The sequence below is a fragment of the Ursus maritimus genome, unplaced genomic scaffold, assembly GCF_017311325.1.
Source record: "Ursus maritimus isolate PB19 unplaced genomic scaffold, ASM1731132v1 scaffold_15, whole genome shotgun sequence".
Lineage (NCBI taxonomy): Eukaryota > Metazoa > Chordata > Mammalia > Carnivora > Ursidae > Ursus > Ursus maritimus.
This window is the reverse complement of record NW_024423897.1, coordinates 27,812,266-27,884,354: the sequence shown is the minus strand read 5'-3', so window position 1 is coordinate 27,884,354 and position 72,089 is coordinate 27,812,266.

Below are 72,089 nucleotides of genomic sequence, written 5' to 3'. Positions count from 1 at the left end.
CTGAAATGCAAACCTGATTTTATAGGCCCCTTACTTAAAATCTTTCAGTGTCTCCTAACATATCCCTCAAAATAAAACTTCAGGCCCCTTCTTCCCTCTTTCCCCTCTAGGGCCTCATTTTTTACTGCCCCCGCTGTGATCCTGATACACGGCACTGGAGACCCTGAGTTTATCTGCAGCCCAGAGAACAGCCTGTTGCTACTTACCTCTCCCAGGCCTTTTCTCTCTGCCTCAGGCAGCCACACTTCCCATCTCCAAGTTGTACTCCCCTTAGCCTTCAGTCTGTTTTCACTTCTACCACCTTCGCTCTTTCTCCCAGACCGGACCAGGTGATTCTTCTGAGTCTTCTCAGAGTATCTGACCAGAGCTCATCCATCTCACTCACCACAAAATGAAAAGGTTTCTTGATTGCCTGCCTTTCCCCCCCCACTCCCCATCACCCCTCTTCCTTGTTACCAGGCACAGATTATTTTCAGTCCCTAGTAAATGATTTGACCCTTAGTACATACATAAAAAGTAACTTATAAATGTCTGGACACTAAGTACATACACAAAAAGTAACATAAATGTCTGTCCGATGAAGATGGTCTTCAAATAAAGCAACATTAAAGCCAAAAATCTTTGAAATATGTCTTCTGATTGGCACATAATATATTCGTAAATCTAAACAACTACTCAGCAGGAGGAATATAACAAGCCACAGCTATCACCACCATCATCATCATCACCATCATCATCACCATCAGTCACCATCATCATCATCATCTCCAGCTCCACCTGCATCAGCTGAAGGAAATATAGAAATCCCTGGACGTTGCTAACAGCTACTCTCTCTTATCACCCTTGAAGTATGTATTTTCATCGTCCTGTTATTCATCTTAACTTTGGATCAAGCAATAAATACCTGGTTTGGAAGGTCATTTTGAGGGCCCGGAATGAAAGGTAAAACTGGATACTCACAGATTTATAATTTAATGTCAGTAATTTGCATAATCAAAGGATCATTGCTTTGCTAAATAATTACCTTAAATAATGAGCTTCTTTAGCATATTTAAGAGTTCATTTACAGGTCATTAACTACTTGACATACATGGAAGGGAGACACTTTAAAGTACTAATCCTCACTTCCAATAAAAATAAATCAGTGATGGAGTTAAGTACATCTATAATTATAAGTCAATGGTGAAATAAGGTTCCCTCCAAAGGAATTGCTTTCTTCTAACATGGTATAAACTCTAACTATCCTGAATTTTATTATACATACTTACTACTCTGACATCTAACTAAATTTTTGCAGCGGTGTAATTGGGAGCATTTCTATTCTTTATGTGTTTCTGGGTTAACTTCTGGGATACGTATTTCTTAATAGTTGTAGGCTTATAGCATAATCAATATTCTAGTGGTGAGATGCAGCAGCCGTGGAGCAATGTAGCTTTCTGCAATTTATTATTTGGAATCTTTTTCCTTGAGTTTCTGCCTATTGCAAATCTATCCATAATTCAAGGCCAAATTCATGTACCCTCAAGTACATGAATACTTTCTGGATCACCCAGCCATAAATGATGACTCCCTGCTCCAAATTCCTGCAATGCTTTGTAGTTCTCTTGGAGCACTGACGTAGTTAACACAATTTCTGGGGCCCTTGGGGTAAAAAATTGCATTCCTGAACATTATACTCTACCTGCTACCACCGGTAGTCTCTCTTTGCTAATGTTATGCTTAATTTCATAACTTTATATAAACCTTCATTCAGTGTTTAATTTTTTAAAACCTTATAATTAAATATCATTTTAAATTTCTATTAGCATTACTGAAGAAAGTGACAAAGAATGGGTCCCCCCCTTTGGACTAAAGGGGACCACAGTCTCTCTCCGTCGCTTTCATATCTTGTCCACTTCTGCTACTCAACCAAGATGATTTGGCAGAAGTAACAGGGCAAAGCCACCATTTAGCTACATCATGTAGCTAATAATAGATCCACCACTTTCTTTCCATTCTCCTTATGGGTGTTTCCTTAATTCGTAGAGGGTAAAAGGGACCGGTCATACATTGGACATGAGGGAAGATATTCAGCTACATATAAACATTCAAAAGGCATCTGACAAAGACATCAATTTGTTTTTTAATGTACAGAAGTTTTTTTAAAAATATGTAAGCAGATAGTAAATTTCATAAGCATTGATTTTGTTTTATAATATTGTCTGAGTGACATTGGTTTCCAGGGATCAGGAATGCTATTTCAGCTTGCATAATTCTAAGAATGAGGGTTAGGAAGAGCGCACTAGCACATTTTTCCATCGAAGTAGCAGCGCTGATGGCTTATTGACTACCTTATTTCTGCTCAGGGCACATTCATTCCCGAAGTCACCACATTGAAACCATTTCTCTTGCCCCTTCCATCCGCTCAGTCTCGAGCTGTCAAGTCTCCATCCAAAATATCTCTGCTTCCCTGGAATGCTGCAATATTTGTCAGCTCTAATATTTTCATTTATCTATTCAAATCATTTATTTGTTTTTAGCCCATTGTATGTACCAGTTTCTGTGACACGTGTTCTCTAGATACTTGTTTTCACCTTCCAAGAAGCGGTTTCTGTCTTATAAGAGTCCACAATCACTAAGCGAGGACAGATAGAGGCAGTTACAAACTGGGATGCTGCAGGACATGATAGGAAGCAAACCTCTCACCCAGCCTTGAAGATCTCCTCATCAGAGTCCTGTCCTGCTCAGATTTTGTGGTTTCTCGTTACTTCATGAACCACATTGTAACACAGTATTGAAGCTCTGTGTGAAGAAATTAAACAGTTTTCTATCATCTATCTATCTATCTATCTACCTATCTATCTGTCTATATCACTTCCCATGACTATTATTTCCAGTCAAACCAGGATCCCATTAATCCCTAAGTCCACCAAACCTTGGGCTTTGTTACTTCTCTGTCTTTCCTCACCCCATTTCCCTATGAGTCAAATCATTCTACCCATTACCACTGTCAGATCGGTCGGCTTTTACTTTTCTTTAAAAGTCTCAAAGGGAATCCTACCTCCTCTCTGAAACCTGTCCCCAGATGCAATCTTACAGCCATTAGAGTGAACATTTCTTGTGGGTTCCATCCCATTCTGCCATAGGTAAGAGCCACAGCCCTGCTTCATTTCTTCCACTAGACTGGAAGCTCGTCCAGATAAAAAACTTTATTTTTTGGCATCCTCCAAGACCTGAATACGTTAGCAGCAAATACTTTTGAATGTCTGAAGACACACAATTTGAAAAATTTGCGGGCAGAGCAGTATTATTGTATGCTGCGGCCACTTCCTTAAGTGGTTTCTGCCCGTCCACCCCAATGGTCCCAAACTATAAGCTGAGGGTAAATTAATATGTCTAAGTCTTGTTTTGCAAGTTCACTACAACAAAATGCTACTTGTGCCAACAGCAACTGGAAATCCCCTCTGGGAAAAAAGAAAATAGTTGAACCTCAACTTGGGATCCTGGTTCTCTCTCTTTTCTCTTCTGTCTTGAAAATACTGTTTTCACAGCTTCCTCACAACCCGTTCGTCACATCAAAGCCTGGCCAGGCCTGGTCAGGATTCATGTGGTTATTGGCTAGAGAAATGAAACAAAAAGGAGAGGGTAAACCCTTAAGACTCTCTTTCCCTCAAAATTGTAGACTCCAGTCGCTGCTGGTCCCTCCCCTCATCCTCAGGAGGGATAAACTTCCTGTCTCAGCTTCATTTATGAGACTCCCAGGAGATGCACAAACAGTGAAATTTCCTTCACCATATTAGATGGAGCTACTTTATTTCTTTGAGTATCTTTGTGACTACTTTTTCCTGTGGGCAAAAAAGTAAGAGGGTTGGGAAGGGATCCCCAATAAGCTCAGGTCCTCTTTCCCAATTGGAAAAACCCTCAGCAAACCTGAAAGATTAGCCATGGGTGTTTTCCTTCATTGATGTGGGCTGAGGAGGTGGGCACTGGGAGAGAAGGTAGGAAGCTCCTTTCCTTCCTTCCACTGACAACAGAGCAAAGGAACCAGGTCAGAAGCAACAGGGAAGTGGAATGATAATCTCAGAGCCCTCTGACACCAAGAAAGGTATCGAGAGAAATCTATTTCTCAGCCCCCTGGCTAGAGGCCTCATGTTAACCCTGATTCCGTCCCACATGGATTTCCCATGCGACTGTTTATAAACAATACTCAACTTGTTGTTTAAATGCTTAGTAGCTTGGTTTTTCTTTTTAGGACTGCCACCTTTATTTCTTTCAAGTCGTCTAGCTCTTCAGGTCTCTCTCTCTCTCTCTCTCTATATATATATATCTGTGTGTGTGTGTGTGTGTGTGTGTGTGTATTTGTCTGCTGTTTTCCATTTCATTCGTCTCCGTGAGTGCTTTCCTCAGCATGACCGCAGCTGCTCTTCTACCCACACCTCCACAACCACACTCCAAGCCATGTGTGTTGACATGTTTTCAGAGACGTCAGTCTGGAAGGTGAGAAGGTGAAAGGTTGGCCCATACTGGGTTGTGACATTGTTGACAAGCTGTCATCGTCTTAGGACTTGCAGACAAAAGGTGAGCCACATGAGCACAATTTAGGAACCTAGGTAACCACGATTTTCCACGTAACCACCAACAGACCTCACAACAGCAGAGAGATCAAAGTGAAAAGGTTTAAAGGCAGCGACAGGGACTGACATTTAATAAAGAGGCAAAGGCAGGAAGTTAAATATTAAGTCCAGGCTAGAGGTTACCTATGTCTCTTTACAACAGAACTGTCTAGTGTGTTCAGTTGGCCAAAGAAAGCCTGTAATTCATTCATTCGCCCTGTGGTTTCCCAGAAAGTACAGCATGGGCTCCTGAGTACAGAGTACATAGTGGATACTCTAATTAATTAGACTTTTTCCCCCCTGGGATTTCTAGGCTCTGCATATTTTTTTTTTTAAGATTTTGTTTATTTATGTGACAGAGAGACAGCCAGCGAGTGAGGGAACACAGCAGGGGAGTGGGAGAGGAAGAAGCAGGCTCCCAGCGGAGGAGCCCGATGTGGGACTCCATCCGGAACCCGGGATCACGCCCTGAGCCGAAGGCAGACGCTTAATGACTGTGCTACCCAGGCGCCCCTAGGCTCTGCATAATTTGACTGTTCCCTTCAGTCCAACCTTTTCTCCCACCATCTCTCCCATCCTAACACTCTGAATTCATTCTTTGTCTTATGTCCTTTCAACTCACCATGAGTCTGTCTGCTCTCAGGCCCCAAGTTTCTTCCCTTGCCTAGAAGGTTCTTTTCTTTTGTCTTCCAGGTACCAACCCCCAATTTATACCTGCAAACCCAAGTTAAGCTCTGTCTCCTTCATGACCTCCTTCCACACTGTAATCTATATTGTTTAGAGGTCTGCCATAGGATTTGTTTGTTTGTTTGTTTGTTTGTTTTTTGTCTCCCTAATATTTTGTGAAGACCCAGGAGGGAAAAAAGTATAATTTTTAAAGTTTAAAATTTATTTATTTTAGAGAGAGAGAGTAAGCACAAGCACAGCTGGGGGGAGGGTCAGAAGGAGAGAATCTCAGGCAGACTCCCCACTGAAAGCAGAGCCTGACTTGGGGGTCTATCCCACAGCCTGGAGATCGTGACCTGAGCCGAAATCAAGAGTCGGACACTTAACTGACAGAACCACCCAGATGCCCCAAGAAAATATCACTTATACTTTAGATTTCTGCAAAGTTCAGCATATAGCGATAAACAATTACTGAATAGACCAATTGAATTGACCAAGATAATTGAATGTTGAGAGCAGAGAATGAGAAGGTTTGAGAAAGACTAGATATGTAGCCAAGAAAAATCCTATATAATATTAGTCATTCCTACTTCTTTGTCCACACAACACCCATAGGTACTTCTGTCTAAATTTATCTCACAAATATAACTATTCATTCACACTGGTGTCTCTTTACAGACGTCTTCCGAGGCTGAGGCCCAGGACTCATTCATCTGTCCCATTCACCTTAGTCCAGTGACAACCACAGAGTAGGAACTCGGTATACCTTAGTAAATGAGCCAGTTGCCCAGTGCACAAATGAATTAATGAGTGAAAGCAGCAAGATCACATTTGGGCCTCTGAGCAATACCTACTCAGACCTGTCAGGGAAGTATGTCCCATGTTGAAAATACTCCTGTGGGCCCAGTAGAAACACATCTTTGGGCCAAAGATCTGGGCGCCTGGAGGAAGGAGGAGGCAGGCCTTCTAAGCAAGGGGAACTGCACGAGCGTCCACATGAGAGTGGAAACAGAGTGAGTGTGCAGTGGAAGAGAATAGTTTTTCATTAACGTTACTCCCTTTCGGTGCTTGGAACTGTGTCTTACCTCTGCTTTTACTCTGACTTGGCCTTTCCCATCTCTGCCTTCTTTAACTTCTCCACTCTCCCTCTTAAACTCCCATAATCCTGAAATGCAAACTGAGGGTAAACAGAGCAAGACAGCTGAGAGACACCGTAGAGGCTAGGGTGCTGTATACAGCACGGATTTTCCCCAACCGAATCAGGACTGAAGTTAGGGCATTTTCTAATAGGACAGACAACTTGATGCATTTCAGTTTTGAGTTCTATTTGTGTAGAACCAAAAAAAAAAAAAAAAAAAAAGTAAGTGGTTAAAGGTTATCTGCCGGGCACTGGGTGGATACAAAGGTGGTCACCTTAATCGTCACCCTCCAGGAGTGTATAGTCTGTGCAGCCCTTGTAATAAGAATGATAATGATGGTGGTTATTAACACCATGTACAACACTTTGTTCTCACGTCATACTTAAAATACTTTGAAGTTGATGCCATTGTTATCCCCATTTTACATATTAGAACACTAAGGCGGAAGTCCACAGAGATTCAGCCAAGGTCCCATAGTTTAACTGAATGGTGGAACTGAGGCGGTCCAACCTGACTTCACACTCTTCACTGCTCTGTGATTTGCGTTGCCTCCCTCTGATCAGCGCCATGCCAAGCACAGAATCGACATGCCAAGCACAGAATCGACATGCCAAAATGTTTGCTGAACTGAATCACTTTAATGCAGTGTTTATGAGAAGTCTTTATCCACGCCTTTTGAGCTATTTTTGGCATTTATAATGGCCCAGAAAAAGACCTTGGCCCGGGAGAGGACCTTGTAGGAACGAGAAGAACAGCTGCTAATTTAAATGCCTCTCACAGCACTTAAGAGAGTTCTGCCAACAAGTTCAGCAGAACCCTGCAAACGTCTGCGCCAGGAGGGCTGGAGAGCAGCTCCAGTGCCCTCTCCTCCGCCCAGGGTGCAGGAGGCAAACCGAGCGCTGCGGTCAGAGTGTGGACTACAGCATCTGCGAGAGGGGCGGGACAGGCTATGTTCTGCGGAAGACAGCAGAATGAAACCCAGAAATCGTCACACCAGCTCACGTTGCCTGGACTACAGTGACCTTGATAATCTTCTGGCCTATGAAACCTTGGAACAGAATCAGATTTATGAGGTCCAAATAAAACACCACAGAAAACACAACACGTATATAGGACTCATAAGCTACCCATGCGGGAAGTGGAAGCCATGCTCTTTATTTGTTATCAGGAGATGAAGCTGTCATCCAAAGTATTTTCTCATGGAGCAGTCCGAGATGTGGAGGGAACCATGAGATCATAAAGATTGTTTATCTGCATGATTTTTTTTTTAAGATTTTTATTTATTATTTGACAGAGATAGAGACAGCCAGCGAGAGAGGGAACACAAGCAAGGGGAGTGGGAGAGGAAGAAGCAGGCTCCCAGCGGAGGAGCCTGATGTGGGGCTCGATCCCAGAACACCGGGATCACACTCTGAGCCGAAGGCAGACGCTTAACGACTGAGCCACCCAGGCGCCCCATATCTGCATGATTTTTTATTGTTCAGTTAAGGCATCCGAGACGCATGTTGGCCACATACTATGTGCAATCCTTACGCAAGGAGTTAATCTGATCTCACTCCTTGAGATAGAGTGAAATGCTCATATACTCATGATGGCAGGGGGGATAAAACTGTTCACTGCTGTGCCGATCAGAGTCATTCTGCACCCTTCCACTGCTCTGCTCTGTGTCACAGTGGGAGCCAAACCTACTCTATTTCTCCTGCCCCTGCCTTAGCTGGCTTCCAGATGGACTTGACAATGGGGAGCACTAGCAGGAGATCAGAGAACAGAAGGGAGAAGAGGGGAATTTCTCCCTCCATTTGTTCCTCCGCTGGTCTCTCTAGCAGAAGCTGCCCCCGCCCCCCATGCCCCCAGCTAACTCCTGCAGGGCAGGCCTGTGTCATTCCAGGTTCTGAAAGGCGATCTCCACCCCTGGGCTCCTGTAGGTCTCTCCCTCTCTCAGCCTCTCCAGTCCCAGGACGTGCCTTCCCGGTATTGTTCACTTCCCCACTGCTTCCCCTTGCCCTGTGTGGGTCTCACCTTCTCTAACCAATACTCTGAACTCACTCTCCTCTGTCGTAAACACTCAAAAGTGCTTTCTGTTTTAGACTCTGACTTCTACACCTGCTGTATTCCCCGTGCTCTGAACAGAGCCTCACACATAGTTATAGCTCGGTATCTATTAAATGAACAAACACAATTGTGGGGGGGGGGGAGATGAAGGGGTGTACAGATGATTACAATATGTACCTTAAATGTGATAAAATAGACGTGCAGGGGAACACAAAAAGAAGTGCTTGGTGCGTTTTGAGAGTTTAGGGAAATTGAGTTTTGAAGGAGGAATTTTCAGGTGAACAGCGGGTAATATGCTCTCCAAGAGTCAGAAGCCATGTGAATCCAGATAAAGACACAGGAAGGAGAAGAGTATAAGCGCTCAGGGACCTATTAAGTGTTTCTTCCCAGGTGAGAAATAAGATTTCTGTTTGCGAATTATGGAAATCAAATTAAAAGATGACCGGATCTAGACTGCAAAAGGCCTCACGTCCAAACCAAAGAGTTTGGATTTATCCTGCAAAATCATTGAACAGTTGCCAGTGAGGAACGTATAACACCCCCGAATTTTGATATCTCTGATAGGCCCACTTCAAAAACAAGGAAAGCATTTAAGATTACTTAATTTTTACCTTTTCAATTTGTCCGTTGTTGATTTTTGTCACAGAAAGCAACCGTTTGTCTAGCTAAAAATGGCTTTCCAGGGCAGCAGATGCTTCTGTGTGAAGACACCTCTGTGAATACTGATGGGTTAAGACCCTCAGGGTCTACGCTGCTCCGCTACAATAAACACCCAGCTTTTGTTCTGTTTTTAAGCACTGATGCGTGGCCTCATAACTTCAGAGGTGCGCTCCTTCGCTGCCTGCCAGATGGCCGCAACGTGCCAACCGCCTAAAACGCCACAAAAAATGTCATGTACATCTAGAATTATTCAAAAATGAGGAACGAAGACTGGAGTATCAGGAAGCCGTGTTACTCTGGAACCTTTGCTAAGTGGGCGAATCCGTAGCTATACCCCCCATGGCTGGGAGCCACGTGTGAGCCGTTACCCGTGCGCTCGGCAGAGTCCAGGCCAATCACAACGACCTGGATCTCGGAAGCCTGTGAATTCTGTGTCGAAAGAATTTTTACAATTATTTTTATTGCCTCCTTACACTTGGACTTTAGATATAATTGGTTTAACTGCCCAGGTAGATACCGTATGGAAATCCAAAACCTGACTCAGGATCTGTGTCGACTGCTCATGGAACAGGTCACCCTCACCTCCTGGTTGGTGGCAGGTGCCGCTTGTGTGTCGCGCGTGTTGATAGAGCTGGAGCTCGGCTGCCTCCTCCCTCTGCGCACGCACACGGGGCAGGCCTGCGTCGGGTCACGGACGAATTCTCGCTCGGCGTTAACAAGTTCAGTTCTCTCAGCGCTCTGCCCCGGCGTTTCTCCCCGGCCCTTCCCCAGCCACCCCTGGCACTACGCTTCGGCTACTACCGAACCAGGAATTCACATGAGAAACGGTCCGACGTCATAAAGGATTACCCCTTTATTCTAGGTTATCCACCAACTCCCGCCTTAACACTAACGAGGAAGAACCTTCTTGAAGAAATTAAGGCAGCATAAGGGATCAGTATAAGTGATCTTGTCATTGAGGCCACTTCTGTGATTTAAACATCATGAGGTCCTGGCTCCCCAGAAATTCTGACAAAAATGTTGGAGCGCCATGTCACTATTGCCTGATGGGGTGGAAATCTAGGTCCACCACTCAACCTCTGGAGGCACCTGAGCAAGTGAAGCCCTACTTAGTGTTGGATGTAAGGGGGAGTTGTGGCTCCCCAGTAGGCCCCTGCTGATGTCTCCCTGGTCAGCAGGAATAGGAGTGCTCCCTCATGACCTCCACTAAAACCACAGAAGGAGGTCGGCCTCGTTACCAGTGGACAATGATGAACCCACTCGGCCTCTGTGGGTGTAGGCTGAGGTGGAGCCAGTTGTGCCTTTTTGTTGGTTGGTTGGTTTTGTGTGTGTGGTTTGTTTTCTGTGGTGCTTAGATATAATAGAGTGATTATTGTCTAAAACTTCTCTTTGCTAGGCTGCCCCTTTCCTGGTCCTTTGGATAGAGAGAGCAGGCTTTTGTTGGGGGCTTTGTTTGTTTGTGTCTTTTGATATACCTGAGTTGCTGGCTTCTTCAGATCCAAGTCTAGAATATATGAGGAAAAACCCCAGGGAACTTACCACTATTTTGTCCCTTGAGTCCCCAGGTCTTTAGCCAGTCTTGTCATCTTCTATGTTCCATAGACTTCTTATGTTTGTTTTACATAGAATGCTAATGTTTGTAGTTGTACTTAGTAGAGGAATAGGGAAAACATGTCTACTCCGTCTCCTGGGAAGTTCACCACTTCCCCAGTTTTTGTGAGACTTTTGTTTTTATTCTTTCATGAATTTTCAATTTATGATTTTTACATATTCAACTATTGAATTATCATTGTTATTTTTATTTCATTACCTATTTTCAGTTTAAAATTAATGTCAGGGGTGCCTGGGTGGCTTAGTTGGTTAAGTGTCTGTCTTTGGCTCCAGTGGTAATCTCAGAGTCCTGGGATAGAGCCCAGCATGACATCGGGCTCCCTGCTCAGCAGGGAGTCTGCTTGTCCCTCTCCTTCTACCCTTTCCTCCCACTCATGCTTTCTCTGTCTTCTCTCAAATAAATAAATAAAACCTTTAAAAATAAATAAATAAATAAATACAAATAACAATGTTGTACTGGTTGCAGATATTTTACTAGATTTTTGATGGACTTAATTTTGTTTGTAATGTTGACATATAGAAATTTTAATATTTAGATAATCAAATCCATATGGTAATTTTCCATATGACGTTTTCCTTACATAAAGCTTACAAAGTCTTTCGCTATCCAAATACCAGATAAACATTTGTAGATATTTGTAGATAAATATTTATAGATATTTTCTTTTAAACTTTTAAAAGTGTATCATTTTCTTTTCTTTTTCACTCTTCCTCTACCTAAAATTGATATTGTTCTATATCGTGAACAGAGAAATTCTTTGAACCATGGATTTAGGGGAGAAATTCTTGACTGTGTTGGAGGCTTGAAAATGCTCCCAAATGCCCTCAATTCTAGTACCAAATTTTGCTGCAATAACTACTGACAGTATCGTTATTTACTACATGGATTAGCAGCACCGGTCCTTCCTGACAACGTGTTTGCCTTCACCTCAGTTCATGCTGAGGATGATGGGAAGGGCACCTTGCCAGAGCTGTCCCCCCAGGAAAGTGGCCATGCCGTAATGTGGATGACGAAGGACACCTTGAGCTGGACTGCCTGAGGATACTTGTTAAGCCCTCTTGCCAAGTCTCCTAACATTTCCACATACCATTCCAAGCTCAGCAACAGAAATGACCTCTCCTGCAATATTAACGAAGTGATTCACTTCAAGCATCTTGATTCAAAATTAAGGACATTTTGAATGATGAGCAAGTGTACATTATGCCTCCTTCATTTTCCCTCCCAAATGTTAGTCTTTGTTAAGAACTCTAGGGCTAAACCAAGATCATTTCTTGCCACTCTTTTGGAGGCTGGGGGTCTTTGTAATCATCTCCCAGAGTACAAATGAGCCAGTGTGGTGTTGCCATCTTGAGACATGAGGAAGGGATTCTGCAGCAGTGGACACAACACTGGAATGAAAGCTCTCAGTGCTCACTGCCTTTGCCTTTTTTTTTGGCCTGTGCTTCTAAGTCTTCACCGAAAACATAGACTGAATACAACAATGATTTTTCTCTGCTTAAGGCATCAAATTAAGGAGAAAGAACTCACAGTTCTATATTAACAAGGGTAACTCAGAGAGTCAGAAAAAGGAATCTCAATGCTGAAGTGAGAAAAAAATCATTCTTACTATTAAATCTGACAATTATAAAAGCTTCATAGAAGCATGAAAGATATTTCTGGGTTACATTAAGAGAAAAAAAGCAAGATGAGAAATATATAGTTTGCTCGCCATATTAGGGAATAAATACAAATTAGCTTTCAGGTGCTTTTACTCTTTTTTTTCCTGCACCATTTGTAATGTTGCATATTTATGAGATAGGCTAAAATCACATCATCATTTTTATTAATGAAGGAAGGGTAACTACATAGAGAATATATAAAAGCAGGAGTTACCTTGGTGTACTTTGCGGCTGGTTCCCTGGAGTTAAGGACAGAGTGACGTTGGGTGAAGGTTTACATAGGCTCCTTCTACAGCAATAAAATGTTGGTTTATTGAACATTGCCTCATCACTGTCTGTATTTTTATTGCTACACAACCCAACGGTGGATTAAAAATAACTCAAATGTTATAGCACTTTATAAATTTCTGTTATTTTATAAGCAATGCCCAGATAAAAGAGAGTGCAAAATAAAGAGTGTCTGCTACTTCCCGAAGTAGCCCCTTTGCTGTTCTCTCTGAGCTACGAGAGGGATGTTTAAAACCAACGAAACCAGAAAGTAGCAGCAGAACGGGTTTGTTTCCTTGGGGTGTGCTTCTCAAAGAGGCCCTTTGCCAGGAAGCCCAGACCACAGTATTTCTTTTAGAGCCAATGAGAGCCTTCAGCCATGCCAAGAACTACTTGGAAAAAAACCCGCCAGCATCCTTCCGTTCTCCAGAGGGCAGAGTTTGGTGCAGACCTGAGGCAAGTGTGACTCAAGGGCAAGTGGGTTTCATGCTTCACAATAGAAACAGCAAAGTCCAAGAACTATTGCAAGCTGGGAACAAAAACATATCAATAGTTACAAGACAAAAATCGATACTTCGTAAGTAATACATGAAAAATAAAATGGAATACAGGCACCCCCACACACATGCACACACACACACACACACACACACAACCACATACAACTCAAGGGAGTGGTGCTGTTAAACGTATTTGGCAAAAAGAAGAGAAAAGCTCTCAAATAATGCATAAAAAGAACAGAGGGGAAGAGAGGAAAAATTGAAACAAGACAACACCAGAGAGGGAGACAAACCATTAAGAGAGTCTTAATCTCAGGAAACAAACTGAGGGTTGCTGGAGGGGAGGTGGGTGAGGGGATGCGGTGGCTGGGTGATGGACATTGGGGATGGCATGTGTTGTGGAAAAAAAAATAAAAATAAAATTACACTTTAGATAACAAAAAAAAAAATAAAGAAAAAAGAAAAGAAAAGAAAACAGAATGGGAAGTAGAGAGAAATTAAGTCCAATGTAAGTCCTCATCATGACACAATGTCCCTGGATAGAGAACATTAATTAATTCTCTCTGAAAAACAGCTAACGTTCTCAAACTGTTCTAAGAGCCCGTGGAAAGCATGTGCTGCAGAGAATCTTAGATAAGAGAGCTGTATGTGTGGGGGGTCCTGGGTGGCTCAGTATGTTAAGTGTCAGCCTTCTGCTCGGGCCATGATCCCGGGGGCCTCGGATCGAGTCCTGCATTGGACTCCCAGCTCAGCGTGGAGTCTGCTTCTCCCTTCTTCCTCTGCTGCTCTCTCTCTCTGTCAAATGAATAAAATCTTAAAAAAGAGAGTGAGCTATATGTTTGTTTTATATTTATCAAACAAATGTTTTTATTTTTCTAAGTCTTGGTTAAGGATTCGAATGAAGTTCTATAAAAACTTGTGAACGTTGGTGTGCAAACAAACCTGTCACTAAACTGACGCCCAGAGTATATCAGATGACTCGCAGAGAAGAAAGGGAAGTAAGATCTCGGAAAGTTTTCACATCCTGTGCCTTTCCTCAGGGCTCCCAGCTTATCATCATCACAGGTCACAGCTGAGGTGAGGCGGCTCCTAGGCTTGCCCAGTCCGCAGAGTTAGAACAGCTCAGCTCGGAATTAGAGTACAAGCTCTCCGCTCGCTGCCCTCCAGGTTTAATGTACTTATACTCACATTTTCTCAGTTGCCTAAATACCTCCCAGAAAGACCACTCAGGTGCCATTGCTCCAGGCACTACCTGGGAGGGGGACGGTCCTCTGGTGGTGATCAGTGGGCACCAATGACAGAATACAGCAAATTCTCACCTCTGTGTTGTGTCAGCTTTCACTGAGGTCATTTTAACTCTGTAGCTGGTCCTTTCATCTATGTTCCCTGATGGGTCATTTATGTGGCAAGCCAGTGCCTCCTGTTAAAAATATGCACCCCATTTTTTTCCAGTAAAACTACGCTATGTATTTTTAGTTTAGAAAAATGAAAAGGGTAATGTAAATTTTCCAGGCTAGTATTTCTCTAGGACACATTTACCTAACCTTTTTTTTTTTTTTCCCTGCTTGCCTCACTGGTTTTCCATTTACACTAATCCCTAAACGCCAGCAGTATTCTGGTGTATGTCACTGTTCACCTGACTTGTTCCTCTGGTGGGGACATTGTGTTTGCGTGCATTTGCAGGATTCCACTGTGGGTGTCTCCATCAGATTCTGCAGATGTTAATGTCGTATCTGTTACAGTAACAGTCAAATTATAAAAATAAATATTGGAGGCTTGAAGCTCCAAAAGTAATCATAGAGCTACTTCTCTTATAGACTTTCAATCTTCAAAGCATTCACATTTTTGTTGGTTGAACCAGGTTTTACAAGAGAGAAGGTAGAAGCAAGAGAAACAACTGTATTTAAAGGTATTATCTATACCCATTTTCTCTCACTCGTACTTTCCTTTCTTTCTTCGTTTGATTTTATTTCCCTTAAGATATTATTTGTAGTATATTGAAAATGTATTATTCACAGTGCATTGAAAAGGAAAAGTTGAAAAGTATGTATGCTTTCACAAGATTGACTTTTTTCTTACCTAGGGTTGCATGAGTTGAATTTCTAATACAGTGTCATTCCTTATATTTATCATTTCTAGCCATTAGCTCAGAAAAAAATAGAGCTACATTTCTGATTTAAAAATGCATTACAGGGGTGGCTCAGTCAGTTGAGCATCCATCTTGGTTTCGGCTCAAGTCATGATCTCAGGGTCGTGAGATCGAGCCTTATGTCAGGCTCTGCCCTCAGTGTGGAGTCTGCTTGTCTCTCTCCCTCTGCTCCTCCCCTGCTTGTGCTCCCTCCCTCCCTCTCTCTCTCTCTCTCTCTCTCTCAAATAAATAAATAAATAAATAAATAAATACAGTCTTTAAAAAAAAGGCATTATGGTTGTTCTCTTGAGCTGAGTGGGACTTTGGAAAGNNNNTCTTTCCACAAAATAAAAAAACATCCTGAGACTAAAACCACCGTGTGTGTGTGTGTGTGTGTGTGTGTGTGTGTGTGTGTGTGTAGGGATGGGTTCAGCATTCCTGGGCTGAGTTGTTCACAAGCTGTACCCTGGCACAGACTTCTTTAGGTTATTGTATGGGACATGTCTTTACAAAGCTTTGAGAGTCTGGATGTGGGGAGCACACAAAGGAAACATCAAGAGAACGGTGACGAGTGGATCGGAGCAGCATGCACCCCATTTTTGAAAGGAAAGAGAATGGCAGAATGTATAGCTTTCAGCCTATAGTGTCCTCATGGACAGACTCCTAGGTTACTTTAAATTGAATTTGAATTGTATTGAATTTTTTATTTTGAATTTTATTGAATTTTATGTGCCTGGCACAAAGCACATGAAAATGATTACACATTATAACAAATTAGAAAAACCTTTAAAAAGTTTATTTTCTCCCTGTGTAAAATAGATTTCTTATAATATTGTCACAATGATTCCATGTTGGAATTATAGAAACTTAGCCTATTCTTTTGAGTAAGGGACAGGCAAGGGTAGGAAGGGAGAGAGAGGTAGGGGGCTACATGACTAGGCTCACACAGGGGTCTACCTAACTAGGCTCCCAGAAATACCAGATGTGAAGAAATGTTATAGACAAGATATTAACCAGAGAGAAGGGAACATAAAAAATCCACCATGTTTGTTCCAAATATAGACAGGATATTCTCATGATATTTACAGATCCACCAAGTTTGTCTTACATGTTACTGGCAAGATACTTACCAAGTTGCCTGGTCAGTTTTCTATAACAGACCGACCATAAAAACCCTCAGTGGCAACTCATTCGGGACCCCTTTCACTCTAGAGCGTTCCTTCTCTTTTCGTTCTGTTCTCACCTTCACTTCATAAACTTTCAGTTCACTTCACCCTTTTGTCCTTTGTCCTTGAGATTTATTCTTCGACTCCGTGAGACAAGAACCCTGCAACCCTGTGACACTAGGAAACCAAGAAATTCAAAGAATATGGAGTCTTTCAGTAAGATCTATTGCTAGTTTTACTTTCTTGTGATAACAAACTTCTCTTGTACTTTGCAAGTAGGGTGGTGATGGTAAACTCTCTTTTCCCTAGTTTGCATGTATTTAATTGAAATGATATTTATCTGCTGTATCTACCCACTCTCTTTACACAGTCTGAATAAATGGCCCAAACATATACCCCCTCCACCCTGCCTTCTTAGTACAGATCAACTGGGCCACCTGCGGTTCCAAACACCATTTTGGTTTTTGTTGTTGTAGGCTTTGATTCATGCTTCACATCGGTTTCCAGGTAGAGATCTCACTTCATGGAAGATCAACAGAGAAGACCCTTTAGGTCCCAAAGATCCTTTTGTGGGCTCTGTTAGGTTGAAACTATTTTCATAATAATACTAAAATATCATTTCCCTTTAGAACTCTCATACCCTTATAAGCTCACCATGGCATTACCCAGTGGCTACACCACGTGTAATGTCAATAACAGCTTGAAGGCAGGAACAGGTATAGCAATCCAACTATCTCCCATACAGCCAGACATTAAAGAAATTTGAAAATATATAAAGCAATGCCATTCTCACTATTTTTCACTTGGAAAATATAGTTATTTTTCTTAAAAATATGTTATCTTTTATGTAATGGTTAACATGATTTTAAATAAATGACTGAATTAATATTTTAAAATTTCTCAGTTCTATTCATTATTACAAGACATAAAGCCCACATGAATTAAAAGTTTTTGGAGTCCTCAGTAACTTCAACTGTGTTGAAGTGAAACCAAGAGTTTGAGAACTGCCGTTCTGAGTTTCTTCTACACCCCTTTAATCCTCCCTGTAAATAAGCTTTGGGTAGCTGGATCTTATTTACGAAGTACACATCACATTTTTCTTTCCTATTTCATCCACAAACCCTGTCTCTCTCCCTGCACCCAGCACAGGCTCCCCAGGTGTGTGGAACATTCCACAAAAGTAACCAACTCAATTGTGCCCTGAGGAAATAAAAAATGAAGAAAAAGGGGGTAGTTCAATAAAAAGACCACAGGATGTAGTCAATAGGTGTGGGCTCTAGTCCTCCTACTGGAGAGCATGTTAAAGTTCCTTGTCTGTAAAGTGAAAGAAATTTGTTATTTTCAAAGTGCGTTCCACAGATCTTATGGTTCTGAAGATGGGACAGTGTTTCCAAGTGGGGAGAATGGCTGGGGAGACTTCCTCCTCCCCTGCTTCCTCCAAGACAGAGCCATTTCCACACTGTCTTCCATAGCAGGATTTGGGATAAGACTTCATCTGATAACAGAGATTTTGCACTAAAAATGTTTGGAAACCACTGGTTTTGATTATTTCTGTGAGCCCTTGCAGCTTTAACTTGACAGAAGAGCTGTGGCTTCCCGTTAGAAAATGTGTCTATCTTGACTAAGACAATGTAGTATTGTTATTGGTTCTAAACTTTATGAGTTGAGATTGGAGTGAATTTGAAATGGCAGCTGTGCACAGGTCATGAGAGAAGAGGTTGTGGAGAGAATTTTCCTGTGCTCTACTGGTGATCTGTGTTGCTTTGACATATGAACACAGTCCTCCAACTGGAATCTCACTCCAACACTTGACTACTCCCTCCTTAATGGTGCCACTAACTTCACAGAAGCAATTTTATTTTGATTTGCTAGAACATGATTGAGTAGAAAATCCAGGAATGTGTCAGAGAAGTTTCTTTACTTCATTGGAGTTTATGGAACATTTGCTTTGCTGTTGAGGTGAGAAAAAAAAAACAACAAACCTGTAAGATCTAAATAACTGTTGAAATGAAGGAAATTTTTAGAGCAATAAAAAATTAGAGCAAGAAAATATTGCAATGAAATAGCCTTCCCCCCCACTTTAGGAAGGCTTTCTTATATGTTATTTCAGTTTTCTTTTCCTCAATCAAATATTTAAACAGGATACTATGTGCATTGCCAATGTAAATATTGAGGCGTAGAGATGTGGGACGACTTGTGTGGGTTCACTAGCAAAAGGCACAATAAAGAAGACAGAGCGACGATGTAAGGATTTTGACACATCCCCTAACTTCTTTGTTTTATGTTCAGGAGAATGGGTTTCCTCTCTATTACTAACTGTATGAATGCTAGGAAGTGGTTTAGGAATATGTTTCTACAACATGAAGTATTTCCTGAAGGAGCCATTCTCGGGCAGAGAGAGCACTTGTTTTCATCTCTGCCCAGCCTCCCCCTCCCCAATGCAGCTCCCTGTTTTCTCGTCAATAAGCATCTTATACATTCTAGGTGACATAGTTTCAAATAAGCTATCATTGCCATTTTCACAAGACAAAGGTTGTGCTTTTTCACTTCCATCCTATCATTTTAAAAGTACTTTGAAAAGCTCTAGCACTTGCAAATGCTTGTAGTTTAAAAAGTAAAGAAATGCATGAGCCTCCTGTCTTAGGTTCCCCCATGAAACATTCCATGCTGATTTCAAGTTCAGATAAAATAGTGTTTGAATTCAATTTCTCTGGAATTTGAAAAGTTGCTGTTTAAACTCCTATTCTCTGAGACCTTTTAAAAAAACAGTAGCACTTTTGTTAAAAACAAAATCACACGATTTAAAAATCTTTAATGGAAAACAGTTTGCAAGTGAGTTTGAGATTTTTCTCATCAATCACAGCTGTGTCACTTTCAAGATGTGTTTTTCAATATAGCTCTCCATAAATTTATGACATTCTCTGGTTTGATTTTCCTCTCACGTAATGAGTGCTCAATTTTTCACTTGGATCATGAAAAAGAAACTTGAAAGATAAATGACATTATAAAATTCAGATTCTATACCATTTGCTGTTCCACAGAAACTAGGAATGGGTTAGTTATTTTCTGCAATTATTGATGATCTTATTGTGATCACTTGATGAAAGACATGCTATCCTAGTAAGTGAGTTTTTTGGTTTTTCTGGGAGTTTTTTATTGTTGTTTTGTTGTTCCTTTGGTCCAGTTCTACGGCAAACTAAATTAGTTAATTTATGCCTGCTATTTCAGCTCTAAGTTACATATAATTCATTTTTCTGTGCTTATCTGGGAACAATCCATTACTGACTTCGTTTGGAGTAGACATAATGTACCAATCTTAGTCATCAGAAATATGTCCTACTTAGAGAAATTTTCCACTCACTTTATTTCTCAAATGCACCGACCACTTCGAAAAGTCCTTATCTACAAACAACAGAGAGGAGTGGTTTCACACTCGAAGAATTCATCATAAGTCACTGGAGAATTTGATGTATCCTTATGCTTCTAACTTATCTGCCTGAAGTAAATTTCAGCATAAACCCGTAGATGATTAAACGAAGTTCACCCAACCATTTACTTGCATAGTTTGAAGATTTGCAACACAATGGATGGTTATATTTTGGGAAGAAGAAATATGGCCTCAACGGCTGATGTGACACAACACAAAACAACTTCAAGTTTTTCAAATGCTTACAGGGGTTTGGATTTAGAATGGAAACGAGTTACCGCTCTTCTGCTCCCGCTTTATCTTAATTTCTTACTTCTGCTTCCTCTTTTCCTCCCCCTTCCCCTCCCACATAATCTCTACTTTCCTTTGGTCAGTTTGCTTCTGTAGGAGACCTCAGACTTTTTGGAACAGGGCATTATGCCTTCTTTCCACATTGCTCTTCTTCCTCATTATTCTAAGAAAGTAGAATCTAAGAATGAAAAGTTGAGGTTTATCTAACAAAATAGTCCATCATTTGAAAAGATTGTCAGTACTCTAGCAGGACATTGTAACTCTTGTGGGGGAAAAAAAAAGCAAGAGAAGTATTTCTTGCTCTATAGAAGTAGAGTTTGATTTTGTTTTATTTTTTAAAAAAGATTTTATTTATTTGCCAGAGAAAGGAAGGGTGCAGGCATGAGCAGGAGGAGGGGAAGAGGGAGAAGCAGGCTCCCTGCTGAGCAAGGAGCCCAATGCAGGACTATATCCCAGGACCCTGGGATCATGACCTGAGCAGAAGGCAGATGCTTAACTGACTGAGCCACCAGGTGTCCCTAGAAGTAGAGTTTTAAATAAGACTTTTGATTTCCTGTTGCCTTAGTTTGGGCTACCTTAACTACATACCACACACCGGCTGGCTTAAACAAAAGTTTATTTTCTTCCTGTTCTAGAGACCAGAAGTCTGAGATTGAGATGTCGGGAGGTTTGGTTTCTTCAGAGGATTTTTTTCCTTGACTTGCAGACAGTCTTCTTGTCATGTTCTTACATGGTCTCTCCTCTGGGTGTGTGCACCTCTGTGTGCCCAAATTTCGTCTTCTTATAAGTCATGTTGGATTAAGGCCTACCTAAACAGCCTCATTTTAACTTAATCACTTCTTTAAAGGCCCTATCTCTAAGTAAAGTCAGGTACTAGGTGTATGTTTCAACATATAAATTTGGGGGTAACACAATTCAGCCCCTAATACCTGTGTTTTTGGTAGAAACTTCTTTAAGTAACCACAGCAGATCTGCCGTAGCAGGATCTTGTTCTCTCTTCATGTAAACATTAAAATGCCCATTAGCCTTTTCATTATATCTCTGAGAGGAGTGGCATTATCATTGTAAATTAGGTGAGCTTTTCTCTTTGTCCTCGGATGCGTTCACACCCTTAAGAGTTCCAGAGGGCCTTGCAGGTGTAGTGTTGCTGTTCCGATTTATTTTTATTTACTTTAACTAATACAGTATAATTTTGGAATGATGTGTACCCAGCAGGGGGATGGCTAAAGGTCAGATAGTGAAGACTTGTTGGTCTTCTAGCTATTTACGACACACCAGTTTATAGGCATCTGTATTTGTGAAGGCAGATCTCCCGCTTAATCAGAGGGAGAAGCCAGATTGGAAGCAGTTATTGGCTAAATTTGGTTGTGTATTAGTCTGTATAGTCAGGCCCTTCCAGAGAAATAGAACCAATAGAGAAGCCAGGTATTGATGTATCTATCTATGACTTTACTTATTTTAAGGAATTGTCTCACACGATCATCAGGCTGGTCCGTCTGAAATCCACAGGGCATGCTAGCAGGCTGGAGATCCAGAGAGAAGTTGACACTGCAGTCTTGAATCCAAAGGCAGTCTAAGACAGAATTCCTTGCTTTTCTGGGGACCTCAGTCTTTTCTCCTAAAGCCTTCAACTGTTTGGAATAGGCCCACGCACGTTATGGAGCATAATCTGCCTTACTCAAACTCTGCTGAATTAAATGTTAATTGCTTCTAAAAAAAAATTCTTTCACAGTGACACCTAGACAAACAACTGTGTATCATAGCCTCTCCAAGATGACACATAAAATTAACCATCACAGGTGGCTCTTGAAATACAGCGATGACAACCTACTGTGGACACAATGTCCAAGAACACGGCTTATGTTTTTGCTATAGGTGAACTGCTCTTAGGCATCTAGTGAAGGTGGTGATGTCAACTGATGTGTCATACAGGCATCTTAACGGGGAAATGATCGGTGCTATTTATCATCTCTTCCGCATGCGCGGCCGCAGAAGGCGCGCAAGAAGGCCCCCCACAGAATGAGTATGCACTGTGAACGTGCAACTTCCTGACGCACAGAACCATACTACGTGGCTCTTACTGTAGTTTGCTTTCTGTATCCCCTGCACAAGACCGAAGACATGATTTCCACCCCGTAATTTTACATCAATGCTTCATATTTTGGAGGTAGAGGGCTCTGAACCCTTTCTTCAAATGGAATTTGGACACATAAGCAAACCAACAATGAAACGGAGCAGTAACAGTGCTCAGGGGCAAGTGGCCCCAACCTGGCCATTTTAACACCATACTTGAATATAAGGAATTACAGGGTTCACATCCTGGCAATATCAAATCTTCAGAATGCAGTTCCAAACCAGGGGGGAACAAGCTAAAATTTTCTGTGATAACTTGAAAGAGTGATCACAAATCCCCTACTCTCTGACTCGCCCTTTATTGTTTCAGCCATCATGTGTGACCTCATTGGTCTCAACTGAAGTTTCTGTTCTTCACTAAGCCCAATTATGAGTTTTCTCAGGCCCTCATGACAATACTGTGTGGGTGAACAAGACTTTTACTTGGAAGATGAATCTCTCCAGTGGAGAGCCTCTATCTAGATCTTCTCCCTCTGGCTTAAGGGGAGAAATAGTTCCAGGAAGATGCAATCAGAAGAAAAATGACAGAGAAGACAGAGGTGGGGAGGTCACAAAACAGAATTGCTGCATGGCAAGGGACGTCTGTATTAGTGACAGTGAGTCAAACGAGTTTAATTTATATTTGGTAGCCTCTCTTTAAGAGAATGGTGGACTATTTTAGCAACTATTTTAGAGAAGTATTTGGAAAGTATTTCAGAAATACTTTAGAGGGGGCTTCTGGGTGGCTCAGTTGGTTAAGTGTCTGCCTTCGGCTCGGGTCATAATCTCAGGGTCCTGGGATCGAGTCCTGTGTCAGGGAGTCTGCTCCTCCCTCTCCCTCTGCCTCTTCTCCTGCTTATGCCCTCTCTTTGTTTCAAATTAATTAATTAATTAAATTTTTTTTAAAAAAGGAATACTTTAGAGGACTATTTTAGAAAGCTTCCAAATAGATTGATTATCATTGTTGTGTGAAAGTTTTGGCATGCATATGGGAGAATTCCGTTTAGAGAACTTCATTTACATCAAAATCTAAGAATCCTGATTCTATAATCATGTGTTTGCATGGCTATTTTACAATAATCCATGAAAGTGTGTTGTTTTTTCAGTTAGGCTCAATTTCAGAATTTGAAACGCTGTGGGTGGCACCTGCCTTTGAGGTGATCTTTCACTATCGATAGAGAAAAACAAACATAGTTCAATGGGATAACCTGTCATGAAAATAACGGAAACACCAACACCAGTAAGCGGAGCTGCAGTCCCTAATGCCTCCGCGTCAGACACTGACCGAAGCGGTTTCCAGTAAGGAACTGTTTACCCTCCTCGGAGGCAGGGAACATTCTGCCCACTGGCAGCTAAGGAAGCAACGACCTAGGAAGTTCAGGAACTCAAGACTGTGCTGCTAATACCTGGACAGACAACATTAACTCACAGGCAGTCTGGCAACAAACTCCATGCTCACAGGCTCCGGGGCTTGGAGTGAGCGGCATCCAGAGTTTACTCCGAGAAGCCGCGTGGACACAGTGGGTCTTCATCATCGAGGGAACAAGGAGGGTGGAGGGGTAGTAGGACGACAGGAAGCATCACACTATCAGAAAGAGCCAAAAACCCCAGAGGAGAAAGGTGGAAGGAAGGGCTGAGAAGGACTCCCAGGGCCGGGCTGACGGTGTCTCAGGGGGAGTTTCAGCGACGAGGGGGAGAAACATGGAAGCCACGGTCAGTTGATGGGGGTCTCAAGTCGAGGCCAGTTTGGCTTCTGACCCAATAGGACTAACCGAAACCCACCCGAGGCTCATGAGTGTGCGAAGCGTATGCAGGTGAACTCTCAAGACATTGCGGGCTTGGTTCCAGACCCCTGCAATTAATCAAACACGGCAATAAAGTGAGTTGAATGAAGTTTTTGGTTTCCCAGTGCATATAGAAGTTACATTTACACTCTACAGTTGTCTATTAAGTGTACGATGGTATTATGTCTAAGAAAAAAGTGTATGCCTTAATTGAAAATTCTTTATTGATAACAAATGTAAAGAATGCTAGCTATCATCTGAGCTTTCAGTGAGCTGTAATCACTGATCACAGATCACCACAAGAAATATAATAATAATAATGAAAACATTTGAAGTATTGTGAGAATTGCCAAAATGTGACCCAGAGACATGATGTGAGCGAATGCATTTGGAAAAACGGAGCTGATAGACTTGTTTGTGCGGGCTTGCCTTCCATTTGTCAAAAATGCAGTGTCTGGGAAGCGCCGTAAGATGGGCACAATCAAACAAGATATGCCTGCAGTGGAAATGACTTTGGCAACGGTGCCATAGAGTGGGGGAGAAGCGGATTCTAGAAAAGATCTGAACTGCACCGGTGCCTGCCCTGAATGCTGTTTGCTCTGAGAACACAGGTTAAAGTTGACGTAAAACTTCTTATAGCCTGTGAAGGTCACATTTCCTACACTGTATGCCAGGGGCCCCCGGAGGACCTCAGGGAACTCACAGGGGCACAGCAGGATGTTTTAAATCTTTGAGGGAAACAGCAATACATCATGTCTTTCAGACACAGGCAAATTATTATCTTAGGGACATTCACAGTTTCAACATTAAATTGTGCTACATTCCTTTTAATGATGCTATATTTTGAGAAACTGGGTTTTCCAGAGTTGCTGTGATAAAAAGCAAGTAGCAACGCAGAAATCAATACGAAAGGAAATAAAAAGTGGTAATGTCCAATATGATGGCAGGGTCTCTGAAGCTGGGCAGTGCCCCGAGGCACATACATTATACCCATTCATATATATAGCGGTGGTTATTTAAACATGAAATAAAATACAATTTTCCCCCCAGTTTGTTTGGATTAAACTAGTTAAAAAAACATTAAGTAATTAATTTGCTCTTGCTGATGCCATGAAAAAATTACACCAAAGTCATCATGAACTGAGAAAGTTTGCAAACCTCTATGCTGGGGATGATGCCTGCATTGGGTGCCCTACCAGTTAAAGAATGGCCTTCAAAGTGTTCTAAATCTGTCATTTTTCACAGGTTATTGCGTATAAAGGAAAGTTAGAGAGAGAGAGAGGGAAAAAGAGAGTTTTGTATTTATTTTGGCCGCATTATACGTATTTTGTTTTTTTAAAAAGACTATTTATTTTAAAAAGCATAACGATGTTTAATCTCACCTCAAAAATCTCCCGCCTCTTCCTTCCTGGTTGGCCCCACCTTGGTAAAATGGGATCACCATCCAATCAGAAACCTAAGCATCATCTTTTATTCTCTTCTTGCTACTCTTCTCCACAGCAAAGCTCTCACTGGGTCTTGTTGCTTCTGCCTTTAACACAGAGCTCCTGTCCATCCCTCTCTCTTTGGCCTCACTGCCACCCTCTTCCCCAAACCGCCATCTTTCCTCCCCTAGCCCATGACATCTGTGACAGCCTCTCACAGGTCCTTCTGCACCCATCCTTCCCCTTTTTCTGTTCTCAGCACAATAATCTTTTGACAATATAAAGGGTATCAGTTATTTCCTTACTTAAAACCTTTAGTAACTTTTCATTTAAATTTATTAAAAAAAAAATCGAAGCTACTTACCATGACTTAAGCTAATCCCATATCATTTGTCTGTCCTCTGCCTCCCTGACCTCATGGCACATCGTGCCCTCCGACCCCATACTCCAGGACACTGGCTTCTTTCAGCTTTGCTGAGACTCTGAGCTCTTCTCCCACTCAAGGCTTTGATGCCTCTGTCTGGAACTCACCCAACCATTGCCACTGCTATGATCAACTCCTTTCCTCCTTTGGGTAACAACGTAACTGTGACTTCTTCAGCGAAACCTTCTCTGACCACACAATGTCTTCAGCAAAACCCTTCCGCACAACCGAAAGTAGAATCTTTTTCATGGCCTGAACTGATCACAGTTTTTATTTATAGTTGCCGTTTACTTCTTTATTGCCTGACTGGCCCCACTAAACTAACCGTAAGGTCTACTAGAGTAGGCCATGGGTCTTTGTACTTATCGGCATACACCTAACACCCAGCTGTGTCTCTGGTACTCAGTAGGCATTCCATAATAACTGTGAAATAAGTAAGTGGATAAATGAATGTGTGAATGGGAAGATGCGCTCCGCTCTGCCAGATGTGTGGGTTGGGATGTGGGGGTGGTCTGTTTGATCTGTCCCACTCTGCTGGCCATTACATCCAGCCTGGTCTCCTTACCTTCGGCCCCACCATCGTCTGCACAATGGAAAGTGACTCCATAGGGTACAAACCTGAAGGCAAATTTAGGGACACAAACGAGGTAGCAGAGTTTCCATTCCCCTGAATAACTCTTTAAATCCCTGACTTTGTGAGTACAAATAAAAATTTCAGATTGTTTTCTTTGAAACACTTTTTCCTGCCCTAAGAACTTGGCTATTTTAATATATTTTTTAGAGATTTATTTATTTCTTTGATGGAGAGAGAGAGAGAGAGAAAAAAAAAACACAACACATAAGCAGGGGGAGAGACAGGCAGAGGGAGAAGAAGAAGCAGATTCCTGGCGAGCAGAGAGCCCGATGCGGGGCTTCCTCCCAGGACCTGGGATCATGGCCTGAGCCAAAGGCAGATGCTTAACTGACTGAGCCACCCAGGCACCCCTATTTTAATATTTCTTAAATGTTTGAATAAATACCATATCTAAGAGCTTTCTTGAGCAACTATTTCCTTTGTGCTAAAAGTCTATCTTGTTTTTATTTATTTTTTTTTATTTAGAGAAACCCCAGAAATGATGTTCATAGGAATAATGTAGGAGCAAGATTTCTTGTGATGTCTGCCATACACAGCAAGGCGAATGCTTCGCAACATTTATTTTGGTTTTCTGAAAGTGAATCTTATCTCCAATTTCTTACTCTAGTAAAAATGTCACTATGGTTCTGGAAAAAAAATACTTTATTTGGTGCCTGAAAATGATGGGAAATTTGGGTAAAATTACACATGAACTGGCAGAAAGAGATTTTGAAAGAATATGCATTTGCATTATGTGTATTCAAGGTGTTTTATTAATTTTAAGATTTTCGTCTTAGGAAAGCATGTGTGTATATCATCATTAATTTAGCATTTTATAAATATATAAATATTTGTGTCCTAAATACCAGGGGTAAGGGTCTAGAGTAAACACCAAAGAGGAAAAAAAAAAAAACCCCAAACCACCTCTAATATCTGGTTTCAGCCACTGGGAGTTTACATTCCGACTGAGGAGTGTAGACACGTATATGCACAACTGTGCTATGACGTCATTTGTAATAAAACTTACAGACCTGATAATAAGTACTATAGAAATGTGGGGAAAGAAGGGATTTCTTTGAATTCTTTCTCACCCCCTCCCCTGTTTTATTGAAGTACAATTCACAAATAAAAATTGTGAGTATTTAAGGTTTACAACATGGTGTTTTGATAGACATACACATTGTGAAATCACGGCCACAATAGAGTTAATTAACATATCCATCCCCTCACGTAATTACTTTTATGAGAACACTGAAGATCTACCCTCAACAAATTTCAAGTGTATAATACAGTGTTATTAGCAGTCACCATAATACACACTAGATCTCTAGAACTTATTCATCTTAGAACTGAAAGTTTGTACCCTTCAACCAACACTTTTCCATTTCCCTACCTCCCAGGCTCTGGCAACCACCATTCCACTCTCTGCTTCTATAAATTTGTCATTTTTAAAGTCCATATATGAGTGAGATCATGCAGAATTTATCTTTCTGTGACTGGCTTATTTTCCTCAGTGTGATGCATTCCAGGTTCACCCATGTTGTCACAAATGGAGAATTTCTTTCTTTCTAATGGCTAATAGTCTATTGTATGTAACTACCACATTTTCTGTATCCTCTCATCCATCAATGGACATAAGTTGTTTCTATATTTTTTGAATTCTAAATTCCTGAGAATGCTATGGAAAAGAGGGGTGTTTCCTGGTGCCGAAAGGGAAGATTTCTTTATAAGTAGAATTTTTAAGAGTATCCAATAAAGAACAAATGGACAAGGAAATAGCTATCTTGGGAAAGTATGAGCGATGGATGAAGAGAGACAGCAAATGGCAGAGGTCTCTGTTTGTGACCTAAGCTGAAGGATGGTCCAAAGAATGAGCAATGATCTTCAGTGGACATCCACCTCAAGTATTAGGGTCCGTCCATTTAGTGCAAAATATATCCTGGTAGCCATGGATGGTCAGCAGAGAACACTGGGCCTTTCCCTAGCATTCTCTTCTCTGCTTAGACAAAAAGAAAAAAAAAGAAAGAAAAAAAGGAAGAAATGGAGTAGGTAGATGCATTATTAATACCTTCTTAGAATGTAAGCAATGCTGTTGGGAAGACGCTGGTGTTCTTCCTTCTGACTCTTGCCTGAGACTGTGGTCTGGTCCAGGTTGCTCTGTGACGATCAAAGCCCTGAGAAAAGAATGTCCCTGAGCAGATAACAAGAGTTTCAGTGACAGAGTATCTACCAAGTGTTTACCTTAACAGCATTTACCAGAAGAATCCTGGATTAGTATCTCTCCATGGGAGCTTCCATTTATCCTCTTAGAAGATTGTTCCGATTAGGGAAAATTGTTTCAGAGGAAGGGATACATTCAGGTGAAGACAGAAATTAAGACAGAAATTAAGACTGCTGACTGCAACTTTTACTTTAGGCATGGGGTAATTTTGTCTTCTATTTTACTTAAAATATTTTAGATTTAAGTAGAATGCTGGGGGTTTAGCATTTTTTAAGGATCATTCAAAATTCAGAATAGATGCCACAAAATAAAGAATGGTAAATAGCATTGTGTTTGTGCCTTCCGTGTTCAGTTGGAGGATTCAATTTAATCTAAAAAATGCAATTAAAACGTTAAGTGTTTGCATTCAGTTTAAGTCAATAAGCAATAGATGTTACTATGTATAAGGTACCATAAAAATAGCTGTGGAAGATTTGAAAAGTTTAGTGCCTGGCCTCTGCCATCACCAGGAAGAGGAGACATAATCACAGGAAATACAAAATATATAAGGCAATATGTAAGCACCAAGTTAAGTGATTCAGCAATTTAAATTTAAAGACTGAAAGCCTCATTTTAATTGCAAATTACATAATTGCATTTTCATGTTTTACAATAAATGAGATGAATTTCTCTCCAAATTGTTCTTTTCTTGGAGAGGCGACTTGGCCTGCAGAATCCACGCTGAAAGCTGAGCCCAGCACCCCCACCAAAGCGCTGGCGTTGTGAGGCCACGAAGCCCCACTTGCACCCTCCGGGTTGGGTAGACTGAAAGGGTTTGCCTCAAGGAAAGAAGTGTAATATGCCGTTCTTATGGATGTCCAAAATATGAGCTGAAGAAAAGATTTCCTTTTCTCGGGCACTATGAAAACAAGTTATCATGTTTCCCCAGTAAACAAAAAAGAAAATTAATTTGGAGGCAATTCCACGCTGGTGTTTAAAATCAAGCTTGGGTGTTTGAAGTATTGGGATACTTTGAGTTATGGCTCAAATGTGTGCTTCAAAGACTCAGAATCTCAGGGTAGGTTTTGGAGAGTGGAGAAGATATGGCTAATTTTCGTTACCAAACATACAATCAGTATTGGCTTTGGGAATTTTCTCTTACAAGCAAGAAAGCTAAACTGAGCTAAGTTAGTCTTATGCTCAAGTGAATATACCAGATAAAATTTTCTGGGTGAACTATATAGCTATTATTTTAAATATTGGGAGGCTAATTTATGTTAGCGGGAGCCCAAGTTCAGCTCACCGCTGGGATTCAGAAATGTTCAGGGATGTCTGATAAGTTGATCAAATGAACAGCACACATACAAGCATTTACATTCTTTGATTCACACAGGGAAAGTATTTGCCTCAAAATTTAGGAAGAGGAGAAGGGGGATGAGCACCCTGGTGTCTGACTAGGGGCCCCATAGCAGACCTATTGGATACCTCCTCAGTACATGGGTCATTTCCCCTTTTTTGAGATCTACTCCCATTTCCTAGAGGCTGATGCATTGCAGACATGTTAGTATCATCCAATCCTAGCCGTGGCGGATTGGACCTGAAATAGACATTCTACTCAAGATAGGTCATTCTGATTTTCTTTCCCAAGATCCTGGAGTTGAAATTCCAAGATGTCCAGGAAGTCTCTCCATAGGACCGACTCATATAAACCATTGAATTGTAGTCACAGCAATATAGTCTGCCACGTGAAGGAAAAGCAGAAGCAGCTGGTTGGCAGAGGGAGAAAGAAGAGTGAGAGAGATACACCAGGAACGCGACGTTACAAGTTGTGCGCCTATGGCTCTCGGTGACAAAGGGTGACCCCAAGAGAAGAAAGGCGTTCTTTATGCACAACTAGCCCTGGCAGAGACGCTAATAGTCTCAAGGAGGGCGCAGGGAGCAGTGGCAGTGTAAGGACACTTGGGAGTTTACTAGGAGGATCAGGTTGGTAGTTGCAGAAAGGAAAAGAGTGCTGATAGATTGACTTATGAATAACACCCGGAGACCTCAAGGCATAAGAGTATAAGATACTCATCCACGAGATGAGGAGAGCAGTGAGCCATTGAACACTGGGGAAATAGAATTAAAGTGACCCCTTCAGAACCCACGATTGGTTAGGTCTAAGGAAACTTGCAACCATAGAAGAGCAAGGGCTATATTTCCAGAGCAGTTGCCTTGCAAATACGCAGCAAAGAACAAAGTACAATGGTGGTTTTGTCTTGTTTCAATCCCAGATCGACTTGAATCCTTGAATAGGAAATGTCCCTCAGTGACTTGGTAGCTTTGGCCAAATCAATTACCTTCTCAAGATCTTATTTGCTCATTTGTAAAATGAGGCATTTGGACAAATGATGCATGTGGTGTTTTGGGGTCTGAAACTTGAATTCATGCGAAACTATGAATATCTTATGGTTGTTCTCCTCCTTCTTCAAAAGCATGGACATAAAATATTTTGTGCTGGCTAGTTCATTTATTTTGGTTTTTCCCTATGCTTAGAATTTATTATCTGTATGTATTTTATTATAAATCAGCATTTGTCACAGTCTTTCTTATATGCTGAAGGGCAAATGGCAATTTTCTTAAGACAGGATTTCAAAACAACAGGTTTTTTACTGTAGATTTTAAAAAAGAAAGAGTGTGCCGAAATGAATCTTTCCTCTATGAGGTATGGGACCCAAAAGCTATTATAAACTTGCCTCTGGTACATGTCAGTGACTGAGCATTGAAAAGACTCGTGTAACTGTTACTAAAAATCTGATTTGTGTTTGCTGAAGTAGTCGAGGAGCCCCTTGAGAGGAGACCTTCCTGAAGCTCTTACCAGTGTGGAAATGTCCCCACAGAGGCCTGAGAAATGAAGGCTGCTGAAGTAGTGGAAAAGGGGCGATGATCAATACGCCTAAATCTTTGATAGGTTATGCACGGTTATACCTATCATAAATCCGAGCTTGGCAGAAGAGTAAAAAAAAAAAAAAGTTAGAGACCTAAGGATGCAGAACAAGATACCCACTGGAGACACCAAGTGAGTCAGAAATAGTGTAAAGACTATCCTACACGGAATTAGTAGGATGGTTTAAGACTAGCCTTAGGAAAACCTTAAAGGAGGCAAAGTGTGTTTGGCAATTTCTCCACTGGGCTCTAAAAACTACAGAACTTCTTTCCTAAGATACATTTTTTTATGTGTTAAAGCACCATCCTGGATGCACGGGTGTGGCTCGGAAATGAGTTGCAGAATCACAATCTTTAATGTAGCATGAGAATTCTTCCCTATTTCCGGATTCCTCTCTTTGCTGGAGCTGCAATGCCCAGGTAGTCTATGGAAATACATCGAGTGGTGGCAGGTTAGGGACTGGGTGCATTAAAGTGGCAAATGAAAGAAGGCAGAGAGACAGGGACAGGAAAGAGAAGAGGAAGGAAGGAAAATTCAGAAGGCCAAAAAAGTATTAGACACTCTTGGAATATTCATAAATGTGGTTTAATTTTCACCATGAAAGAGACTGAATGTCATGTGGAATAAACACGGGAGAAGAATGGAGATTTTTAAACAATGTACGGGGTGTTGAGGAGACGATAATACTCTATCCTTAAAGGGTTGCAGTGAGAATGATGATAAAGGTGTAAGGTTGTTTTTTTTTTTAAAGATTTTATTTATTTGAGAGAGAGGGAAGGAGAGAGAGGGAGAGCATGAGAGGGGGAGGGTCAGAAGGAGAAGCAGACTCCCTGCTGAGCGGAGAGCCCAACATGGGGCTCGATCCCAGAACCCAGAGATCATGACCTGAGCTGAATGCAGATGCTTAACTGACTGAGCCATTCGGGCGCCCCTAAAGGTGTAAGTTTTGGTACACTGCTGGTCCCAGAGTAATCCTTCCTTACCATCTGAGGTAGCTATGGATAGGCTCATTTTACAAATCAGGTGCCTGATAGGCAGAAAGGTTAAGTCCTTTGTCGAAAGTTACAGCTGGCCAGTGTTGGTATGCCTCGGTTTCCGATCCAAGCCCAGAGCACTTTGACTTACCCGGGATTTCGATCAGAGAAGGCAGAGCAGAAGCAGGCCGAGTGGAACTGCATGCCCTTTTTGTACCTCTCTTCTCTTCACCACATCTTGTTTGGTCCCGTGGTCCTTATGGAGCTGGAAGTATGCTGACAGGACTGTCCCCTTGGTAATGGGCCTTGAGAGACCCCTTCTCCTTCTTCCAGCACGCTTCACGTTGACCTGTGAGCCAGTCCCTGAGTGAATGCTCTCTCATGGCAAACTTGAAAAGGCATTTGGTTAGGACGTTATCCTATGATAATGATTGGAGGGGCTGCCACCTCAACCTCATCCCGGCTATTATGATAATTCAAAATAAATTTGCACGTTCTCGAAAACCTAAGTTTTGCATTCTCATGATCCATCCTCATTCTCCACATACAGGGTTATTCGCCAGACCACACAGTCACCAGGAGAGATGGTTGGCTCACTTGCAGCTCACAGCCTTGGGGAGTTGGCCTTTGGACCAGGCTGGACCCCTGTATGTAGCTGTGTTGTCCAGCACTGGTTTTCTCCACCTTAATCGATTAGCTGTTTCCTGAGTATCTCCTAAAAACTCAAAATCAGGTAATAGAAAAACATAAAACACCATGGTTGGCCTCCAGGGCTTTCTATATAGAGTATCCAAAGGAGGTCAGGGAAAGTTAGAGGAGAGTTTCTAACCATCTCTGACTGCTTGTTTCTTTCAACTAACTCTTCATCTGTAAGACTGATCCAAGCAAATCAGTCAAAAAATGGTAAAGATTTCTGTTTGTATTAGATATTGCAGCCACACAGAACACTATTAGACCAAGGGAAATCTAAGGGATCAATAAAGAATGATTCTGGATTCCTTTCCTGGCCTTTTAAACCTCCTAACAGAATAAATAGAATTTTAAAAGATCCATCATTGAAGTTGCACCTTAAAACATAAGACCTAGATTCTGGTTTGGGATCCACCAGTGAGTAACTGTGTGACCTTGGATAAGTTACTTAACCCATCTGGATCTTGGTATTCTTTTCTATAAAATGAAGGGGCTACCATGTGTGAGAAATTACATGCTTATAAGATCTCTCTTTCAGCTGTAACTATGAGCTCCTGGGGTCACTCCCCACAAAAGATTTTTTTAAAAAGATTTTATTTACTTATTTGACAGAGAGCGCGAGTGAGAGAGCCCAAGCAGGAGGAGCAGCAGAGGAAGAGGGAGAAGCAGGCTCCCGCTGAGGAGGGGGCCTGATGTGGGACTCGATCCCAGGATCCTGGGATCATGACCTGAGCCGAAGGCAGATGCTTAACTGACTGAGCCACCAGTCACCCCAAAAGATTTTTTAAATCTTCAATTATCACTATGACAGGTGGGTGGAGTTGGCCGCAAGAGCAAGCTCCGGTCTTTACTGAAGTTTCGGGCTTCTGCAACTGCAGAGGGCAACTGTGGGCTTCGCAACATGGAGGGACCGGAAAGAAGGTCACTCTGGCCCCTCCAGTGGCCCGTGAGCCAGTCCTTAAACTTATGGGCCCCAGCCTACACCTAACAGTGATCACAGCTTAATGCAAATAGATTGAGAGCTACAGAGAGTTTCACTTCCTGCTCTGATGCTAATTTGAACTGTTTCTTTAGACAAGTTACTTAAACTGTCAGTTTCACATTTGTCCCCTTTTCCAAAAGGGAAGAGCAATGTTGGTTCTAATCATTTCATTGAATTGTGTGAGGGTCAGCCCACACCCCCGGCACAGTACCCAGATACAAAGGGCCTTCAGCCTCGTTGGTGGATGGTGGTGGCGGTGTGGTTTGTGATGACAGATCTTTGTTTAGAATATACATGTCACTCACTGGCCTCTCCACGTGATTAATCTTAAAAGGACCACTCTTAGTCTGCCACTTCTCTGCTCAAAAACCTTCTGTAGCTGCCACTGCTTGACGAAGGTAATCTCAAAGACCTGGGGCCCCAGCCTAGTTCCTGTGAAGGTCAGAGAGACCGTTTAGACTCTGTGGCCAGCTCAGCAGTTTGCCCCTGTGCACATCAAGGCCTCCGCACTTCCTTTTCTCCACTTTGTTTCTTTAGAGACTTCCATGAGGCTGTCTGAGGACCTAACACATTAGCCTGGGGTTCTGATCCCTTCCTACTGCAATTCCGCGTCCGTCCTCCACTGAGGAGCGGCCCACCTGAGCTGCCACAGCCTCTGCCCCCACTCTCACTAGGTCTCCTCTCCGGCCTCCATTCCCGTTGCTTCTGCCCCTGCAGCTCAGGCCCGTGTGACCGGCTACCCAGCTTTGGCTCCCCGCCCGAGCTGCAGTCTCAGCGCCGAAGTCCCGGGCGGCCGCCCCATGTCTTCAGCAGGCTGACCCCGATCTACTCCAGCCCTGTCGCCGGCCTCTTCCCGCGGTAGCTGACTGCTCACGGTGAAATGCAGAATACCTGCTTAGGATAATCTCGGCCTTCCCTCCCCTTTTGCACCGCCCCACATCTTTGCCATCTTGTAAGGTGTCATCAAAACCCCACGTGCTCTGGGAAGCCTTCCCTTGCTACCCCACTCGGACTTGGCAGCCTGGTTTTCTCCCCCAGCAATAACCTTTACCTTTTGCATTCTGCTTCTGACACTGAATTGCTATCATAGATGAAGGTCAAAGGCAAAACTTGAGTCCTGCTACAGACTTCGTAAATCCTACCGTTGACTCCTTTCCCTAAAGCCCAACTAAAAAACATATTCCTTGCGACAAAAGGCTGTACAGAGTAAAAATACACAATAGTTTTGTTTGAGTTGATGTATTTTTTTTTATCAGACCTAGAAGTGATGAAGTGATGGGCTAAATACAGTCACAGCCCAACTACCTCAAATTCTTCCAAACTCTAAGCAAAGAGAGAGGGAAAGAAAGCAGAAGCAATGCCAGCAGCGAGTGGTGGTTGTACTTTTGCTTTCTCCTTAAATGCCTTGGAGACCAGCACAGGTGCGGGTCATGCAACTGCTTCTTTCCAGGGACAAGGACAAGGTTGTATAAAATTGTTTGATATATCCTTCCCTTTAAATCTAAGGGATGCTGTGTCTGCCTTGATGTCTTAGTTCATTCTGGCTGCAGTATAACAAAATACCATAGGCGGGGAGGCTTAAACAATGGAAATTTATTCCTCCCAGTTCTGGAAGCTGGGAAGTCCAAGAACAAGGTGCTGGCAGATTAGGTGTCTGATGGAGTTCATGGGCTGCTATCTTTTTGCTGTGCGCTGTGTACATGGCAGAGGGAGTGAGGGAGCTCTCTGGAGTCTCTTTTAGAAGGACACAGATCCCATTCAGGAGGGATCCACCCTTATGACCTAATCACCTCCAAAGGCCCAACTCCAAATATCATCACACTGGGGATTAGGTTTCAACTATGAATTTTGGGAGACACAGACATTCAGTCTATGGCGCTTGACCAGTTGAATACAGCAGAATTAACACTGGGCCACTTTCTGGGTCAACGCTTTCACAGACTGGCAGCTTCTACTGTCTCTTACATTCACATCTGAGATTGAGCTACATTATGGGAGGAAGTCCAAGCAGTCATGGAGAAGCCCAAAGGGAAAGAAAGAAAGGCCCTCAAGGGAGTTTCCAGCTCACAGAGAGTGCAAACTCCATGCAGAGGAGCCATTATGGAAATGGAACCTCCAACCATGGTCAAGCCACTCCAGCAGACGCTTCAAGGAACAGAGATGAGCCATCCACAGAGAACCCTGTCCACATTACATATATATATATATATATGTTTTTTTTTTTTTGAGAAAAATGAGTAATTGTTGTTTTAAACCACTAAACCTTGGGTTGTTTGGTAGGTAGTTGTAGACAACCAGAATATAGTTAGAATGAGTTCCTGTCTTTCTGATTGAAATCAGCATTGGTTGAACTGACCTGATAAACTTCATGATTACACATTGCACAAAAAGTTCTACCCAAAATGTGGATGTGCTCACATCCAGAATTTTTGGAAAAAAAAAAAAAATTAAACAGCACTAAAAGCACCAGCTCAACTTTTTAGGTGAGATGATTACAAAATAACACTGCTTTAATTCCTCATATATATTCTGCAAGTTGGAAGGAGAGCATAAATGCCATTAAACGGTGTCTGGTCTAGATTTCTCCTTCCCTGTCATGACAAGGCATAACACAGTAAGCCATTAGGAATGGGGCCTAGCGAACAGAGTAGGTTGGAGAGAAGGTTTAGATACTAACAGTATTTCTCCCCTTTGAGGACCTGGTGGGGAATGTAAGGACTCGGTGGCGTCCTGTATTCACCAAATACTTAATGAGCTTTGATTACCTGATTATGGCTGAGGCACCATGCTGTGCTTTGGGGGTACCGTGGTGACAAAGAAGATACTGTCCCTGTTCTCATGGAGCTTACATTAGGTGGGAGATATGAACAATCAACCAATAACCACATACCAAATAACAGTACCACAACAATTTCGCTAAGTGCCAAGGAGGAAAAATACAGAGAGTATCAGAGGGCACATTGGCAGAAGCTAATTGAACTTGGTGGTAAAATATATCCTCCCTGGGAAGTGGCACAGATGGAGATTTAGGAGTGGGTAAAAATTTGCCAGGTGGAAACTGGAATTTGCCCGTGAGAGAGCTGCTCCTGTGAGGTGGGAAGGAGCACAGGGATCAGAGTAACAGAGAGAAGCTGTCTGCCCAGAGCGGACTGACCAGAGTGGGGAGTGACGGGGATGAGCCTGCCTAGGGGTTAGCAGCTGGACCATGCAGGGCTTTTAGGCCATGATAATAATTTTTAATTTTAATCTGAAAAGTGAGGTGACATCCATGACATGCTTTAAGATTTGAAGTGATTATAGTGATTTTTTTAAAAAGATAAATCCAGAAGGAACATTTTTGGGGTGACATAAAAAGTGAACTAGATATTTCCTTTAACAAAGGAGCGTTTGGGGTGCCTGGGTGCCCCAGTCTGCTAAGCATCTGCCTTTGGCTCAGGTCATGATCCCAGGGTCCTGGGATCGAGCCCCATGTCAGGCTCCCTGCCCAGTGGGGGTCTGCTTCTCTCTCTGCCCCCTGCTCATGCTCTCTCTCTCTCTCTCTCTCTCAAAAAAATACATAATATCTAAAAACAACAAAAAACAAAAGGAGGGTTTGACAGGAGAGGAGGTTGGGACACTCTGGATACCTCACTTCATGTACCTCATGGCGTCTGCCCAGAACCAGCCTTCGCCGTAGCTGACCCCAGGTCCTTTCCATCTACAAAATATCACCTGACTCTGGATCCGGGGGCCACAGACTGCTGCAGCGGACCTAGAATTCTCTCTGGCTCTCTCGGGGTGGGGAGGATTGTGCGGCATCAGGCAGGTAGGAAGAGCAGATTGTCAGGTGGCTCTCGTCACACAACGCTGGGCGAGGAGCAGATACCCTTTGGCCCACCACCGAAAAAATAGAACTGATTATTCTGTGGGTGGCATTTTCTTTCCCACAATCAAACTAATCAATGTCCTGCTGTGGTGGCAAGAGACACTAAATTGCTGCGACAGCTGCCTCTCAGAGGAGAGGAAACTGAGCGCCTCCAGTCGGGTCCAGAAATAACTGGCGGTTATGTGCCCCGGGGATGGAGTCGCCGGTCCACGTGTTCCCACCAAAAGCTGCTTAGTGACCACACCACGGCTGCCTACGTTACCGGCATGATTTCAGGGAAAAGCAGCGCTTTGGCCAGAGCAAAAAAACGTATTTTAAGAAGCACAGGGTTATACCTGAACTAGGACTTTCGGCTGAACACCTCCCACTGCACAAAACCCAAGAGAAAATACCTCCCTGTAGTGGTTCATCTTTTTTTTGTACTTGAAGGTGCCTAACTTCCAATCCGTTTTGTTCTGGTAAAACCAGGATGGGTGTTTAATTATTTTTATGTTTATATATGTTGTATACTATTATAATTTTATCAATTTAATTTTAGTCATAATCAAATAAGCATTATTGAATAATAACCGTATGTCTGAAACTTTCCTAGCAATCAATCCTCTTCACTTGATGGCATTTTAAGAATTAACTTTGTTTATCCAAAACCTCCTTTTCTAATGAAATTATTTCAGCATCGTTTCTGTGCCAGGTACCAGGGACATACGTGGGAGCTCTTTCTGCATGTGGAAGGATGATCTTTAGGTCATAAAGTTTTTTCTTCTAAAATCCTGAGGTATTTGCTTTTCTGGTGGTGTTTAACATAAGTATTTATAAACCTGCTGTTATTGTAAGTGTGTGATTGTGTGCCCATTGTTCCACAGAAATATATGGGCAATCGAATAACAGTTTACTTTTCATGCACATATTCCAGAATCATAAAGACACACCTGAGATGCTTTAATATTACTCTTCATTTTCAAGGGACCTCACGATAATAGTGCGATGCCTAGCACATAGCCCTTAGAATCTGAGATTCCTGAGAACTTCTCCCAACAACGTTCTTTCACCTTTCCTATCGAGTTTACTGGGGGTGTTCCAGTCCTGCTGTGGCTCTCACCACCCTTCATCTATCTGGCCTATGGAAAAGGCACTGCAAGGTGCTTCGGCCTCCCTACCCAATCTCATGAAACCGTCACCACAAATCTGTTGTTAATGGCTCCCCCCTGCCTTTTGTAACTATTTCCAATTCTGTAGCTAGGCCTTCAAGTCCCCCTTAACTGGCTCCCACGGAACCGTCATCTGCTGTTCCATGAGGGGACTTTTCCCCCTCATTTTGGTTTTCCCATTGCCTCTGCTCCCCCCCCCACTCCCCATACAAACATACAACCTGTATTCATTTCAGCTGCACGACTCTGTGATGCTTCTCTCCACGCACAGCTCTCTTTCCTTTATTCCATTATTTTAAAATTTTGAACTTCAGTTTCTCTCTTGCTAAAGGCCCACGTGGTATAAGAAGCCTTACGAGATGTGTTAAAGCCACATAAGCAGTGAAGGAAAACATACGGTGTAAGGATATCACAAATGCGAAGCCAGGGGTTCGGATCACAGACTCAGAGGGGTTCGGATCACAGACTCAGAGGGGTTCGGATCACAGACTCAGAGGGGTTCGGACCACAGACTCAGAGGGGTTCGGATCACAGACTCAGAGGGGTTCGGACCACAGACTCAGAAGGCTCCGCCGTGTATCGCGGCGCTTGCTGCTCAGGTCCGGGCGAGGCACCAGGCAGAACACGGAGACATGGTTTGGACCTTTGCCTGGAGCTCAGTGCAGGTCCCATGTTGTGTAGCCAGGTGATTCTTTCCCTGCCCCAGCAGGATCCTGGGGATTCTGCAGAAAAATTGAACGAGAAGGGCTCAGGACCAGGACCAGGGGCTACCTGGCACACTGAAGGGAAGAAAGAGGCACCACACTGAAAAAAGGAGAATGAATTGAAATTCTACAAACTGAAGTGAAGCTTCAGCAACCTTTTATTCCTCAATTTCAAGAATGCTGTGACCCAGGCACATATCCCAGCCACAGGACTGCAAGTTTCTTCTTTGGAGAAGCCCAATAACCTCAAAGGAAAAGCAAAAAAAATCTATTGCTACTAGCATTTGGAAAAATCCCCTGATGAAATGGTCAGATCTCTACCATTTCCTCTGCGGTGAAGCTTACCAGTTGCAAAGTCCTGCCCAAGCACAAAGGGTTTCGAATTCACGTTTTATTAATTTTAAGAAAGTCCCTTCTTGAAAGACAGAGATGAAAATAGCTACAGACAGGAAAAGGAATTTGAAGGAAACAGAGGTAATGCTGGGAATTTAAGGGCATGTCAGAATTATGGTTAGTTTCCTAGGAGACAAAAGAGGGTATTATATTTGTTGAAAAATAAAAGGCTATTAAAAACACCAAGCAAACAACAATAAAAAACTTCTGAAAGATAAAAAATATGATACCTGTTATAAACAAATTGAATAAAATTTTGGAATATAATGTTAAAGATATTTTTCAAAAAGTGAAACCAAAAAGAGATCGAATGCTGGATCAATATGAAGTCTCCAACATCCACAGAGGGAGTTCCAGAATAAAAAGGGATAAAGGAAATTTAATAATGATAATAATAAAAACAATAATAAATACTTCTTATTTGGAGTTTCTAGCCCAGGGAACCCTCTGACAGCCCAATATCATAAATGAGAAAGGCTCACACCAACTCATGTTGTGATGACATTTCAGATAATAAGAATAAAAAAAAAAATCTAAAATCTTCCAAAAAGAAAAAAAATATGTCCCATAAAAAAGATAAAGAATCGAAATGACAGTAGACTTAACAGCAACCACGCTAGAAGCTAGAATATAATGGGGCACAAGGTAGAAAATTTTGAAAGGAAATGAATTCCAACCTAAAATTCTATAATAAGCCAAGTTGGCAGGCAAGAAGAAAGTTAAAGAAATAAATTTTAAGACATAAAAGGTCTGAAAAAATTACATCCCATGTATCTTTTCTCATGGGCAGCTATTAGAAGATTTTCTTTAATATAATAAGAAAATAAACCAAAATGAAAGAAAAACAGATCCAAGAAACGTGGAATAATGTCTCAGCATGACAGCTCCAGTCCGGCTGGCCTTCAGGGCAACCAGACCAAATTAATGAGGAAGTTATCTAGGGAGATCTTAAATGTAGAGACGAATATGTGTCTGGTTATATATTTTCAAGGGTAAAATGCAGACAGCTAGAACCGGTTTCTATTTCTATTGCTTGGTAAACTCAGTAAGTCTACGCCCTCACTGTGAACACATCTATGCTGAAATGTGACGAATGACAGATTCTAAACACACGTAAACAAATAAAATGTTTGTTTGGTGATGCTATATTCCAATTCAAGCTCCAGTTTCACAAAGCCAGGTTGTTTCCCTCAATTCAAATGGAATTTTAGTTTGTTTGTTTCCACTAACGGGTTCGCCTATGTATCCATTCCAGAGTTGTAAGCCCATAGTTGATGCTGTGACATGATCCCAATGAGCCCTGGGCACTGCTTACACTATCCCTCGACGGAGGTCCTTTCTCTGATTCCTCCATGCTGCTCTTAGCAGTGTCCACTGACTTCTCCCTCTGTTAATATCTGCCCTCTGTAATTCCTCTAACACTGGGAAAGGTTCTGGAATGCCAACAATTTATCCATCCTAGGAGCATGTCTTTGACAAGAACAAGGCTATTCTTTCCTAACCACCCCCTCTCCCCAGAGCAGACAAAGCGTTCACAACACTGGCATGGCTACTTAATTTTTCATCATTTCATAAGTTTTCTAGCAATTATTCTCAAAACCCTTAGGAAAACAGAGATGTAAGAGTGATTAGAAATCTTGTCAATAGAAATTACATCAGTTTCTTTTTAATCTCTTGATCAGTGAAAAAAACAAAACAAATAATGCAAGGCATTGTGGGTTTGGCTGTCTCCAAGATGAGTTAATGTGGACAGATCTGATTATCTTAAAAACCATCCTTTTTTCTTACCTTATCTTTTAGTGAGTTTGTCATGTTGATCAATCAGATGAATTTAGCCAAGGGCTGCAACATCAACTTAATTTCATTTTGTTACCCCGTCAGTTTAGGAGTGTCTTTACTTTTTAAATAAATTAAGGTTAGTATAGTTTAATTTTAAATTTCAATTGGATAAAATAATTTATATCTGCTAATGTGCTCCAAAGGGAAGTGGTTACAAGCTTTTACTATATGGGGCTCCTTTAAATAATATCAGGTGTTGTTGCTGTAATTAATTCCCAATTGGTGAGTTTAATGAAATCCTCTTCCTTGGTAGAAAATTAAGTAAGAAAGTTTGGAAGTTCAACACGGTATGGCTCAATATAATATGTGTTAGTATTATTTTGAAGAGTTATGCCCTTCAATATCTGACTGTTGGCCTGGCATTTGGTTATGACCTAAATATGTAACATGAAGAAAACCATTTACACTTTCTGGATATCAATTTTCTTGTCAGTAAAATGAAAAAAAAACGGACAAAATTATCTCTAAGACCAATTTCTAGCAATATATAATTTAATTATTACTATCTTGTGATAGAAAATTACCAATAAAAATGAGGGAATATAAGTTAATAATTTTTACTTGAAAAGTAATACAAATGATTGGCTTGAAATTGATAATCTAGGTAAAAAATAAACATGATTCATGTATTACTTGAGCAAATTATTGTAATTAAGAACAAAATGTGAAATTGTTTCCATCTCCGTTGTTTTCCTTTTGAGTATCATCACAAGTTTTGAATCTTATTGTTCTTCATTAATATCGTAATATCAGGCTCAGACTTACATTGTTCTTTCGTTTTCCAATTCTCATTCTTAATAACAAGAGCTGTCACAGACAGAGGGTTTATCATGAGGCAGGTGTTTATTATAAGCATTTTATGAACATTTTTTAATTTAATTCTCACAGAATGCATACAAGGTTAGTTACTGCTATCACAAACGAATTTGAGCCATAAACTGAGGCAGAGTGAGGTTGGCTAATTGTTCAAGGTCATACAATTAGGAAATGACAGATTTTTAACTCGGATCCATCAGACTCCAAAGCCATTCTCTTAACCACTGTGCTACCCTGTTTATAATTCTTCATAAGTATTTTAGCAAATAAATGTGCTAACTCTTTCTCCAATTTCTAGTCACTCTGTAAAATGCTGGAAAACACTTTTTTTTGGGGGGGGGGGCTCAGTAGGATTCTGACCATTACAAAAAAAGCGTTTGGCCACTGATACATAAATAAAACTGTTAACAATAGAAGAAAGATGCTTCCTAGCCATAAATCCAAGATCTTGTGAAACAAGCAGAAAACTAAAAACAAGACTTTCTCAAATTGTCTACTTGAAGACTTTTTTCATGGACCACATCTAGCTACTTCCTTGTGTACAGACACAAAGTCAATGGCAAGTTAGAGATGAGCAAGTTTTCAAGAGGCGCAAACTTCCTCCTCAAACCATTAATGCAATGTAATAGCTAGCTCCAAAAGTAAACATGCTCTCTTATAGCCACTTGACAACTTCATTTGTACCTTTCAGGTGAAAAAAGTAAAAGTGAGTAGTCCACGTGTTTGTTATGGGTTGAATCATGTCTCCCACCACCCACGCCAGTGATGTGTTGTAGTCTAAACCCTAAATACCTCAGAACGTGGCCTTTGCAGATGTACTAGTGTTTTGCAGATGTAATCAAGCTAAAATGAATTATTAGTGTGGGCCTTAGTGCAATGTGACTGGTGTTCTTATGAAAAGGGCAAATTTGGTCACAGAGACAAACACATGTAGAGAAAAGACAATGTGTAGAGATGCGTGAAGAAGATGGTCATCCTACAAGCCAAAGAGAGAGGCCTGGAACAGAAGGAACAAGCATTTTGAGTTCCAGTTTCCAGCCTCCAAATTGTGAGATGATAAATTTCTGTTGTGTGAGTCACCCAACTTACAGTACTTTGCTACAGCAGTCCTAGCAAACTAACATCCCATGTTTTCCAGGCCATATCAACGACATGTTAAGAACTTTAAAATACAATATCAACACTTTTCTGGCTCCACCCCCTTTTAGAAAAACCAGATTTGTCAATTTACTAATACGTAGATATCAATCCGAGGTGCTCCAAAGCCTTTCCACTTTTTTCTCCTTGTATTTTCGTTGTCCATCTAACATGCTGTCCTTGATGTCCCTGTTTTGTGAATCCTGCTCTTGGCTTCTCTCATTTCACTGGTGGAGACCAAGACAAGGATGGAGAATAGCGGGCAAGGACATGGACATGGTCCAGCACACTTCACAGGGGGACTGCACTGACAGAACCCAAACCTTATCCTCAGGGCGTATTTCCCTTGGTGATCATAGAGGCAGTAGGTGGCTGTTCTCAGACTAGACTCCTAATCTTGGCCATACTGGTTACAAAATTGTGTTATGAAGTTAATAATTAAATGGTATTATGTATTTTAAAAATTTTAACTAATATTTAGACTGCCATTAATCACCTACTATATAGCTATGCATAACTAAATGTCCAATACATAGGTTTTGAAAAAGCTAAAGTACTTATTTATATATTCATTCAGCAAATAGTTATTGAGGGTCTCCTGTGTTTCAGGCATTTAAATCATATGTAGAAAGTCCTGACTGTAAAGGTTTTCTGATATGGGCTTTTGAGCCAGGCAAAGAATCTCCCAAGTCTCATTTTTTCTATTTGTATGGAAAGGGAGCTATACTCTGTCGCCTGTAAAGGTCTTCACTGCTCTCAACTTCTATGACTTTTATGATTCCATTCATTTAATATTTTAATAATCCTTTACTTCTACTGTTTGATATCTTTGACTTGGTTAGAGTCCATTATCCTGATGAAGAAGTCCAAATGTGGGACTGATTCTTCGATCAGCCTAAGGCTTTGAGCTGTTAAAATTTTCTAGGTCATAGACTAAATTTGGAAAATGGCGAGATTTTAAGCAGCTACGACTTTAAGATTTAGTACCATGCTTTCTATTGTCCCAAAATAGCCCTTCTTAACATTTACCTCTACTTCTCTATACGCTATAAACAGTCCACTTACCTTTTCAAAATTAACAGCTATCGTGAGCACATTAAAAGGGCACCATTGTGAAGTTTGTTTTATGTTTCTTTCCATTAAAATGTATTATTTTCAACATCTCGCTGTTTTACTTCTTTTCCCTGGTGTTGAGTACAATTACCACAATATTCTTATGACTCTGCTTTAAAGCTCTCCTCCAAGCTGAAAGCCACACTATATCGTTAACTCCACAAGGTCCAATAACGTTTTCCCAAACATGTTGTGACTGTCACCACTGGAGAGCAATGCTTTTAGGGGAAAATGTGGAGTTGGTATGTGGCACATTCCTTTCTTTCTTTTCTGCTTTCCTAATTTCAGATAATTATTGAGTGGAAATTTATTAGCTAATTGTATACATGCTGTGGTATATAAGTACTTTCATTTATGTAGTTGACAGTAACTAGACTTTTCTGCAGTCTAGGTATTTTTCTTCAAATTTGGGAGGTGAAAATGCACTGTATTAATTGGGGTGCTTGCAAGCCTAGAATGGCTCTAACTAGAATTCAATCAGTTGTAGTTATTAGGGAATCATTCCATGCACCTTAGGAGATTATATTAATTTTTCTCTACCAAGATATCATCCAATGAGAGCTCCACTGAGATGTCCACAAAAGGTGGGCATTGTTTTACCTGCAATACAGGGAGCAAAGGCACAGTCAGGGACTTGAACCATTTGAACCAAGTAAACTCAAGTTCAAGTTCAGTACAGTGGTAACATTTTACTATGTCTAGTTCTGCTCTTCTCAATGGTTTCAGAAAATGCATTGCTTTGATTTCAGTTACAATTAATTTATTTGGTATACTCTTGGAAAACCTTTAGCTTAGTTTGAATTGATTTATTGGTCACTGTGAAATAAATTTTTAAAAATTGAATTTGATTTCGCAGCTACCTTTAGCAAAGCTTTGTAACATACTCTATTTTTGACTCAGGGCACCATTTGATTTACAGGCCTATAACAAAAGGTCTCTTTGGCAGAGATGAAAGTTTATCTGCCGTGTTTAAACATGATCAACAATTCTCCAAATTGTCCTCAGGCGCCATGCTTGACAGTGCTCTGATTGGGATTTCATTTAAAGGTTGGTCATCTGGTAGCCTTGAATACCCCTAAACCATGTGTCTGTAGCTGAGAAACATCAGACACTCAAAAGAAGTCCTGGGGCCCTGAACAAGGTCATGTGAGAGAAAACAAAGTGATTTAAAGCATAAAAGATATCAGAAAATGGTGGTGATGATGATTCTTCTTTTTTATAACTTCACTGAGGAATAACTGACATATAATAAACTGTCCTTATTTAAAGCTTACAGTTGATCATAAACCCATATATTACTCTCCAAAAGTTTTCTCATGCCTGTCTGTAACTCTCCTTCCCACTTCCATCTGCTCTATTCCTAGGCAACCACCAACCCGCTTTCTGCCATGAGAGACTGCATTTTTTAGATTTTTATATAAATAGAATCATACAGTATGTATTTTTTGGTCTGGCTTTTTTCATTCAGAATAGTTAATTTGAGTTTTACTCATATTATTGTGTATACTAATCAGTCATTGCTTTTATTCCTGATTGTATTCAACTGTATGAATATACCATGATTTGTGTATCTAGTCACTTACTGATGATAGCCAGCAAGAAAATGAGCACCTCAGCCTTACAACCACAAGGAAATTAATTCTGCCAACACTGTGATGGAGCTTGGAATAGGATTTTGAGCCTTCGATGAGGCTGAACATATCAATACCTTGATTTCAGTCTGGGTGAAACCCTAATCAGAGGACTCAGCAACTTGTCCCTAACTCTTGACCCATGGGATCTGTGAGATAATAAATTTGTGTTGTTTTAAGCCTCTGTACTTATGGTAATTTATTACCCAGCAGAGGTCATGAAATGCTCCTTGAGGAAGTGGTACACAAGAGTCAGAATCTACCAAGGAGATAATAGGAGAGGAGAAGATTGTTGATAGAGGAAGTAGCCTGCTCAAATGCCTGGTGGTGGAAGGGAATGTGGAGCATTCGAGAACTGAAAGAATACCATTGGCTGGGGTGTAGCTATTCAGACAGAAAATGAATTGAGATGAGCCTGAAGAGATAACCAGGCCCCATAAGAGTTTGGTCTTTTTGTTAAGAGCACTGAGACCTCAGGAAGAGTTTTTAATGTGTTTTGTAGGGTGGAGAAGAAAGATGGATGACTACATGATCAGATTTGCTTTTTTGGAAGGATGATTCAGTCTGCAATTTGGAGGCTGGGTTTAGAGAGGGCAATGGTGAATGTGGAAACCAGCTAGGAATGCAATGTTGTAGTCCTGGGGAAAGAAGTGGCAGTACACAGTTAAGAATTAGTAGTGGAGGCCAGAAGTGAAGAAATCTGAAATATTTAGGAAAAGCTTGGAGACGACCACATGGAGGTATCAGGTAGAGTGTTGCATGTACTGATATGAAACTAAAAAGGTAGGTCTACACGGAGAAAGACTCTTTAACCCACAGAAGGCAATTGAAGCCATGGGCATGTATGAAACCAGCAAAGCATCAGAGTTTTCAAAACTTTGTTCCTGCAAGATAATACTGCAAAGAGGGCTTTTAGTAGCCAAGGATACAGGAAGTAAGAAAGTGTGTCAAGGAACCCAAGAAAAGAATATTTTGTAAAAAGAATTTTAAAAAGGAGGGAATGGTCTACAGTATCAGTAAATACTGAGAAGTCAAGTGGCATGAGGTCAAAAGACATGAGTTCAGTTGTACTCTAAAGCTCGACAACTACTTGGGTCAGATAATGAGAGCTATGAAGAAATGGAAATGGTGTGATATAAACAGCATTTTGGAAAGTTTGTGAAAAGGAGGATGGAAAGAGGAGAAAGGAGGTCAAAGAGACTTTCTGTTTGTTTGTTGCTTGTTTGCTTGAAAATAGGAAAGATTTAAATACCAAGGGAAAGATCCAGCGAAGGAGTGAAATATTTAGTCACTCGTTACTGCTGTGCTTTTATTACTTAATGTGACTATTTGTCCTATGGAAAATGAGAACGTTTCTATTTAACAGCATAATTTTCTAAGGCTTTAAAGCTATTCTTTTCCTTTTTTTTTTTTTCTTTAGTATTCTGGCTTAAATTTGAATTACAAATGACTCCAAAGGAAGTTTTTGCAATAAGTAGGTAAATACAAGAGCTCATTCAGAGCTTAGTGTTTGTTGTTATAGTTGTTCTATGACCTGGGTTAATCAATTAACAAGGCAGTACCTTGAATAGCAGCCCCTGCCTTCTGAATACTGTCTAAACATCTGTGATAATTATTTAGGCTCTAAAAGGCAGGATTGCTACTCACCAGGAGCTCAAAACCTAATGCATGAGCAGATGAATAAAAGTACTGGAAGGTATATGGAAGAGCAATGGGAAGAGAAACTGAAGGAGAATTTCTATTTCCTGCAATATCATTAAAACATACTTTTAAAATTAATTCTTGTCCTAAGAGGTCTATGAACTGTTTTTGTTTTCTGATAGAATAGAAGAACTAGAGCCAAGATTCTGTCATCGCCACCCTTAAAATAAGGCTAAATCCATGCCACGTGACACAATTTTAAGAAAGTCATGGAAGTTATTAGTTCACTGATTAGCAAACTTACATATGAAGTCAGTCTTAGCAGTCATACTTTTTTGTTCCAATAAGAAATTCAATCTTCACTCTCCTATGCTTCCATTTCCCCCCTGAACTTTCTATGCAGGCATCAACCAAGATTTTTCTATATGCCCTGCCCTCAGGATATGGTTGATATTGCAAAACTGCTGAGTAATTGCTCACTGTGAGTCTCAAAATAAACTTGTGACAAGTACAACAGAATCTATAGCTTTGAAATAAATGAACCTGGATATTTTGAGGACCAAAAGTCGGAAGTTTGTATCGTAGAGGAATAATAAATGAACAGAACCAAACGTTCCCCATAGGCTCTAGGAGGCTGCTTCGCTGCTACCACACCAAGCACCATCCTTCCCAATCCTAGGAAACCCACTAGAAGTCAAGCCAGCTTGTAGATCATTCAGTGATTATTCAAGGATGCACTGAACATTGATTGTGCAAGGAAACCCTTCTCATGATTACCCTGACAAGTCATCTCATCTTTAGCTTCCAGCACACAGTTGGTTGATTGTCCTGTAAGAGTGACAACAAAATAGACAACTGAAAATATACATTTCAAAATTAAGGTTATTAATATATTTGCAGAGTTATGCAAACATCACCATAATCATCCACTATTAGGACATTTTTATCACCCCCAAAAGAAACCTTTTACCCATTGGCAATCACTCCTCCCAGACCTAGGCAACTGCCAATCTAATTTCTTTCTTTCTTTTTTTTTTTTTTAAAGATTTTATTTATTTATTTGACAGAGATAGAGACAGCCAGCGAGAGAGGGAACACAAGCAGGGGGAGTGGGAGAGGAAGAAGCAGGCTCATAGCGGAGGAGCCTGATGTGGGGCTCGATCCCATAACGCCGGGATCACGCCCTGAGCCGAAGGCAGGCGCTTAACCGCTGTGCCACCCAGGCGCCCCATGCCAATCTAATTTCTGTCTCTATAGATTTGTCTGTTCTGGACACTTCATAGAAACGATGTCGTATAGTGTGTGATCTTATCTGACTGGCTTCTTTCACAAGAGAGAAAGTCAGTACTCTAACGTATATTAGTACTTCCTTTCCTTTTATGACAGGATGATAGTCCATGGTATAAAATCTATTTAGTTCATCAGGCGATGGGCACTTGGGTTGTTTCCACTTTTTGGCTCTTATGAATATTGATGCTATGTACTTGTTTTTGTGTGAATATATGTTTTCGTTTCTTTTGGGGAGATACCTATATAATCAATACGTGACAGTGTTTAGCAGCTATCATTGAGAGCTTTAGACTCCTACACACCTGATGATTTGGAAAATCTCATTCTTCTAACCCCTGCCTCCACATGTAATCTGTACTTGAGTAGGACTAATCAGAAGTAGGGTGACAGCTATGCCAAGCACACAGCATGTGAACTCTTTTCTCTCTTTGTACAGATCATTTGTATATTCTTGGAAAACTTTTAACTGGTTCTACATTGGTGTATGTGGTCAGTACATAGGAAGCATCCACAACGCTATTGAAATTAACATAATTGTTTAAAGATATTTAGGAAAGTCGGCATTAATGAATGGTTTCATTCAAAATGAATGAATCACCTAAAAAGAAATTCAAGTGAATATCTATAAATGGGCAGTTGATATGTTTTGGAAGCAGAACCTTATAGATATATTATATATCAGAAAATTGCTCTAGTAAAAGAATGGACTTCCGAAGGAGAAAGACGTGGCTTTGAGTCTCAGCTTTTCCACTTATTTGTTGTTTTGCCTTGAGTAAGTTCTTTACTCCCTGTAAGCTTCAAGGTCATCACTCCTAAAGCAGAATTAAAAACAGTATTTATATTTTGAGACTGCTAAAATTAAATGAGAAGGTCTGGTTCACAGTAAAATCTCAAGAAATAGAAGTTATCCTTACCTTGGAATATCAAACTCCAATAAAGGTGATCAGATAATTGTCCAAGGAAAGTAGGATTTATTTGCAAGTAGTCTCTGATGTTAGATCATAACTAGTGAGAAGAAGTTCTACATGTAAACATAAAATGGGAAGAAGCTTCCATCCCTACCAAAATGTGCATTTTTTTTTGAATTAAAAGAATCTCATGCATGGGCAAGCACATACACATGGAAGGAGATAAAGGAATGGGATTATGTCATAGCTGGATAAAATTAACAATTGCGGATGGTCATCTGTATCCTCTGGTTTATTAAGTCAAATTATCAACCTGTAAGACCAACCTGATTTTGGAAATCCATACCAATCACTTTACAATGTTTTTTGTATATTCTGTCATATATGTACCTTAAAACATTATGTGGATATTTCACTTGCAAGTGACAAACCTAGGTCTCTTTTGACTCATGATGTCCCCAAACTGTCAGGGCAGTGGGAGTTCCTGATGTGTTCTAAAGGTGCATTGCTGAGCCATGCCCTCTGTTACTGAAGTAACGAGCCCTTGGAACGGATCCTCGTGGCATTAACTTGCTCTATGCAATTCTTGAACATGTAGATTTTGAAAATTTTTCTTTGTGTAGTAAAAAATAAATGTTATTTTTGACAATTTAATGCTGTCAGGTAACGATGCTCGTATTTTACTGCTGCCTTCTTTTGAAAAGTGATGGATATGATATATACGTTGTTTAATTATTTGGCTGACTTGGTTCCTGAGGTCTGCCAAAGCATTTCCTTTTTTGACTGAAGAATTGTTTAGGAATAGCTTTCATGTGAAATAGCAATGAAGTCATTTATGAGGAAATATATAAATATATACATAGAGAAAATTCTAGAAAGGTATAGAATAAACCATATACAATAGCTCTAGAAAAGGAAGTTGAGAGGCAGAAACAGGAATGCCTGCAGGGGCTGAGAAGGAGAAAGTTACTTTTTTTAAATGTATAATTCTATATTGTTCTTTTTGATTTTTTAAACAATGACCTGGTATTAACTTTGTGACTGAATAAAACGTCTCTGCCTTGAGAAACTCACCTGGCTCCAATTTCACTTTCTTCACTTTGCATTTTAGAATGCATTTTCCCTTTTTCTAGGTCATCCCTGTTCCCTGTTTTGCATATAAAACATAACAAAAGAGATAATTCTGTCACTAGACTATAGAATGATTTTGTTTTTTTCCTCTTTTTTCTACAGAAAAGGTTTGCAAAATGAGATCACTAGAACACTGGGATTAAATAAAAATCAGTAATGGCACTACGTTCTCAAGATAGACATTCAGGGGCATCTATTAATCATCGATTATGTGCATCTTGTCTATGTACCATCTCCAAATAAACTTATTTTAGTAGAGTGAGTGGATTTGATTTGGTAAATGTTTACAGCAATATGTTTCCAGAATAGGCCTTTCAGGAATGGGATAGATTGTGCATTCATGTTTTGTATAGGGAATGACAAATCCAATCAATGCTTATTTCACTTTATTATTCTTATAAAAAATACAGTAAAATAGAGTATGAATGTTCTGAGGCACTCACTACTCTGTATAAATAGGATTTTTAATTAAGGGGGGAAACATGTGATTACTTATTTTATTAATTTAATCTTAGTTTTGTCATCGCATGACTCTAAATCAGTTGCTATAGACTTATGTCTGAAATACCATCATGCCAAATAAAGGTCTAAAAGTGAAGGTTGTTAAAAAAATTGAGATGTTGTATCAGAGACATTCTTCAGGTAGAAATCTCATTTATCTTGTTTTAGATGATAGGCCCTAGAATCTGTTTTTTTTTTTTTCAGCTAGAGTAGCTTTTCTTTTAATGTCACAACAACATTGCTCTCTCCAAGTGATTTTAGCAGAACAATTTTCAGCTTTTATAGTAATTTTCTTTCATAGTTAAATACTAAATGTATTGATTGATTAGAAAAAAAACATCATTCTAATTTTGGAGACAAATCAGAATAATAGAGAGGAAAACCACCTAACGTAGTTTTCAAAAAATATTCAGACAACTTCTAATGGAAACAATTATTATTTAATTAAATAAAACCAAAAATTATTTTTATAACCTTAAAAATAGTCACTTAATAATTCAACAAATATTTATCAAGCTAATACTAAGTATACAAAAATGCAATAGGTAATTTAGGATTCATTCATTCAAACATATTTATTTACTGGGCATCTACTATCTATCTGGCTCTATTCTAAATTCTGGGGATATGTTGGTGAGTAAACTAGACCATTCAAAACAATTTTTGAGCACCATGATGTTCCAGACATTATGAATTATTAGAAAACATTCCTTGTCCTCATGGGGCTTATGCCCTAGCTGACAAAGACAGAAATATGAAAGATAAATAAGTAAAATATATAATATGTTGGACAGTGATACTTGTTAAAAAGAAATCTAAATAAAGCCAAATTGGCAGTATGAAATGTCGGGGAGTATGTCTGAATTTTAGATAGGGTGCCAGGGTAAAAGTAACGAGATCATGAAGTTTTAGTAGGCACCTGAAGGAGGCAGGCAGAGCTATATTTGGGACCTGTAAGATGGCTAGGCAAAGAGGAGCTTAGGCAAAACAATAGAAATGCAAGGGTCCTGAAGCAGGCCTGTTTCTGCAATGTTCCAGGAATAGCAAGGAGGTCAATGTGGCTGTTGTGGGGGAGAACAAGGTGGAGTGAATAGGAGATGAGGTCAAGGGGCAATGAGGAATTAATCAACCTCTGGAATGGATTGTATTTGGCCTTACAGGCTTTTACACTAAGAGGAATGGAAAATCTTTAGTTTTTTGAGCAGCAAGATGACACAACTTCACTTATATTTCAACAGGATCACTTTGTTGTCTTTAAAATATCTTGCAGAATGGCAAGAAAAAAAGCAGGGAGACTACCTGAAAGGCCATCTCAACAACTGAATTCAGATACGATGTTGGCTTTGATCGCCGTGGAGAGGTGGTGAATACCTGAGTATATCTTGAAGTTGGAGCCAAGAAGGTAGCATGGCAATCTCTCCATGGCATGTGAAAGTTAGGAGTCGAAAAATGATGCCAAGGTTTTGAGTTGATTGTGTTAGAGTAAGAGTTTGCCATTTAACTGAAATGGGGAAAATGACAGCAGTGAAGTTTCCCTCCTTAGGCCTCCCCCAGGGGTGGCGTTAAGTTTAGTAACAAAAATGTAGCAATAGGGCATGCATGGATGAGTTACTATATAAACAAAGAATCCTACAGTATTACTACATTAGTACGTGCAATTATTAACATCAACTATGTCGTACTTTACATTATCCCACATCTTCAAACTAGTCTATCTGCAATGGAGGGATTATAGCCCTTCTTTTACAAAGAAGCATAAAGGAGTTACAGTAGTTGGTGAGACAGAATTCTGTCAGCTGTCAGCCCTTTCTTAATCTTTTTTTTTTTTTTTAAGATTTTATTCATTTATTTTAGAGAGAGAGAGAGCATGAGCTGCAGGTGGGGCAGAGAAAGAGGGAGAGAGAATCTCAAGCAGACTCTGTGCTGAGTGTGGAGCCTGATCTGGGGCTCGATTCCACGACCCTGAGATCATGACCTGAGCAGAAATCAAGAGTCTGCCGCTTAGGGATGCCTGGGTGGCTCAGTCAGTTAAGTTTCTGCCTTGAGCTTGGGTCATGGTCCTGGGGTCCTGGGATCCAGTTTGCTGTTGGGCTACTTGCTCAGCCGGGAAACTGCTTCTCCCTCTGCCTTCTCTGCCTGCTGCTCCCCCTCCTTCTGCTCTCTTTCTCTCTCTCACTGACAAATAAATACATAAAATCTTAAAAAAAAAAAAAAAGTCCACCGCTTAACCAACTGCGCACCCGGGCACTCCCCCCTTCTCACTTTTAGATGCCTCCCTTCCATTAAGCTACAAGAAAAAATAACACATGGAAAAATTGTGAAACATGGAGAGAATATGTAGCTTTCTATATGTGGGTGATTTCCTAGCACTTCATTTTTTAACACACAAGATCGTCTGCTTCCTGTTTTATATATTCCGGATAAAGAGATTGAACTGATAGAGCCACTAAGCATGTGCCTCACCGTGCACGACTTGTGTGAGCAGACACCAACGTGAAAAAAAATCGCTATGTGCCTCTAAAAATAAGAATTAAAGAAACAAATTGGATCTGTAATTTCTGGAAAGGGTGCTCAAATGAATAAAAGTAATTTGCCCATACCCCAAACAAAGAAAGAAAGAAAACAAGTACTTGACAGAATTCTTTACTGTAATGTATCACCTCAGGTAAGAAAATGTGAAATGTGTCAAAATCAGAATAAATGAACATAAACAATGAAAAATGGGTAGGTCGAGCATGGTTTTTAACACACTTATCAAATAGAAAATCTGGAAATAATTACACCATAAAACATGAAGAAGAGCCAATATGTACTACAACTTTTTGTTATTCAGAGGCTTATGTTTTGAAGAAAGTAGAAAAAAAAAAAGAAAGAATTACACGATGTTAAATGATAAATGGAAAAATCAGCCTATACATTTGGCTATATACCAGTACCATATATCTGTATCTACACTCTAGTATTTAGCTTATTGACCTTTTGCATTATCTTATGTATCTTACATGTATCAATGCTTAATGAAGGAAGTATTTTTGAAAAATAATCCTTGATCAGATAAGGGTCTCCAGCTTTTACGAATAAATTTCCCAATTGTCCATTTTTTCAAAATGTCCTGTTTATACTGTCCTCATATGGCTAAGCTCTTGACCATAACCCTAGTTGAATTTCATTTTGTGTTGTCCAAGGAAGACATCTTTATCTTTTTGATAGGGTAGGGGGAGGTCAAAGGTCAGGCAGCTGGCAAGAGTGGTGGTTAATTTTTCTTGCCTCCAGTCTTCTTCATCTCTAGCCACTTCCTTCCTTTGCTGGCTTATCCCGAAGCACACTGCTCACTGCGGCAACTGACATTTTCGGGAACATACTGCAGTGGTATATGCAAAGCCTGTTTGTGTTGAGAAACAGAAAGACTGGGCTTCCTACGTCAGCTCCATAACATATTCCTCTGTGAGCCCAGGAATGAAAGTGCCATTTCCTGTTCTTGTATTATCAACATCATCTGCAATAGTTTTATACATCATTGTGAAACATCATAGTAATTAGGAGGATACACTTAGGCACCAGACAGAGCTGGTTTCTGGATTCACTCTTCTCTGGTTACGAAGTGGTGCTAGGAAAATGGCTGAGTCTCTCTAAGCTCCAGCTTCCTTCAGAGCTTACCGATTGGGTTCATGAGAGCAAATGACATAATGCTTAGGAAGTGCCACTCTTAGCGCCTGTAGCAGGTGGACAATATCAGCAAACATTTGTCAGTATTATCTGTATCACCTTAGACAAGTTACTTAACTACCCTGTATCTCAGCTTCCTTACTTGTAAAAAGGGGATATATGATCTGATTCATGGAGCTGCTCTAAGGATAAAAGAAGAATATTTCAAAAGTCCTGAGAACAGTGTTTTATTTTGTTTTGTTTTGTTTTTCAGAAAGAAAAGTGTGAATGCCTGTGCGAGTGCCTACCCAAGCAGAGTGGGGGCAAAGGGGGAAGGAAAACCTTAAGTAGGCTCCAAGTTGAGTGTGGAGCCTGACCTGGGGCTCGATCTCACGACCCTGAGATCATGACCTGAGCCCAAATCAAGAGTCTGATGCTCAACCAAATGAGCCACCCAGGCGCCCCTTACACATGTAAGTGGACAATAAATGTAAGTTGTCACACTGATGATGATGATAATAATCAGCAGCATTAGTTATTAATGTGATAACAGTACAGTGAGATTCCCTGTGTTCATTTACGATTGGTATACATCAAGTGTGGCTAGCTTTGCATAGTAGTAGTAGAAACATTTTAATGAGTAGTCTGTTATGTTTTAATTTATTCACCAATAACTCTGAGTTTAGAAGTCTCTTTTCCAATGGGTCTCCCTTAAAATGGGAGTTTAAAGCAAGTGTATACCTTTATTTGAGGAGTAATAATGCCCAAAGTAAATTGCAATATGGGTCAATTTATCAGGTCATTTACCTTCTTGGTAGCAAGAACATGGTAAAATTGAAGAGCAGTGGGATTCGCGGGGTGGTAGAGCAGGACCTGGAGGCAGAATAAAAGTTAAAGTTTGAGTAGGGTATTATCCAAATGACTGAAAAATATCAAAGCTGCTGTTCTTATTCTTGTTCTTCCCTTGATGCAAACATAGTTCCAGAAAGGTTCGCATAGGGAATCAGTAGCAAAAGTTGATTTATAAAAAATGTCCTCCGTATGCCGCAGGAGGCAATGCTGATGGTAGATGGTCTTCCCCCAAAATGAATGAAACAAATGGACACATTCAATTGAATCTTCCATAATGGGAAAAGAGGTTGTTGGTAAGAAATGACTGCCTGATTAGTCTTTGAGTAGTAAAAATGCAATAGAAAATGTGCATGAAAGGAAATAATTTGAAAAGTTTAGGCTTATGAAGAAGATGTTATCAGCAAAAAAGTCACTACATTGTAAAATCATTTGTGAACTGAAATGAAAGATGGAATTGGAAAGTTAACAAGGGGCATATTAAATATTAAAATATCACAATTTGCATGGAATTGTTGATTTTAGTGACTGTTAACCAGCACCCAATGAGTGTAGGGTCATTAGCAATGTGGTGAATCAAGATTATATAGACAATAGGTGTTGAACATTTTAGAGAAAGTACTCCAGTCACACGGAATTTTTGAGGTTGACTAACCTTGAAAATTCCTTTTTTGGCACAGGTACAAAATTATCCAGATTGACTTTCTATGTATTCACATTCACCACATAATAAGCAATCAGGAGATAATTAACAGTCCCTGAATTCACTTTAAACTTTACAGACTCAGCTAAAGTAATAACGATTTCATTTTGGAGGCCTGTGCCCTTTTGGAAAGTGGCTGTAAATGATGTAATATGTAATCAAACTAGTATCATTCTGATCAAATCAGGAATAAGTACCTTTATAGTGAACATACAGGCAAAAGTAGAGGTGATTCTATTATATTAGAACACCGGAACCACTCTGAAGCAAAGTCAACTAATGGGTACCTCCCCCCAAAAAGAGGGTGTTTAAGACTATCACAGAGCTGGCTGATCCCAAACTGATCTTCTTATCAATTTATACAGTGCCTGGAATTTCTACCATTAAATTCATATTTTTGAGTTGACATCATGTCCAGAAGATAGGATTTGCTTAGCTAGAGATAAGTTGGCTAAATGGGGTAATAAACACCAACACATTTGCTTCTATTAGTTATCAGATAAATTTGCTGTCAACTACTATAGAGGAGAGCCAGGGGAGGAAGGGGCAAACTGTATGAAAGATCTGGAATAAGAAACTATCTATGGAGAACTAAGCCACACAGATTATCACACAAGGCGAGAGTGCCCTGGTACTTGTTTGCAAGAATGATGATAAAGGTTAGGGAGGGGAAACCAAGTTGCGGGGTGGGGGAGAAGGTGATTGTGCAGGTTCCATGGAAATCATCACTGACTTGACAATTTTGCTCAAACATGGATATTTTATAACATTTTTGAGAAGAGATTTAGTAATACAGTTACACTTGTTCTGAAAATTGTTGAAATCTTTTAACATTACCTTAGGGACTCTGAAGACAGTGATAGGTTTTGCTGTGTCTAGTATCAAAACATAAAATGTATGACCCTAACTTATAAGCCCAGCATTAAATCATTATGATCCTTATTTGTGTGGAAAAAAAACTTGACCTCTATGTCACTCCACACCTAAAAGCTAATTGAGGATGGATCGTAGACATAAATGTAAAGTCCAGAACCATAATGCATTAAGGAGAAAACTTTGGGTAGAAAGAGATTTTTTGGACAGAACACTAAAAGCAACAACTATAAAAGAAAAAAGTAAGTCGGATTTCATCAAAACTAAATGTGCTCATCAAAGGTGACTATGAAGAAAATAGACAAGTCACATATTGGGAAAAATATTTGCAGTACATACATGACAAAGGACTTGTGCCCAGAATATGTAAAGTCAACAACAAGAGTATAAACAACCCAATACAAAGATAGCAAAATAAATACTTCAGAAAATTAATTATACAAAAGGCCATAAGCACACAGGAAGGTGCCTAATATTTTCAGTTATCAAGGCAATGCAAAATAAAACTACAATGAGATAGCTATTTCAGACCCATTAGAATGGCTTACAATCAAAAAGATTGATAACACTAAAGATTGGCAAGGCTATAGGGCAGCTAAAACTCTCATACATTGCCGCTAGGAGTATGAAATGGTTCAATCCTTTTAGAGAACTATTTGGTGGTGTATTATAAAGTTAAATATACATCTACCCTATGACCCAGCTCTTCCACTTCTAGGTAATCACTAAAGAGAAATGAAAATATAAGTCCACAAAAAAACTTGTACAAGAATACTCACAGCAACTTTATTCATAATAACCAAAAACTGACAACAACTCAAATGTCTGTTAACATGTGAGAAGATACAGAAAATTATGGTTAAGTCATGCAGTGGAATATTATACAGCAGTGAAAAAGTACTAACTACGGCATCCATCATGAATAAATCTCAAAAGACATTGTGTCAGGCAAACAATGCCCAGCACAGAAGAGTACATAGTCTATGGATCAATTCATATGAAGTCCAAAATCAGACAAGTGTATGATAACAGAAATTAGAAAGTAGTTGTCTAAATGAAGGGAGGGAGAAAGGATGGCGAGATTACTAGAAAAGGGTTTTAAGGGAACTTTGCGAGTTCGAAATGCTCTACATTTTGTTTCGGGTGGTGGTTTCATGGATATATAGAATTATCAAAATGTTAAAATCTATGCATTTTTTTACATATTAATTGTATGTATATATATCTTAAAATCTGTGCATTTTTTACACATTAATTATATATATATCAATAAAAATAATTCTCAAATGGATTCTTGTATGATGAATTTCTACTCTCTAGCAGGCAATGTACGGGTGGCTTCATAAGCAGAATCTATAAATGAATCTATCAATCCTTATAGGGTAGGCTTTCCTCCCCTTATTTTAACATGTAAGAAAATTAAAACTCTTTAGATTAAACTTCATGAAACTCATACAACCAGTAAATGACAGAAATGATATTTAAGCCAAGGTCTGATGCCCAAACCCATGCTTTTCCCAAACTGTCACACTTTCAGAGTCAATGTAACAAAATAAACAGACTTGGGAATTTGTGGATGCAATTGAAAAAAATGGAGCTACAGAGAAACAGCTCAAAAACTGTGACCTAATGTTTGAAACTTTTTTTGTAAGCACTTAATGTGTCGTAGAGAGAAGCACAAAAGGATTCTGAGTATAACACTGAACTCATACAATGCACAATACTTATTATCGAAATGATTTAAATATGAACTATTTTTAAGAAGCTATTTAGTGTATGTATCTATTAGAATAAATCACTTCATAGTCCTTTCTTTTGATAGAATTACAACTGTCAAAAATATTTCAACAACAACAAAAAATGTATTCTCTTTTCTTCTATGGCTCCTTGCTAAAATAGCGTTTTACTGAATAGGAGAAAGAAACTATAGAAACATGGAGAACAAATACGACTTTTAAAAGGTCAGCCTACAGAGCGCTGGAGTAAATGATACAGCCAGAGGAGAGTCAGAAGTTATCTCTTCATATATGAGTTTCCCGGGGCACCTGGGTGGCTCAGTTGGTTAAGTGTCTGCCTTTGGCTCAGGTCATGATCTTGGGGTTCTGGGATTGAGCCCTGCATCAGGCTCCCTGCTCAGTCTGCTTCTCCCTCTGCCCCTCCCCCCTGCTCATGCTCTCTCTTTCTCTCAAATAAATAAAATCTTTTTAAAAATATGAGTTTCCCTTGCTCTTTTTCATGGCACTCAAGTTTCGTCTATTAGAAATTAATTTCTTTTAGGGCTTGATGGTATTTTTTGCTTCTCACGAATATTTTTTTGAGATTCTTAGAAGAGGTGAATCATTATGCTTTATCCATAAAAACATGAGTTTGTGAATAAGGAAGGTGAAAATAGAAAGCAAGTTTTTGAGTTAGAGTAAGATAGGCTACGCTGTGATGACATATAATCCTGACAACTCAGTGGTTTTATTTAAGATTCATTTCTCACTCACAAGATTTCTGATGTAAGTCAGGCGACTCTTGAGACAACTTTGTTCAAGGATCCAGATCGCTTCCATCTTCTTGTTTTGCCTTCTCAAAAAGCGGCCTCTATGGTTTCTGCAGGAGGACATGGCATGCGTCACCTCCACTTATATCCTGTTGACCAGAACCCAGTCTCACTGTCCATCTTACTACAGAGGAGACTAGGAACTGTCTTCCGTGTGCCCAGGCACAGGAAATGATGCAATGAATGTGCGCAATCTGTCTGCTCCACAGCAGAGTTATCATTAGCACTGAGAGGATACCCAAAAAGAGGTTAGCAAATTTCAAATGTGAATTTAGCCAATTTCAGGAGACATCTAGGATGGTCCACCTTATATAAACATGTAAAATTTAGAATTTGGAAGCCAGAGCCACATGGTTCCACAAATACATTCTCCCAGTAGGAAACATTGTCAATCGCCCTTTCGATTGCTCCATGTTGTTAACGCTCAAAACTTACCCTCAAGAAGGTTCTGATGTGTTCTTTTGTACTAAGGCATAGGGATGTCACCATCTGGAACATGATCAAATGGAGTTCTCTGCCTTCTTGACATCCCTAAGAAGTTCACTGTAGAGATTGTGTGCTGTTCATCACCTCGAGTAAATGCATTTAAAAGAATGCCACTTATTTTAAATCTGTTTAAAAAAAGAAAGAAAACAAAACACGTGATTTGCAGATTAAGTATGCTGTATAAATTTCATACTCATACCAGCTACTTTAAAACATGGAGCTGGAGTTCCAGGAGAAAGAGATGCGAAGAAATGATGAAGCAGACTCACTGTGAATAAATTACAATCATTTTATTTAAATATTCTTTATAGGAAGGGGATTTTCCAAGTCTTTCATCATGATTTGCAATTCTATGAAATGCACCACTGAGAAGTTGAGATGGAAAATGAAATTTTGTTTTTGTTTGAAAATCATCTTAATAGGTATCATGTTATCACTAAGGAGAAAAATTTAGCAAATACCTCTACTTAGCTCTGAATTTCTTTTCATCCTTATAAGGAGATAAAAAAGTAATTTTTTATAGAAAATTATTTCAAAAGACTTTACTATTCTTTTACAGAAAATACTGTTTCACATCATCTTATGTAATAAAAAATGATTGCCACCAGCTCGGTTCAGTAAAATGTTTGAGCAATTACTCCTGACACTGTCACAAATGTTAAAGTGTTTAACAAATTTTTCATAAATATAATGAAGATGATTATAATAAGTGATTTTTCATTATATTTCTTTGCAATTTGATATGCATAGCAACATGTCAGATGATTCCCGTTACTGCAGAAATCAATTGGCAAGTGATAAATAATTTCTACAAAATGATTGAATCAATGTCAGCCTCCAAGTAAAAAACTATGTTGGACCCGTTATGAGTAAAGTGACGCTGATTGTTTTTGAAGTCATTGCTCTGAGTATAAAGTTTAAGTAAATAATGGATTTATTGAGGGTTAGAGAAATGGCCTCGCCATAAAGAGGCCAGGTTGGGAGACATTATGAATGGAAACCAAAGCAAACAACAAAAACTACCACCACAACAGCAACATCCAACTTCTGATTTCTTATCATCATATGCATTTGATTGCCAAGTATTTGGTAAAAATAGTCTTTTCCATCATGTCAATTAAATGAAAAATTCTGATCACATTGAGTATTTCTTTCAGGACACATGATTCTGATAATTTTGGTCCCCTTTCTCTTTCTTTTTGTCTTGGTGGCCATGAGGCAATAATCTGTAAGAATAGGGAGATGATGAGGCTGAATAGAGCAGCTGTGTGATTGACCATGGCAGTGGTCAGAATCCAGAGGACCGAATCAGCTAACTGGGGTGAGGATTAGCGCACGGGAAACTGCTGATTGATGAGCACCGCCTCTTCTCAGCTCCAACACAACATGACACGTCCTCCAACCAAGGCATCTGAAATAGGAGATTGTGGAATGAACCTGACTTGAAGTGAGGGTGCTTTCCCGAAGGAAAGAGAAAATTAGAGAGAGAAAAAAAAGCCTTGATTATAAGCACTATGATTAGGACCATGATAACCACAGTTCAAGCTGAAGCATAAAAGGCTTTGGGTCTTTTTTTTTTTTTTTTTTAAGCAGACATCAGTGAACATGGCAGATGCAGCTTTGACTATCTGTAGAAGTAGTAAGCCCTGTTCAGTCTAAATCTACCCTCCTTATATTCCTAGCCGTTTAAAGGTGTTGAATGATATATTTTTTAACAAGGATATATAGTACATGAGAATATTAATGCATTTATTTTCTAAAGGTTACGGAAAAATAATAGACTATACTGGGGGCAAATTATATTTCAGAATAGTATAAAATTAAAGTTAAGATAAATAAAGTTTATCTTCTTAAGAAGTTGATGCTTAGTGCACAATTAGGAGAAGTTATTTCAGGTCGGCCCGCCCCCAGAAGTCTTTCTTCCATCCCTTTCTCTACTCATGAGTACCATCATTTCATAAATGGAGAATGCTTTTAACTCCAGCTTAAATCGAAACACCAAACATACAAAAGCAGCATTTCTTTTCTAATACTTCTTTCTACTAATTCTTTCCTGGTCTGAGGTCTCATATGTGGGGAGAAGGGTAAAGAACAGGCTTCGATTTGAGAGTCAGTTAAGAGAGAGAGTGGAGTCAGCAAAACTAAATTTTTCCTTCTATAATTTTTCTTTACAAGTATATGATTTGGGGTATTATTTTAGAAACACAAATGAATGATCTCGTTCATAAAAGCCCATTTGAATGTTTTAATCCTAAATACATAATTTCTGGATCTAGCCAAATCCTCGTCTATGTTGGGAATAAATTTATAATGTAAAGGAGTAAACTCCTCTAGGGGTTAGGAGAAGTTTTGGTGCAAAGAAGGAGTTTTTCAGGTAGAGTTTGATACATCTTTAGTGCCTTTTTTTTTTAACTTGAGAAATGGAATTCTCTGGAATCAATAACAGAGGAGCTGCTCGTGTACGAACTGTGTAAGTCATTACTAGTATGACTCTTTCTCAGTTATTTTTTAAATACTATTTGTAAATGAAACTCATAAGTGAGAAGATGGTCCTTATCTTCTCTTTTCAATTTATCAGATAGACCAAATTTTCCAGTGATAAATCATTCCATCTATAAATTGTGCATTCCTCCTTAGAACAAACATTTATTAAGCATTGATACGCTGATCTCTAGTAGGCGCCAGACCAGGCCTTATGGCAGCGAATGAAAGCCCTCCATTTTTGTACTAGAAAATACATATAAACCAAAGCAAGCACACTGAATTTTGCCAAAACACATGGCTTTCCAATAATGCTCATTTCATTGCTAGAGCATAAGAAGTGGAATAGTTTTAATTTAAATGACATGGTCAATTAACAGAGCTTTTTCAGAGGTACATTTTTTCTTAAAGATTTTACTATTTATTTATTTGACCGAGAGAGAGACAGCCAGAGAGAGAGGGAACACAAGCAGGGGAGTGGGAGAGGAAGAAGCAGGCTCCCAGCAGAGGAGCCAGATGCGGGGCTGGATCCCAGGACTCTGGGATCACGCCCTGAGCCGAAGGCAGACGCTTAACGACTGAGCCACCCAGGCACCCTTCAGAGGTACATTTTGATCTATATATCTAAGTTTTCTGAATTTAAATTGAAAATATCCATACTAAAATGACAATTAGCTTCAAAATTATCCTCATATCTATGAAACACTCTTGAAATTCACAGGATTTAAAAAGCCAGTCAATAATTCTACCTCTGAATATTGAAATAAGCTTGTCCATATAAAAATGAGTCCTTTCTTGGGTGTTTAATAATAAATTTACCTGTTTATTCATCTCAATAGGAGACTAGGGTTGGAGACTAGTAGACCAAAAAGCATAAAGAGGATGGCAAAGACGGAGAAAAAAGTGAGGATGAGAGAGTTAGAGTAAAATCATGATGATTTTGAACTCACTTATTTAAACGACTATCACATGGGGAAAGAAATGGATTAATTTTGTAGTTCACAAAGGCAAGAATAAATTGGTAAATTACCTAGAGATAGATTAAGCCTAAATACAGGGAAGAATTTTCCATCAAAGTTTCCCAAAAGGGGGAAAAAAAGATGAACTGACTCAGGAGGCTGTGATTTCTTTCTCACTGGGAATATTCAGGACAGGAAAGAACTCTTTCATTCACTCAACAAATGGCTATTGCCTGCCCTCTGACACTGTGTAGGCACTGAGCCTAAAATGATTAGTAAATTGGGATGAACTATTTGCTCTCATGGCACTTCAAATCTAATGGAGGAGACAGGCACAAACTGAGTAGATGTGCTAAGTACCCTAGTAATGAACACACCGCAGTAGTGGCAAGAGGTGAGGCTAGGTGGGCAGATAATTCATGGGTCTGTCTTAATCTGGAATGTCAAGGAAGGAAGTGGCAGTTGCGATATGAAGGCTAAGAAAGAGTTAACTAGGTACAGAAGAAATAGCAGAAGCAAAGTAACTGAGATAGGAGCAAGCATGGCGCTTTCAAGAAACTGGAAGAAGCTAATATTGGGGCAAGGAGAGCGAGGGGGAGCACAGTGTGAAGTGGCAAATGCTATCGGTGGTGAGACTTTGTGTGACCTCACAGGTTATGTGAAGAATTATTCTGTATTTGTTTTTACTTTTGTTTTTTTGTCCCAAGAACACTGGGACACTCTTGAAATTTTTTTTCTTTAAAGGGAGTTTTATGTTTAGATTTGTATTTTGAAAAGATCACTGTCTTGATGCTGAGGGGAGAATTCATTGGAAGGGACCAAAAGCAGTTATGGGGAGTGGCTGTGGTATTTTGCATAACATAATAATTGAGGAGGGAGGTGTTGCCTGCTTGAACTAGGCTGGTGGCACTGGAGATGGAGAGAGGAGGATAGATTTGAGAAATACTTCAGAGGTATATCAGTAGGCTCTGGGGTCGATGTGGGAGGGCTTCAGAGTGACTCTGAAGTGCTTGTGATTCAGATAGAAGGACTGTTGATGGCATGTGAGGGTGGGGACAGAGAGAGAATATCATGGGTTTTCAGGTGCCTTTGCAGGATCAAAGAAGAGATATAAACAAGGATTTGTTTATACTGATCTGGAACTCAGGGGAGTAATCCAGACTAAAGATAAAATTTGTGAATCAGACTGTAAGGATTGTAATTACAGCAGTGGGAATAAATGATACAGTCGGTGGAGTGAAAAGAGAAGAGGACCAAGTCTTGAGAAGCTGCACTGTTTCATGGCTGGGCAAAAGAAGATAAGTTTGCACAGAAATCCAAGGAGAAGCAATCAGACATGGGGGAAACCAATTCCTTACCAGAAACCAAGAGAAAAGAATATTTTAAGAAGTGTCAAGAAATGTCAAATGAGTCTAAGAAGTCAAGACTCAATACTGTCCACTGGGTTTGGTGACATGTAGTCCATTTACAACCTTGGGGAGAGGGAGCGGGGATTCGTGTATGAGAGAAGTTGTTGGGTGAGATAAACCCTAGGGCTCCTTTCAGCTGTAAGAGTCTTCAAATTTTTGTCATGGAAAAATACATTTCTAAGTTATTTTATAATGAAGTTGTTACTTCATCTGCTCCCTCAAGAGTGTTTTCTAAATTTGGGACAATAAATATTTATTGGAAAAAATGCACTGCAAATTTGTCTAATAATGTTTGTAACTTTTCAAAGACCATGGTCAGAGTGAAAATATTTGTATCTTTTCTTATTGTCTTAATAAAAATCTCTTCAGCTGGACTGCCTTCTGACCTTCCTCTCCACAGCAATTCACACAATAGATTACTTGACAATTGTAATCTCAAGGCTGATTTTAAACATCTTCATTTTTTCCTTAACAAGGAAACCGATGGGACATATCAAATTCTAGGCACTGTACTAAATTACAGTTCTTCAGAAGCGTAAGATACTTTCCTGGTGTTGAATTTATCTAAAGCTGAGAAAATCCTAATAGCCTTTAGGATGTTGTCAGAGATTGTTTTCTATTGCTAAATGGCAGCTGGGGTCTATTCTTAGCTCCGTAATGGATTCACAGCCTGATTCACAATATGGCTCCCACCATGGTCTGTGCTGTAATTTCCTTCCTATAAAATGTGTTACTTGCACTGATCTCCATACAGAGTTCCATGGATGTGGTTATATCAGTGATGGCCAGATACAAATGATTGTAACAGTGCAAGTCTTTCTTAAAACGCAGTAATCTATAATTCTCTTGTCCAGGCTGCTTTCCTCTCAGAGTATCAGATGATTGGATTTTCACTGCTGGCTCTATGGGTGCTTCAAACGACTCCCAGAATTTCTGGATCTCCAGCTCAATCAGGTACCCGTATATGTAAATGATTACTCTGTCTTCCCTCTGAGCGGTACTTTAATATCAGAGCCTGTACTGGCTCCGTGAGTAGCAAGCAGACGATGCGGATGCCCTCCACTCCTCCTTTTGTCCCATTGCCAGTTCCTCTTTAAGAAACTGGAGCTGAGGGGACAGAGAGGATGACTTCCGTGGGTCTCCACTCTTTCTCTGGGGTGCTCCCTGTGATTCCTTCCATCAGTGGTACCTTTTCCACCTGAACGTCAGCAGTTCTTCCTCCCACAACTTCCAGAGGAGGCTCTCAACAGCTCTTGGTGGCAGGGGCAGCCCTGCTTTTAGTGATTTCTCAAATTAGTAGTCTACTCTCAGAGTCAGCTTCTCTCAGCAGCGGGATTCAATGACCCTGACTCCCAGCATCTTCTTGCGGTTCTGAACAGTGGGAACTGTTTAAACCTGTAATGTTTACTGCTCTTGGCTCCTGAACAGTAGCCACGCTAGCTGCCAGCCTGTGCAGCTATCCAGCATCTCTTGCTCCCTTCTTAGCAATTTGTAGCTCAATCTTTGAGCTGCGAGGTAACTCAGCACCACTCTCAGTCATATCCCGAAGTTATTACAAAAAGGTCCTTCTGGAGCTCTTGAAATGGCTTTGATGGATACACTGCCTCAAAGTAGTCCTTCCGAGTTACTCTTTTAAAATCATTCTAGAGGGGCGCCTGGGTGGCTCAGTCATTAAGCGTCTGCCTTCAACTCAGGTCATGATCCCGGTGTTCTGGGATCGAGCCCTGCATGGGGCTCCCTGCTCAGCCGGAGGCCTGCTTCTCCCTCTCCCACTCTCCCTGCTTGTGTTCCCTCTCTCACTGCCTCTTGCTCTGTCAAATAAATAAATAAAATCTTTTAAAAAATAAAATAAAATAAAATAATTCTAGAGATAGGGAGAACAAAGTCTTCAATACTTGCTGCATAGTCACTCTTTTGATTTTTCCTTTCTGTAATGTTTATCAGTGTCCTAATTTACTCAGAGCAAGTTTTTGTAGCCATTAATATTTCTTCAAAAGGCAGAGTCCTTACAACTTCTAAGCAGTGCCCCAACTCTATATAGAGGGGATGTGGAAACTGTCTCTTCAAAAGCCTCTGCTTCACAGACCACTTGGTAATAATACACAGTATGGCTTCGGAATAGTTCTGGGTGCCCCACAGTACACGACCTAGAAGACAGTTTAGCATGTAGCTATGAGCACAAGATCGGACATTAGAATTATCTGTGCATGAAACATGAGAGACTATGGACTATGAGAAACAAACTGAGGGCTACAGAGGGGAGGGGGGTGGGGGAATGGGAGAGGTCGGTGATGGGTAGTAAAGAGGGCACATATCGCATGGTGCACTGGGTGTTATACACAACTAATGAATCATCGAGCCTTACATCGAAAACTGGGGATGTACTGTATGGTGACTAACATAATATAATAAAAAATCATTATAAAAAAAAAAGAATTATCTGTGCTAAAATCCTGCCTTTTCACTTACTGATCATGTCACTCTAGACAAGCCATTTTTCTCTTCCAAGGTCCCAGTCACTTCATCTGTAAAATAAAAGATGATAATACCTATTTTATATGGGTGTTATGATTGCCTGACCCATAGTAAGCAGTCCATAAATTTTAATGTAAGTTTTCGCATACTCTTAGATGTACAGGGAAAATAGAATTTTTCCTTTTCTAAAATTGTTCTGATCTCCCTTATGAGTCAAAAAAAAAAAAATGAGCCTAATGAACCAACCTGGTACCTTTAGTCCATTGCGATTTAAATAGTTGCTGTAGATTAAGCTTGGCCCCCTTAAATAAAAATAATCAGTCTCTCAGATTTCCATTTCCCTTCCCCCACAGCTCTCCGGGATGGTCTCAGATATATGAAGGGTAGATGAAATTAACTGTGTTCTGATCCCAGTAAGGAAGAAAGTGTCCAGAGATCCGTGTGATTTCCTTGTACTTTTCTCTGGTCTCCATGGTGATGACTTTCTGTACCCTGCTGGCATCACAGCTCACGTCCAGGTATCGACTGGTCTTTTTCTTGGTTTCATTATTTCCCTGTGGAACAGTACAGATGATTCAGCCTTCCCTTGGAATTTACTGGTATTTGAACATTTCCCTGCCACCCTCCAAATCACCTGTGCTCAAACCTAGGGAAGGGATACCAGGACGTGAATGGCTTCCACTTCTCTGTTACCTACCAAAATCAGAAAAGATACACTTCTCTGGTATTCTCTCTATATCTCATCTTCCTCATTCAGAGCTTCTGTTTTAGGACTAAAATTTAATGGTGGATTGAATGTAGTTATAAAAGTGAGATTTACTTACTGATAAGGGAGCCCAAATTTGGAGGTATTTCAAAATACTATACCTGTTCCACTCTGCTCCTATTAAACTTCGTACCCTTTTCCCATTTCCTACATTACATTTCCAAGAATGTGGATGTTAGGTTTCTGAATCAGATCTGTATCTCTGTTTATTCCTGGGTTCTCCAAATTTGACCAAGGGATCCTGGATACGGAGGAGCAAGTCCTGTTGCTGCTGCGGGAGACCCTACACCCCAGGGTGTTGGTACCCCCCCAGTACCGGGACCATTCGTCTCCCAGGTACACAATTGCAGAGTCGGAAAGAAATCTGTGGGTCGGGTGTCAGCAATAAAGGAGGTGAGTGACATCTTTGCCTGAAGGCAGAAGGAACTGTAATCTGACTCTTAGCTCCTGCCAGGCCTCCCTCTCCCTCTCAGTTTCTGGATGAGAGAGAAGTTGTTGAACTGAGATGGTTATCTCAAGACCATATGGTCCTGGCCTTAGTTTCAGAGAGCTATGGGTTTTCCTTTTGGTGTTTTTGGCTTGGCTAAGAAGTTTTGTTACATTTTTACCAGTCTCAGTTGTATGTCCCAAGTTTCTACTGGTAGAATTTGGTTTCCCTTTCTTGAGTCAAACAAGGGGGCTTAAAGATCATTTTCATTGCCCCGTCTTTTCTTCCTTTAGCTGACTATCCCATCTCTACCTGACCATTACAATTTTTAGCAGGGCTACTTCTTGATCTCAGGATGACTAATTCCAAAGTGCAGATTTTTGCTGTACACATATACTTTTTTTTAAAAGTGCAACGTTAAGTACTGAGTTTCTCTTCCTTATTCATCCTTGTTGGTTTTTTCCCTACATTCAAATATATTCATGAAATCAGAAGTTGAACACTGTTGTTTAGTACTTAGAAGAATGGGCATGTTATTTGTTTTTTTAGTGAAAATTCACTCAGCTCTGGAATGGAATTTTGAAAGCTACCTGCTACAGGAATAGCCCATTTAGCTCATTTGCAAAAGTCCAAGGAAGTCCTTCTCCCTGACAGAGAAGTTTAAAAGAGCTCCTAGAAATTGTAATTAGTAGATACGATGAAGGAGTCAACTTGTGGCATTCCAGCATATGCCTAATAAAGTCAACAAATAGCTTTTTCTCCTCAGTTCTTGATATTTGGGCAAGAATGCAATGGATCTCCCTTTGGTTGGGTGAAGGAGATGAAGTATAGAAGAACTTCCTTATTGTGCAACTAACCTTGGGCAACATAGTGACCTTTAGACCAAATTACTGAGAAGGCTACCTGATATCCAGGACCTCACTTATTCTACATTTGGGCACACAGTAAAGTATGGCTCTCTCAGCCAAAAGTACCATGGTATATGGAAGAGCTCTTGGAAGACATTAAGTACAGAACAGAGATCCAATTTTCTCCCCAATCCCCACCTCCATTTCTAGGGATAGGAGGTTGGTTAGGTGAAAAATGTGGAATGAGAGTGAATGTAGTTTCCAGAAATATAAAAATTCATTGCTGGGGTGGGAGGTGATGCCAGATAATACCTTGACATATTAAACTATATGCTTTTCCTGTCTGCTGTTTAGTCAGAGCTATCTGTAGTGATCCAAGGACAAGTATAAACCAAAATAACTAATAAGTAAAATTTAAAATAAAAGAAAAAAGGAAGAAATAGTCTGCTCCAAGTTTTTCTTTTTTAAAAAATGACTTTTTAATTTTCATTTCAGCAGTTATAGTTCCCTGGGGGAAGAAGTCTGCTTAGCTCTTTCTTTACTAAGATATGGATCTCTCATCTACTGCCTGTATGTCATCCGGGGTTATCTAGCAGTAAGAGAGTTACCTGGGCCCTAGATATTGCCGGGCCCTAGATATTGCCCGGCCCAGGATAATTTTAGGTCACCTCAGTATCAGTGGACGTAAGTAGCCCTAATACCCGATGGGCTGTTATATCTTGCAACATCTAACTGACAGGGAAACCAACTTCCTTTACATAGATGGTAATTGTTTTATTGACATTGTCCTTATAGACAAGCAAGACTAGTTATCTTAAATGGTGCCCCAACGCATCACTTCAAAGAAGAATCCAAAGTACTTCAATGATAAGTTCTTAAATATTCATGTTTTAAAAAAAATAATATTCAATATAAGATAATGATAATGAAAATATGGCCAAGCAATCAACAACAAATAACTATGAAGGCCAATTGTTAATATTACTACTATTTGATATTATAATAAAAGATAGTTTTGATATTTTAAAGATCCAAATACCAAAATGTCAGTTTTTCCCCCTATTCTCCCTCCAAAGAATATAAGATATTGATGTATTGATACTGGATAAGAAAAATGATGTATCTGTGAACAGAGATCATGACTTCGGCCGATGCACATCAAAGAAGATTTGTTTAATGGAAACAAATCTATTTAGTTCAGGTGGTAAGAGCTGCAAAG